Genomic DNA, 72,089 nt, shown 5'->3' with positions numbered 1-72,089 from the left:
TGGAAAATATCTTTTGTTTGTTTTTCCTTTCATCTACACCCACCAGTCTAATCAATTTATGTCTGTTAAAGGTTTCCATATAAACTCTTGATATATGTTAGGAATAAAAATATGTGCTAGGTGCTACATAATTATATATTACTATGTGCTCGGTGTTGCATGAGCATATATTACATTAATATATAATGATGACCTAAAGGGGCATTCAATCAGAAGGGAAGATGTACTAGAAAATACGCAATTATGGTATGGTCCATTAAAATTAGTGATAGGGGCATGCACATAGTGAAATGGAAGCCATAACAACAGCATTGAACCTAGCCTTGAGAAGTTGTACAACATTTCTAGGAGTCAGTAAACTCTGCTCTGGGTTCCAAAGAAACTGATCAGTTCAAATTAGTAAAGAAAACTTGGTGAAGAGGAGTAAGATGATGACAAAGTGTGCACTAAGGCCCCATAAGTGAAAAGAATGTGATGTGAGATTTCTCATAGCTCAGCATTAAAGCAAGAGTACCGGAAGGCAATGGGTGAAGTGGTGAAGGGTGGGGTTAAAAAGTTGGAGCAGTCTCATAATCACATGTCCCTATTTGCCTGTGACAGTCCTCGTTCAGGCTTGTTGTCTAGATCAGTTTTAACAGCCTCTTCTTTCACTCTCAAAATATGATACATTTTACAACTGGACGATGCATTGTGTGATTGGCCACTTATAGCCAGTCCCAAGGAGTCTAGCTTTTTGGCTAGAGGAAACTGTCTTGGCTTTCAAGGGTTTCGGCAGGATTGTGAATTAATCTGTTTTCTGGTGTGACTATCTCACTTTGGTTGCAGTATAGAAAATAGATTGTAGAGGGACAGGATTGGGCTCAGTGATGGGATTGATATATCTTGGATCTGTGTCCCTACCCAAATCTCATGTCAAATTTTAATCCCCAGTGTTGGAGGTGGATTCTGGTTGAAGGTGATTGGATCATGGGACTGGTTTCTAATGGTTTAGCACTATCCCTTTGGTGCTTTTCTCGTGATAGAGTTCTCATGAGATCTGGTCACTTAAAAGTGTGTGGCAACTCCCCTCCCTCTCTCTTTCTCCTGCTACAGCCATGATTCCCCTGTATCTTTTTCCATGAGTGTGAGTGTGAGTTTTCTGAGGCTTACAACTAGAAGAAGAAGTAAAAGCTGCTATGCTTCCTGTACAGCCTGCAGAACTATAGGTCAATTCAACCTCTTTTCTTTACAAATTACCCAGTCTCAGGTATTTTTTATAGCAATGTGAGAATGGAGAATACAGAAAATTGGTATTGATGAGTGGGGCATTGCCCTAAAGATACCTGAAAATATGGAAGCAGCTTTCAAACTGTCTAAGGGACAGAGGTTGTAAGAGGAGTGTGGTGGGCTCACAAGAAGACAGGAAAATGAGGGAAAGTTTGGAACTTCCTAGACACTTGTCAAATTGCTGTGACCAAAATACTGATATTGATATGGACAATGAAGTCCAAGTTGAGGAGGTCTCAGATAGAAATGAGGAACTTACTGGAAACTGGGGCAAAGGTCACTTTTGTTATACTTTAGCAAATAATTTGGAGGCATTGTGCTCCTGCCCTAGGGATCTTTGGAACTTTGAACTTGAGAGTGATGATTTAGGGTATCTGGCAGAATAACTTTCTAAGCAGCAAAATGTTTAAGACGTGGCCTGGCTGCTTCTAAAAACCTATGCTCATATGTGTGAGCAAAGAAATGACCTGAAACTGGAACTTCCATTTAAAAGGGAAGCAGAGCATAAAAGTTTGGAAAACTTGCAGGCTGACCATGTGTTAGAAAAGAAAATCCCATTTTCAGGGAATCAATTCAAGCTAGCTATAGAAATTTGCATAAGTAAAAAGGAGCCAAGTGCTAATAATCAAGACAATGGGGAAATGTCCTTGAAAGCATTTCAGAGAACTTTGTGGCAGCACCTCCCATTACAGGCCCAGAGACTTAGGAGGAAAGAATGGTTTGGTGGGCCACGCCCAGGGCCCTTCCATCCTGCACAGCCTTGGGACACTGCTCCCGAAATTCCAGTTGCTCCAGCACCAGCCATGGCTCAAAAGTACAGCTAAGGCTGCTGCTTTCTAGGGTGCAAGTCATAAGCCTTGGTGGCTTCCACATGGTGTTAAGCCAGTGGGTATAAAGAGTGCAAGATATGAGGCTTAGAAGTCTTTGCCTAGGTTTCAGAGGATGTATGGGAAGGCCTTGATGTCTAGGCAGAAGCCTGCTGCAGTGGTGGAGCCTGCATGGAGAACCTCTCCTAAGGCAGTGTATAGGGGGAAGTGTGGGGTTGGAGACTTGTTGAACGGTTGCAAAACAAAATGCTGATAGTGATGTGGACAGTGAAGTCCTGGCTGAAGAGGTCTCAGATGGAGATGAGAAACTTATTGGGAACTGGACAAAGGCCACTCTTGCTATACTTTAGCAAAGAGACTGGTGTCATTGTGTTCCTGCTTTAGAGATATGTGGAAGTTTGAACTTGAGAGAGATTATTTAGGGTATCTGGCAGAAAAAATATCTAAACAGCAAAGCATTCTATATATGGCTTAGCTGTTTCTGAAAGCCTATGGTCATTTACATAAACAAATAAATGACCTAAAACTAGACCTTATATTTAAAAGTGAAGCGGAGCATAGAAGTTTGGAAAATTTGCAGCCCAACCATGGGGTAGAAAAGAAAACCCATTTTCTGGGGAGGAATTCAAAACTGCATAAATTTGCATAAGTAAAGAAGAGCCAAATGTTAATAGCCAAGTCAATGGGAAAAATTCAGGGCATTTCAGAGACCTTTGCGGTAGCCCCTCCCATCACAGGCCTGGAGGCCTAGGAGGAAAGAATGGATTCTAGGGCAGGCCCAGGGCTCCGTTGCTCTCTGCAGCCTTGGGACATGGCACCATGTGTCCCAGTCACTCCAGCTCTGGCCATAGCTAAAAGGGCCATTGCTTAGGCCATACATTCAGAGGGTGCAAGCCCCAGGCTTTGGCAGCTTCCACATGGTATTGGGCTTGCCAGGTGTGCAGAAGGCAAGAGTTGAGGTTTGGGAGCCTCCACTTAGATTTCAAAGGATGTATGAACACCTGCATGTCTAGGTAGAAGTCTGCTGCAGGGGGTGGAGGCCTCATGGAGAGCCTCCACTAGGGTACTGTGGAGGGAAAATGTGGGGTTGGAGCTCCCACACAGTGTCCCCACTGGAGCATTGCCTAGTGGAGCTGTGAGAAGTGGGCCACTATCCTCCAGATCACTGAATGGTAGATTCACTGTCAGCTTGCACTTTGTACCTGGAAAAGCCACAGGCATGCAAAGCCAGCCCTTGAGAGCAGCTGTGGGGGCTGACCCCTGTAAAGCCATCCTGCCAAGGTCATGGGAGCCTACCCTTTGACCCAGTATGTCTTGGATGAGAGACGTGGGGTCAAAGGAGATTATTTTGGACCTTTAAAATTTAATGACTGTCCTGCTGAGTTTTGAACTTGCTTGGGGCCTGTAGCCCCTTTCTTTTGGAAGATTTCTCTCTTTTGGAATAGGAGTATTTACCCAATGCCTATACCTCCATTGTGTCTTGGAAGTAACTAACTTGTTTTTGATTTTACAGGCTTGTAGGTGGAAGGGACTAGCCTTGTCTCAGATTAGACTTCTTTGGACTTTTGAGTAAATGCTGGAACGAGTTAAGACTTTGGGGGATTGTCAGGAAGGCATGATTATATTTTTGTGATGTGAGAATGACATGAGATTTGGGAGGGACTGGGGGAATTCTATGGTTTGGAGGTGGGGCCTGGTGGGAAGTGATTGGATCATGAGGGTGGTTTCTAATGGTTTAGTATCATTCCTTTGGCACTGTTCTCATGAGAGAATTCTTACAAGATCTGGTTGTTTAAAAGTGTGCAGCACCTCTCCCCTCACTCTCTTCCTCCTGCTATGGCCATGTGAGATGTGCCTGCTTCCCTTTCACCTTCTGCCATGATTGTAAGTTTCCTGAGGCTTCCCAACAACAGAAGCTGCTATGTTTCCTACACAGCCTGCAGAAGCATGAGAAAATTTAACCTCTTTTTCTTATAAATTACCCAGTCTCATGTATTTCTTTAAAGCAGTGCAAGAATGAACTAATATATGGATATTGTTTTGTGGGCAGTTGTAGAAATACTGGCAAGAGGTAATAGTGGGTCTAACAAGATAATGACACTTGGTAAACAGAAAAGAATGGATTTTGAAAATACTAAGAATAAGACAGATTTACCACTTAATGTGTAATCTTGGACAAGTTACTTACTGTTTCTTCCTTTGCTTATAAACATTTATGCCTCATGCCTATAATTTCAGAACTTTTTGGGGCTCAGGCTTTAGGATCATCTGAACCCAGAAGTTTGAGAATAGACTGTGCAACATACAGAGATCTCCATCTCTACCAAAAATTTTAAAAAAAATAGCAGGGCATAGTGGTATGTGTCTGTTGTCCCAGCTAGTTGGAAGGCTGAGGTGGGAGGATCACTTGAGCCCAGAAAGTTGAAGCTACAGTGAGCTGTTTCTGCCACTGCACTATAGCCTGGATGACAGAGCAAGGGCCTGTCTCAAAAACTTTTTTCATCAATTTCTTCTTAGAACTAACAGAGACAATTTGTTAGAATGTGCATAATTCATCCTGTGATGCCCTCAGTGATTGTCTCTTTTCCTTCCAAGCAAGCCCTTCAATACCTACATGGTGATCTCCATAGCACAATTCCCAGGTCTACCTCCCGTGGTCAATTCTCCATTCTCCAACATTATGTGTCCCTTATCTTTCTCCCAACTTCCTAGTCCTTATACCTCCGCTTAATTCCCAGATTGCAGGTGAATGTCACCAAGGATAGCCTTATTTACTGGAATATGTGCTTGATAGTTCTAATTACTTGAAGGATGCATTTAGCTCTTAAAATAAGGACAGTCACAAAAGACCCAACAGACTTTAACCTTAAAGCATGTACCTCGAAACTATACGTGTAAGCAGTGTGGCCTACGGACATGGTAGCCATGCATCCAGGATCTCCTGCAACAGTTTGGTCATGGGCCCTGCGTTTTATTGGTTCAGAAAATATGGTATCTTTGGGCAAAAATCGCTGTGTGTTTATTTGACCCAGAGTCTTGCTCTGTCACTGGACTGGAGTGCAGTGGCGCGATCTTGGCTCACTGCAACCTCTGCCTCCCTGGTTCAAGCAATTCTCCTGCTTCAGCCTCCCGAGTAGCTGGGGTTACAGACATGTGCCACCACGCCCAACTAACTTTTGTATTTTTAGTGGAGACGAGTTTCTCCATGTTGGCCACGATGGTCTCAATCTCCTGACCTTGTGATCTGCCCGCCTTGGCCTCTCAAAGTGCTGGAATTACAGGTGTGAGCCACTGTGCCCGGCCCTGATCACTGTGTATTTGAATCAGCTTTACTGTCCACCATAACTACCCCTTTCTTTTTTCACTCTCCCTTTTCTTTCATTTCTTTTTTTTTTCCTTTTTCTCACTTTTACCCTTCTGCTGTATATATGATTGCCTCTAATGACACCCCCAAGCACCTTGACTTTTTTAGTTTGGTTTTAGGGTGCTTTGAAACCAGTTCTTCTCCACCAAGGGAGGCTTTTTAAGTCAATCCCTTTCCTGAAGTATGACATCCTTCCTTTCTTGTCTCTGTGCTTATTTATGCTAAGGTTTTACCCGTAAAAGCTCTGTGTCTGAGTTGATTCTGCTAAGCTGAATTTCCATATTCTCCAAGGAGTGCTTTCATTTTGTACTCTAGCTTGAACTTGGCACTCTCCTTCCTTCTCTTCTCCCAATTTAAAATTGTCCTCATGATGGACAATATCCAGCCTGATATCTTTCTTGCTTTTCATTATTATTTGAGTTACTTCTCTCGCTAATTGGTATTTGTCCTTAAATCTGAAGGTCATCTATATTCCTGGTTTATCTCAAGTAAAAGTACAGGAAGAAAAATTGTAGAATTCACTCTAGTATCCTAGAATTCTGAATATTTAATTTTTCTTAATTTGTAAAGATAGTTAAACAATGTACAGTTATTGGTGAAACAATTCAGTATGATGTATTTTCTGTGGTTTGAATGTATTCCTTCCAAAATTCTAGTATTGTCAATGTGATAGTATTAAAGAATGGGTCCTTTCAGAGGTGATTAGGCTATGAAGGCTCCTCACTGCTTACCAGAATTAAGGACCTTGTGAAAGAGGTGTCATGCAACATTCCACTAGCTTGCTCTCCTGTCCATATGCCATGAGAAAACATGAAGTTCCTCCTCTCTGGAGGATGCAGCCCTCACCAGACAACAAAACCTGCTGGTGCCTTGAATCTTGGACTTTCTGGAGCCTTGAATCTGGAACTTCCCAGCTTCCAAAACTGTGAGGAAATAAATTTCCATTCATTAGAAATTACTCAGTCTCAGCTATTCTATCATAGCAACACAAAAGGTCTGCATTCATTCAGGCTATGGGTCATAAAACATAGTACAGGATACTTTTTTTCTTTCTTTTAAAAATACTTTGGTTTCAGAGAAGTTTTAGGTTCCAGTAAAATTGAACAGAAGGTAGAGAGCTTTCTTATCTGCCCTCTGTCCTCACATTCCCCATCAGAATGGTGCATTTGTTATAATTGATGATCCCACTTTAATATATCATAATCACCCATTGTCGACACTATGGTTCATGCTTGGTGTTTTACATTCTTTAGGTCTTGGTGAATATTTAATGAAATGTATTCATCATTATGGTATCATACAGAGTATTTTCACTGCTCTAAAATATCCTTTGTGGTCCATTGATTTATCCCTCCCCATCCCCCGCTACATCTGGCAACCAGTGGTTTTTTTAATTTTTATTTTTTTATTTTTTATTTTTTATTTTTGCTTTCTCCATAGGTTTGCCACTTCCAGAATGTCATATAGTTTGAATTATATAGTATGTAGAATTTTCAGATTAGCATTTTTTTAACTTAGTAATATAAATTTGAAATTACTCCTTGTGTTTTTGTGACTTGGTAGCTCATTTCATTTTAGCATTGAATAATATTTCATTGTTTGGGTGTACCAGAGTTTAGCTATCCACTCACCTACTATAGAATATCTCTGTTGCTTCCACACTTTGGCAATTATGAATACAGTTGCTATAAACATTTGTTTGCATGTTTTTGTGTGGACATAAATTTTCAACTCTTTTGGGTAAATATCAAGAAACACAATTGCTAGATTGTATAAGAATATGTTTAGCTCTGTAAGAAACTGCCAAACTGTCTTCCAAAGTGGATGTCCATTTTGCATTCCCACACGTAAGAAGTGAGTGTTCTTGTGGTTTTGGATTTTCATCATTCTAATAGGTGTGCAGTGGTAGCTCATTGTTTTAATTTGCATTTCCCTAATGACATATGATGTGGAGAATGCTTTCATATACTTATTTGCAATGTGTATATCTTCTTTGGTGAGGTGTCTGTTTAGGTTTCTGATTCATTTTTTAGTAGGATTGTTTATTTTCTAATTGAGTTTTAGGAGTTTATTGTATATTTGAATAAGAGCTCTTCATGAGATGTGTTTTTTACAAATACTTCTCTCAGTCTGTGATTTATCCTTGCATTCTTTTCTCATCTTTCACAGAGCAGAAATATTTAATTTTAATGAAGTCCAGGTCATTTATTTCTTTCATAAATCATGCCTTTAGTGTTGTATCTAAAAAGTAATTGCCAAACCCAAAGTCATCTAGATTTTCTCCTATGTTATAATCTAGATGTTTTGTAGTCTTACATTTCACATTCAGGTCTGCAATCCATTTGGAGTTTTTGAAAGGTGTGATATCTGTGTCTAGATTGAATTTTTTTGTGTGTGTGGATGTCCAGTTGTCCCACTATCATTTGTTGAAAATATTGTCTTTTGTCCTTTGTATTGCCTTTGCTTCTTTGTCAAAGATCAGTTGACCATATTTATATGAGTCTATTTCTAAACTCTCAATTCTGTTTCATTGATTTATTTGTCTACTCTTTCACCAGTACTACACTGTCTTAATTACTATGGTTTCATAATAAGCCTTAAGGTCATGTAGTATTAGTCTTTCAACTTTGTTCTTCTCCTTCAATGTTGCATTGGTGATTCTGGGTCTTCTGTCTCTCCATATCGATGTTAAATTAATCAATGTCCATAAAACTAAATTGCTGAGGTTTTGCTTGGATTTCCATTGCTGGGGTTTTGATTGGGAATCCATTAATAAGATTGGAAAGAACCAATATCTTGACAATATTGAGTGTTCTTATCTATGAACATGAAATATTTCTCCAATTTATTTGGTTCTTCATTGATTTCTTTCATCTGAGTTATATAATTTCCCTCTTTTAGATGTTGTATATATATTGTGTGATTTATACAGAAATATTTAATTTGGGGGTGCCACTTCAAATGGTATTGTGTTTTTAAAATCCATTTTTTCATTGTTGGCATATAGGAACATATGACTTTTGTATATTGACCTTTGTATCCTGCAACTTCACTGTAATCACTTATTAGTCCCAGGAGTTTTTGTTGATTCTTTCGGATTTCTTACATAGATGATCATGTCATCTGTAAACAAAGACAACCTTATTTCTTTCTTCCAATCTGTACTCCTCTCCTCTCCCCTCCCCTCCCCTCCCCTCCCCTCCCCTCCCCTCCCTTCTCTTCTCTTCTCTTCTCTTCTCTTCTCTTCTCTTCTCTTCTCTTCTCTTCTCTTCTCTTCTCTTCTCTTGCTTTCATCATTATCTAGCACTTCTAGGATGATATTAAAAAGGAGCGGTGAGAAGGGATATTCTTGCCCTGTTCCTGAAGGTAGTGGAAAAACTTCTCATTTCTCACCAATATGCTGCTTTTTGTAGTGAAACTTAATGACAGCTAAACAAATAAAGCAAAGCCTTCTTTCCCCAAACCTAGCTAAGATTGCTATTGTTTAGTCACACTAACCTTCCCTCTGTATAAGTAATCCTTAAGGTAAAGGGAAATCTTTGTGGAAAAAGATAGAACAGGAGCATAGTTATACAATTGCCTTCCTTAAGCCCCTTATTCATTTTCACAAATATTTATTGTTTGTACACTATGTACTAGGCACTGCTCAAGGCTCTAGAAACTGAAAAACAAGTTATCTCTGCACTTTAGGGACTTATACTCTAAAAGGAAGTGATAGGCAATAAATAAGCTATGAATGGTCATCATAAGAGTGGTAGAAGAAGCTACTAAGGTGTTATGAGAGAAAATAATGGGGTGTGGACTATGTGAGATTGGATAAGCAGAGGTGTCTCTGAGAATATCATATGGACCAATTTGCAAAGAGCCACAGAAAGAGCTTTCTAGGTAGAGAGAATGGCTTGTGCAAAAGCCCTGAGATATGAAAGAACTTGACAAGCTCAAGATACAGAAAAAGGTATGACATAGCCAAATGGAAGTAGGAAAGGGGAGAGTGACATGGAGCAAAATTGGAGAAGCAACAAGCCAAAAACTGAAATGAAAATAGAAATGTCTAGGCAGATAATTTGGAAACTGAATAAAAGAGTGAAGTTTCCTTTCGTGAGAAGACGGACATAATCAATCACTGTTGCTGTCTTTATACAACCCTTGCCCTTTTCCTCCTAAACCTGAAACTGTCTTGTCACCATTGGTTTGCCCCATCTGAAGAGTGGTATATGAGTTGCCTTGTCTAACTTAGACCTACTTCCATTGATTTTACTCAGGCAAATTCTCTGTTTTGGAGGCCATGGGAAGACACTTTTCATATGCAAATAGGGCAATTATTCAACAAAAGTGGCCTAATTTAGTGTAGATAAACATGTTAAATGTTATCCATTTTCCCTTGGGGTATTTTGCGATCAAAAACTTTCCCTTTGGTTTATGTATTCACACAGATTTGAAAGCAAACCATCTGGATGATTCTGATTCATTTACATTCCACTCATTACCATGTCATTCTTTTATAGTGGTTTGAAGTTTAAAAACCTTTTGTGACTTATTTACCTAAAAAAAATTTTAAAAGGTCTTTTTAACTCTTTTTGTTCATAAGAACAGGAAATATTATAAACAGAAAAACAGAAAAGACCAATTCCAGATTTCAGTTTACAGCATAAAATTTTATGATGCTGGTTTAAGTTTCAAATGATAGAGTGAGGAAAATCAGACTTTGTTGACTTTGTTAACATGAACAATGGATGTCTTTTACATAGAGTAGAAGACTACAGCATATCATTGAGAGGTAAGAGTTTTACTCTGCTTATTTCTTTAATTCAGTAAGCTGTTGAATTTCAGAGGTACCAGACCTTTAGGGAAAAAAAATCATCAAATTACATACTGACAGTGTTTGAAGAGACATTATAAAAGGTCATTTTATTGGGTAAGGCCCTGCTGTTTGCATGTGACAGAGAATTCACTAGACTGGGCTTAAACAAAATAAGAAACTAATTGGTTTAGGTGGCTGAAAAACTCAGAGGTAGAGTGGGTTTCAGGTATGGGAGAATTTAGAGATTCAAACAGTGTCATCAGAACATGTCAAATACACAATGTCAAAGACAGTTCTGTGTCTTTCCACCTCTGATCTATGGTTTCCTCTCTTCATGTGATGGGAAAATGTTTTTAAGTAACTTGAGACTATGTACTCCTAGTTTCCTGAGGCCCGATGGGGGATTAAAATGATATGCATAGCTCCTCTCTCAGTAATTACATCAAAACTCCCTAGGTGTCTGATTGGGTCAAGAGTTCATTTATGAGCCAATCACTGTGCTTGAAAGCTGTGGTTTTCTGATTTCTCAGGGCCGAGTTATGAGCTACCTGGTGGAACTAAGGGTTTGAGTGAGTTCTACTTGAAGCGCTGGGAAAGAAACAGGGGAGGAGATATTGCAAAGGAAACTTGAGGTATCATCCCCAGAGGAAAAGATGACGAATATTGGATAGTAAAACAAGCAACCCAACTAGCAAACAAAGTGAAACAAAAATGTCCATTGCACACCTACTGCCCCTATTCCTCTGATGTTCGAATCTCTTGATTGGTAAAGTGAAATCGCCGCCTGGATGGACATTCTAGCTTTGTCATAAATTACCTAGGTGATGTGGCCAAATCCCTTCACTTCTCTCTGCCTCTGTATCCTCATTTCTAAAAGGCAGGGATTGAACTCAATGCTGTCTCCAAGTTTTCTTCCAGCTCTGAAATGGTAATGATCCCAAGCTTGCCAAATGAGAATGGGAAGATTCCCCTGGCCTAAGATTTCATGGGAAAGAAAACGGAAGCAGGCCCAGGTGCAGGGCAGAAAAGGGAGCCAGCAGACCCTGGGCCATAGAGCGAAGGAAGCAAAAAGAATTCTCAGGAGAGCAAGGTCAATTCCAGGACAGGACATCTCTCTGCAAGCTGAGAAGCACCCTCCAGTCACCGCCGATTGCTCTGTGAACGAGTGCACTGGAGCGGTGGTGATAGTTGCCATAGAGAGGGATAAATAGACTGTTGTTTGGTGCAATAACTTGGTTTCCACCAGAAAGTTTCACACTCAAAATAAATATTACATATGGCTCCCATCAGCAGTGCCTAATCCAGAAAGAAAAACATATATTTTCTGAGGTGTTATAAGTGTTATAATTCTACATGTCCATAATCTCTCATCTAGAGGCTTTGAAGTCATATGTGTTTTGGAATTCAATTTTTTTAAATTCTAAAAAGCAAATAGAAAACACCTATCATTTATGATATCAAAAGTGGGATACAGTGTAGCACCCTTTAATCATATATATTGATATTACTATAGTAAAATGTATGAATGTTTACATTGAGAGAGAGAAAGATTACAAATAGTTTCCCATTAGTTCAGGTCATGTTGAATTTTTTCAAAAATTCAGTTTTCAGAGCTTTCTGGATTCTAGAGTAGTGGACAAAGGATCTGTAGGCACCAGAGGTGATTGAGATCATCTTGGATAAAATAAAGAAGAGAGATGGAATCTGGAATGTCAATGAATAAGTTGAATTGTTTTTATTAATGTTAAGGTAGATGGAATTTACCTCCTTGTCTTCTTCCTCTGTGCGAGTCTATAGTAGGTGTTTAATAACTATTTGTGAAATGAATACTTCCTATCCATTTTTGGCTCACAGGTTGTGTTTTCATCTCACTGTTCCACTCTCTCTACTGAATGGTCACATGACATTCATGAATGGCCTCTATAGCATTTGATGGTTAGAGCGTTCTCCCTGGGTCTCTCTTTTACTGATTTTCATAAAGCCACATTGTATCTCAATCTCTGGAGGGTCCTGCTTGATTTCTCTCTTGGGCTACTTTCCCTCCACCTGCTCCTTGTTTATTGGTGTTCGCTACTCTTGTTTCTCTGCATATTTTTCATTGGTAAACTGCATAGATTAGATTACTCACTTAGGATTTTTGTGATAGATAACCCTAAGTGGATAATCTGTCTCCCAGGCTGGAGTGCAGTGGCGCAATCTCGGCTCACTGCAACCTCTGCTTCCTGGTTCAAGCGATTGTCCTGCCTCAGCCTCTTGAGTAGCTGGGATTAGAGGCACACGCCACCACACCCAGCTAATTTTGGATTTTTAGTAGACGGGGTTTCACCATGTTGGTCAGGCTGGTCTCAAACTCCTGACCTCGTGATTCGCCTGCCCCAGACTCCCAAAGTGCTGGGATTACAGGTGTAAGCCACCGTGCCCAGTCACTTATTTGGATTTTCTAAGATCAGGAGTTATGGTTGACAAGATGTTTCCCAAATCAAATATGCTAATGAGTTACAGATCAAATTTATTATGTTCCCCTCCTTCTCTTTTTCTGCTTCCCCCCATTACCACACACACACACACACACACACACACACACACTCACAGCATGCCTCAGTGAAAACTCACCCTCTATTCGGGTCCCCAAGACAGATTCCTGAGTTATGAAGTTTGATCTATTGCACAGTACCTAGCTTATATCTTTTTTATATATTTCTTTTTCTCCATCATTTACTCTGGGACTATCTTAATTCTGAACTTCGTCATCCTTTGTATGAATTACTCAGTGGCCTCCTAACTCACTTTCCTGTTTCTAGTTAACAATCTCTATAATTCATTATCTCCTTTACTATTACAGACACTTTTCTCAAAAATCTAATCAAGTCATCACTGTGCTTCAAGTCTGTGACTTTCCTCACCCTCAAGATCAAGTCCAAACTCCATTATTTGATACTACGCTCCATATCACCTGGCCTCTAATTTCTAGACTCGCTTTTGGTTTTCCTTCTGTGTCCCAGTCATAGGAAATTATTTATAGCTCTCCAAACACGCTCAAACCATTTTGTCTTGTTTCTTTGCACATGGTATCCTCATTTTCTAAAACTGCTCATCCTCTCAAATAACTAATTTATATTTATGATTCAGACTCAGCTTAGATACCTGCTTCTCCAGGAAGTTTCCAGCTGATCATGCTCAGCTGGAATCAGTATCCTCTGCACACCTATAGCACACTGTTTATAATCCTATTATAAATACTTTATAATGTTGATTTTCTTTCATAAGATTGCTGGCTTTATGTCGGCAGAGCCCAAGAAGTTTATATCCTCATTGTCTAGAATAATCTCGGACCCATTTTTGTCAATAAACTTTTGTTGAATGGAGGAATAGAACACACACACACACTCTCTCTCTCTCTCTTTCTCTCTCTCTCTCTCTCTCTCTCCTCTTTCTCACATATTAAGGCTCTCATAAAGCATTCAGTATGTTTTTATTTCCCTGAAGTTTACATATTGACTCATTACTGCTAAGAAATGCTGTTCTGGATTTTGTGATTCAAACTAGTAGCGTGTCATTCAGATTAAGTAAGGTTATAAGCAGTAATAAACAATCTCTAATCTTAGAGGTCATATGGCCTCAGTTACGTGGGCCCCAGGCAGGACAAGCCTACCATGTGCCTAGAATCCTGGAAGATTTATAATATTTGATGGCCAGCAGAACTTTAGATATAAAGACCTTTAATTTGTTTTATCACATTGAAAACTTTACATTTATGAAAAAATACAGTTTAACATCACAGGTTGATTTTGAAAAAGCATCTTCTAGATTGATATGAATTTGTTTGATTTTTCTTCTCCTTCCATATCAACATGTGAAGCACTGACTTTCTGAGCATCTAAATTGTAAACACTCACCCTGACGGCCATGTGTCCCATCACCAAGGGAATCCTTCCCTCCTCTCCCTGTCGTCCTTGCCCTGGCCTTCATCTCTTCATGTCTGGAATATAGCATTAGCTTGCTGACTGTTCCGTCTCCCCTCTTTCATTCTGCTCCTACACAATGCAGCTTGAATAATCCCATTAAAATATCCTTAGGATTTCAGTGTTTCATCAGAGGTTGTAGAATAAAATATTAAGCCTACAGCTTATCACCCAAGGCCTGTTATAATTTGTTCCCCACCTCCACTGTGACCTCATTTTCTCATTATCTCCTTGTGAAAGTCTTTGGCTCATGCAAAGGACGCACCCCCCCCCCCCCCCTTGAGCCTTCACTTTCTTATCTGTACTGGTTTAATAATGACAGTCCCTGTCTCATAGTCTTGTCATGAAGACTGAATAAAATGATAAAAAGCCCTGATCACGCAGTCCTGACATACAGTCAGCCCTTGATATTATTGTGACACGCTGTTAAAAACACATTTTACCCCTTTCTGGCACTCCCATTAGAAATTTCTTGTTAATTAGCAGTGCCTTTGCAGTATTCCAAAATCATTCTTTATTGTTTAGGATTCTCTGAGAATAAAGAGTTTACTAACAACACACAAATGCCAATCATTCATACCAAAAAAACTAAATAAATGGCTATAACCAAGTTCTTTGCAATAAGTTATTCCAGTTCTTATCCAAATGATGGCATGTTTTTCTACTCCTTAGTCTTGCTAGGTTTCACTTTGACTACCAACAGTTAAGCACCCCTTCAATGGTGTTATTACCTTGAAGATCAAATAATCTGCCTTTTTAGCTGCTAGAGTCCCCTCATGGGCTAGCTCCATTACACCTTTGACATGAGAAATTGCAAAAATCTTTGGTTACCTCTGGGGTGGGATATGGTGTATTATAAAACTATGCTTTGTAGGATTAAGGGTGTTCAGAGGTTGTCACACCCAGCCACTGGTGTATCTGCTGAGAACATGGATTGGGGGCTGGTACACTTGTTGATTCCTTATAAATGCACCCCGATTTGAATTTCTGGAAAATGGGCTGTAAAAGTGATTCAGTGGTGTACAAAGAGTACTGGACTAGGAGTCTGAAAACCTGGCTTCTGAGATCTGTGTAGAACTAATGGTATGCCCCTTAAGCATCAGTATATTTCTTGGTAGAATATGAATAAAGTAATGTCTTTCCTTAGAAGACTGTTATAAAATAACAAATCATGTTTGTGAAAGTGTTTGGTTAAAACTGATCATTTTATTTCTGCATTAAATTTACACATACAAAATGCAAGACAATATGCAAATAACCTAAGAATAGCTTTTAGTACATTTATGGTATTTGCTGAAAATATTTTTTTTTAAGAACCAAATTTGGTTCCTAAGAGGTAATTGCTACACATACTTAGAATCAACTGCAACTAGTAATGAGAACATTATTTTTTTTGCTATTGTTTTTCATTGTTTATGGTATTCACATTCCTAAAGGGAAGGAAAGTATGTATAAGAAGATTTTATATAAAGAAAGAAATTTGAGAAATAGGACTATCTGGGGAGGGGGGCTCAAAAACCCCAAAGTTGAAGTTTTACCTTTTAATATTGAAAACTGGCATGTTAGGTAAAAGTCAGAATTATTGGACTTATATTTGTATTACCAGAGCAAAGTAAAGGCTTAACTACTCTTTGGAAGGAAGTCACTGGTTAGCATCTGGCTAGTTTGTTCAAAATAACGACAAAAACAGCAGCAGCAGCTCCTGCTTCAATTCTTTCTTCTCAGTAAGATCAGAGCAATGATGATTTTGCTGGGGGGAAAACTGATCCAGAAATTATGAGACTTGCCCCAAATCTTTTCACTGAGCCAAGCTATAAGACAAGTTCTACCTGGCTCTAAACCCTGTGTTCTTTTTAAGGAACCACCTGATAAAGCTGGTTGTGAGAAAAACTGTGACTTCAATGTAGAAGGCAAAGACAAAAATAGAAAGTTTACTATAAGATGTAGCCTTGTTTCTTTTACTTTTGCTCCTTGCACGGAATGTCTGATGGCCTTAAGCCCGTGTTGTTATGAATAACTCAATCACTGCTAAGGTTTTTTAGTGAAAAGTGAAAGAGCTATGCCCAACCTCAGTAGAAGAAGCCAAGCTTTGCAAATGGAGCCCAGTTTACATGTTCCGAGATTGTATTTTGATTAACAGAAATATATTGCAAGGTGTTGAAAAATAACTTTAATTATAACACAGTGAGTGTCTCAAGGACACGAAAGACACTGATGTTTTCCATCTGATTCACCCTCAACCCCCTGCTTCATGGAAATTTACATTCTGATTATATTGATCTGTGCTTTTAATTTAATTCTGATTACGTTTATTGCCATCTGTGCTTTTAATGAGTAAGCTTTGGCTAGTGCCTTAAAAGGAGCCATAGCTCTCTGCTGTTATTTAGAACAGCATGTTATATATGGCTTTAAAATTTGGGTTTTCATGTTACCCTGAGGAGAAGGGACTCAAGGGTACCTCATATTAAAATGGAAAATCTTTTTGAAGTTTCCCACCGTCAGCAGCTGCCTATAGTCTCTAAAATGTACTCTGACTGCCCTCTCCTGGTTGGATGTAAGAATAGCAAGAAGAGCAGTTACGAACACTGGTTTTAGCATTCATTGCATGCTCTTTGACTAATCTAATTTAATAGAAATGGAAATTACCTAGTGATCAAAAGAGAAAAACAATGGGGCAGAAAAAGAATTCTCAGATGTGACTCTGCAGTGCAAACATAAATCCTGACTCAACAGATTCCATGAAAAAGCACCCCAATCTTGGACTGAAGTCTGGCTTTAGGACCATTTGGTTGATAAGGTTGTCCCACAGTTATCCATTATAAGTGGTCAGATCTCATCCGAGTTCTGGATAGGTTTGGTTTCAGCCTCATAAACTGTAGGTCAGAACCCAGTGGAAGCTGGGAGCACCAATGTTGCATTTGTTTTAATTCATTTATGTATTTTGTAGCCTGGTGCCCTGTGGGGTGTCTCAGTGGCAGATAAAGAGACTGGTATCAGGTTGAAGTGCAAAAACAGAGATAGCTGGAGAACCATGGAAAATGTTGTGTTTTTCATTGTAAAACACTCCAGCATGTCTCCAGCATTCATCTACCAAATTCATGACTGTGATAAAACCTAAAATGAATATATCTACTCAACTCTTTGCTTCTGGTTCAGAATTCTGATGTTTAAAAATGCTTTGGATACCAGTATTTCCTGGTCTTCTGGACCAGACTTCTTGGGTTTAAAATGCATCTGTGCTCCGAGCTGTGTTACCTTCCATAAGTCCCTTAATCTCTGTGTCTTCAATTTCCACATCTGTAAAATGGTGATCATGAAAGCATGTGTTGGATTATTGTTAAGATTAAATGTGATACATTTAAAATTCTTAGATAAGCAACTAACACAGAATAAATGCTCAATAAATGAGAGCTGCTTATGTTATTCTATAGTCAAAAGAGGGGTAGGATCAGAGGATCAGTAACTTGTTAAAACCTCCATTAGGCAGAGGAACCATAAAACCGTTCCTTGCCACCAACGTATCTAATGTCTAATAGAGATTCGATGTGTCTAGTAGAATTACGTTGACCTAAAAACACTCTATAGATCTTTGTTCCTCTCCTGAGATCTGCTGTATATACCTTCTTTCCTAATTGTGACCCACACAACACACAAATGGAGATTTTTTTTTTTTCTGCTGCTGTTTTGAAGTAGAAGAAATTCTTCATTTAAAATATCTTCAGGCCAAGTATCCAATGAATAGCTTAAAGTGTCAGAAGTAACTTGAATTTTTATAGGTTTATGGGAAATTTTCTGAAAGGGATTATATAGCTGTTCCTTTTATCTAATGATGGACAGGAAGAAAAACTTCACTATTCAGATGGTAGGGAAAACACAAATTCACAATGACCAGGCAATGGTAAGTACCCCTTGAGTGCTCCACTTGCTGCAGAACTCCAACAGGTTCTTGCCTTCCACTTAGCATCATTCCAGCAGTTCTGACTAAAGAAGACTGGACACATAATTATACTATATCAGATATGCACCTTTGCTCTTAAATCTGTTAGCAAAAATGGAAAAGGAATAGGAATTTCTGACCATTCTTTATTTCAGAAATAAAGAGATAGTTGTGAACTAGAATGTTGCCAGGTTAGAATACCAGGTCACAAAATACCTGGCAGCAGATTAGGGGATTATGAGAGTAAGTTACTGGAGAGAAAGGAAGGTAAACTTAAAAATAGGACCTGCTACCTCTAAGTGCCTGTGAATAAACTGCTGTATGCTTCTGAAACAAAGCATTAGAATTCCTAGACTAGAGTGATCTAGCCAAGACAGTTTGAACAAACTCTTCCAGGGCAGTTGGGAAAACTTCAGCATTCACAGTGCTTAGGTAAAAAAAATAATAATAATAATAATTAATGTATAGGTAAAGAAAGAAAGAAAGAGAAATAGCTGGTCAGGTGCAATTTGGTTTAAAGTAGCTTCAAGTCTCATAGGACAAAGCTCATACTCCTCAGCGTGACACAGAAGGGTCTTCATAATGGGCTCTTGCTAACAACTGTAGAGTCATCCCTGCATCCATCACCATCTTACCCTCCATGCTACAGCTGCATCGAACCACCTTCCTTCCTGAACACGTCATCTTTTTCTTTTGAGCCTTTCTGAGTCATTCTGCCTGGAATGCCCTTTCCTTATTTTCTTGATTGACTCTAATGTATCCATCAGATCTCATACATGTCATTCCTTACTCCAAGACCCAGTGCTTCCAATAGCATCTTATATTTATATCTAAAATTAACTTGCTCTATGTTAATTGTACATTTATTTGTAGATCTCTCTACTTAGGGACAGTTGTTGGGTCTTATTCACCATTATAGCCCCATCTCTTGTACGATGTCTAGCCTACAATATATTCTCAATGTGTATTTTGAACAATTGAAAGGATTCCCTTACTTTCTCTAAGAATCATGGAGAGCAGCTTCCACTTGAGAAGTTCTCTGAGTGGTGATTTCACTTTAGTGGTGTGGTAAGCTTTGGATATTGCTTTAATGAAATGTTAAAGAGTCTAAAAGCTCTCAGGTCAATGACCAACTTAGAACTCTTTTCTCTTTTTTTTAAAACATTCTCACCAGTGTGTAACTTTTCATTATTTGTATACATCAGCTGCCCCAAAGCAAGCTGACATTGAGCTTTAAATACGAACTGGTGGTATACTAAAGCATATTATATTCCAAAAACATTCATGCCAAATACATGATTGCTAAACTTAGAACAGTGGACAATATGAGGAGCTTCAACTCACATAGTTCCTGAAACTTCATGGGGGTCTTTTACATTCATTGTCCCATTAAACTCTCACAATGGTCCCTTCCAAGTGGGGATTGTATTTTCCCATCTTATGGAGAAGGATATTATGATTGCTTTGTAGTTTTTCCAGGCTTATCCAGTAAATAAGTGGGTGCCAGAGTTGACAGCCCTAAATGTTTTAAACTTGGATCTTTCATCGGGATTCCAGACTTGTATATCCAACTACCTTCTCAACATGGATGTGTAAGGAATCTCAAACTTACAAACAAATTTGACATGTTTGTTACAGTTTGAACTGTGTCCCCCAGAAAGGTATATGGAAGTCCAAACTCACGGGACCCAGGAATCACCTTATTTTTAAATAGAATCTTTGCAGATGCAATTAAGTTAAAATGCAGTCATTCGGATGAGCCCTAATCCAATTTGACTGGTGTCTACATAAGAAGAAGAGAGACATGCAGAGAGAATACCACATGACAATTTAGGCAGAGATTGGAGCGATGCAGCTGCAGGCCAAGAAATGCCAAGGATTGCAAGTCACCCCCAGAAGCTAAGAGGTGAGAGAAGGTTCTATAAGAGTCTCAGAGGGAGCAAGATCCTGTTGACACCTTGATTTTAGACTTCTGCCCTCCAGAACTGTGAGAAAATGTTTCTGTTGTCATAAGGTACCAGTTGTGGTGTTCTGTTAAGGCAACCCTAAAAAAAAATGCAATATTCAAAACTTAACTCCTGATTCCCCTCCAAGACATGTTCTCTATGTGCAAAGTGACCCCCAAATGCAGAATGAGCTGAGAAATCAAAGAACAAGACAGACAAATCCTGTTTGTCAGTAGAGGATGATTTACTGGGGATGTTATGAGCAGAGGCATACTCTTGGACAGCAGTAAGACAGGTAGACCTCCACATCATGACTCCCCAGGCCTAGGGCTGTGTACTATAGAGAAAGGGTATGTATACATGTATACATGTATACATGCTCAGTAGAGACACTTCAAGACAACCTTCCAGAAGAGGCAAGAATGCTATGTGAATCGTAGCCTATAGTTTATGTGATAACATCAAGTTTGTTTTGATCTAGGATAGAATTTATGGAGAATACTAAGGACAGTAAATAAAGTAGGAATCAGGCATTTCCAGAACTGGGACAATTCACATGTCAACATGGTAGATTAGTATCCAAGATGAGGTCACCTTTGCCTGCACACACTTCCTGCCATAGTCTCTTATAAAGCAGTAAATGGCAACTTCATCCTTGGTCTTAATCTTGTTTTCTCTCTTTTGCTCACACTCCACACTCAATCGATTATCTGTGCATTCAATTAGCTTTAGCTTCACAACATATCTATACTCTAAGCACTTATCACCACCTCCACTGCTGACCCTGAGGTCTAGCCCATCATCATCTCTCTCCTGGTCTATTTCAGTAGCCTCTTCGTGAGTGTCCCTGTTCCTCCTTTTGTTTTCCTACCATCTATTCTCAAGCCAGCAGCCAGCACTGTCCTGTTAAAACATGTCAGATTATACCACACCTCTGTTCAAAACTCTGAAATATCTTCCCACATATCTCAGAAAAATGTAGGGTCCTATCATCTGATGTCAAGGTTTTATGTGAGCTGCATCCAATAGCATAGCTTCCTGCCTCATCTCACGCCATTCCTCCTACTCACTTCTTTCTAGATACACTACCTTCTTTGCTGAACTTGATCACATTACCATGGACTCAAGTCAGTCCTTCTAAAGGGTTCTTCCTTCTCCTAGACACCTACATGACTCCCTCCCTCCCTCAACTTCAGAATTCTGCTCATTGCTTCCAAGTTAGGCTTTCCTTTTCTACCTTATTTAATATTGCAATTCCCCCTTCCCTGGCATGTCCACACTCTTTACCTTACTTTGCTTTTTTCCTTAACACTCGTGAGTATCTAATACTTCATGTATGTACTTTGCAATTATGTCTTACCTCTCTCCTTACACCAAAATGGAAGCCCTATGAAGACAGGGACATAATTTCCTTCACTCTGTCTCTGGAGCATATAGAACACATAGTACACATAGGAGTTCAATAACTATTTGCTGAATTACATGGATGAATGAAAGATCTCTTAAATAAGTCTCCTACTTTTTCCATTATACACAAATGAGAAAAAACATGTAGTGCAAAACAAATGACTGATATGGTTTGGATGTATGTCCCCTCCAAATCTCATATTGAAATGTGATCCCCACTGTTAGAGGTGGGGCCTAGTGGGAGGTGTTTAAGTCGGGGGGGTGGATCCCTCATGATGGCTTGGTGCCATCCCCTTGGTGGTGAGTTCTTACTCTATGAGTCACTATTACAGCTGGTTGTTTAAAAAGATTGGCACCTTCTCTCTCTGTTGCTCCCTCTTTTGTCATATGATACATCTGCTTTGCATTTGCCTTCCACCACAATTGCAAGCTTCCTGAGGCCCTCACCAGAAGTAGATGCTGGCACCATGCTTCCTGTACAGTCTGCAGAACCATGAGCCAAATAAACCTCTTTTCTTTATAAATTCACCAGATACTTCTTTAGAGTAATGCAAAATGGATTAACAATGATGAAAGTACTCAGCTTTTTAAAAATGAGCAAGTACACTCAATATTATTTATTTGCACGCCCCCAAATTACCACACATGACATAGTTTAACAATTTAAATATCCATGTTTGATTTACCTGAAATGACCAATAGATTCAAAAGTGGAAGAGGTTAAAAAAAAGAAAAGGAGGAGCACTTTTATATTTTATCCAGACAAGAGTGTTATTAAAATATGAACAAATACCACAAGTAAATTTAGGACTAAATGATTCCAGATAGTGTGCACTTGTCTGAAAGAGACTCATACTAGTTTGTGGGAATCTCTGACATTATTCCTTGATTTTGTTTTAAAAAGTCATTTGGATTCCTTTTTCTATGTTCGGAAATCAAATCTGAAATCCCTTTGGGCTAAAAAAATATTATGAGTAGTTATTGGAAGCTTAGTAAATTTTGCAATGATACTCTACGTCGAGTAAAATAGTATTCTTGCAGGTTAATGGCAAGAACATTTATACATTTATATTAAGTTTTATAGTAACAGTCAGTGGAACTGATAAAAAGCACAAACACCTTAATGGTAAATATAATGATCCTAATTTGGCTCTACAGGGGAATGTCAACATGGAAGGGAACACTCTGGCCAGTGTGATGATTCAGGCCTTTGAAAGTATGGAGGGAACAATACATTAAATTACAAACAAACAACAAAATCTAGTGATTGGCTATACTGATGCCCTACAGAAGGATAATGAGCAATGGAGGTCCTTAACAAATAGTGCAAGCTAAATATAACAGCCAGGGGGCGAATTTTGTAGTTTATAAAGAGGACCTATCTTTTGCAGTCAAAGAGCAACACAGCTAAAGAGCACACTCAAGATCTGGCAGGTTTATTGAACTTCAAAGATAGTAGAATGCTCTGCGAAGGCAAATATGTAATGCTAAATTCAGCACCCTAGTAGGGAAAGCCTAGGAAAACATGAGATGGGACATTGGAATGAATACCCTCAAATATTGATGCTCTCCAGCATCCCCTGAACATTTAGAGCTGCAGAGGTGCCACTGCTCCCTCCCACAATACCTCCCTATTAATTGCTAGCACTTTCCCCACACACAGGCCTCTCCCCCAGGAGGCAGCAGAAGGCTCTCCTTAAGATATGTCCCCGATGTTCTCCTGGCTAGGCTGATAACTACAGTTAATCCTCAGATATCCCAGCTGAATTCATGCAGGGTATGTTAAAGTATAAGGAGATTATACCCAAAGCAATTGCAAAAGTTAACTAGCGTGTATTAGTAGGAGCCAGGGAAGTACCAGTGAGATTGGATTTTAAGGATGCTTGATCAAGCAAAGCAGAACATAGGACTAGATAAGAAAGAATTCTTTAATCCCAGAGGTTGAGGTAACTGGATTACAAAAGAATACAGTGCAAGAAGGCATTGGAAAACTCAGCAAAGTTGGCATATTGGGATAATATATTATGTGAAGGAACAATACTTTCTAAAAGATTTTATTTTATGGGAAGTGATAGAGGACACATAACCTACCAATACTCTCAGGAAGGCTCTGGTGAGAGGAATCAAGAAGATCATCCTAATATCAGTGACGGATCCCTTCCAAAGACCAGGACTGATGGTATAAAAGATATTAACAGAGCCTGACTCATCAATAATGAAGATGATAAGACCCCAAAATAAGAGTCTAGATGGTGAGGCTTAACCACCCACTTCCAGGGGGTTGCACATTCTGGGAGAGGTAGTCAGAGCCTTGACCCACGGGGATTCATGCAGACGTTTACTAGAACATGGCATTCTTAGGGGCAAGAACAAATGGACAGTGAATGAGGGTACTGCTTATTATACACAATAAAAGAGGCAAGAATAGATGAGCAGGAAACTTTTGGCAAGGGCTCACATTTTCTTGGTCAGTTCACAAATCTGAACCAGTTTTAAGCTATTGACTGACGAGGTGGATGGTTTTCCACAAAAAGGAACCCTGCAACACCAGGGCAATTGCATACTATGATGATTCCCTTGATCTTTTCCCAAAGAGATGTATGACAACTTGCTCAAGTGATTGATATTGGGTCAAGGGGAATTATAAGACATTTCGAAGGTTTTGGACACAGGGACTGAATTGACATTCATATTTGAAGGCCCAAAACATCAATATCATTTCACTGTTAGATTGGGTAGAAAGTCAATAAATAGAACCCTGGTCAAAGTTCATCTTATGATAAACTTACTGAGTTTGTAAACTAAGCTTTGGTCATTTCCCTGGTCCCTAAATGTATAATTGGGTTTACCATAATTGGCAATTGGTATAAACCTTGTATTGAATTGCTAGTCTGTCTTAAGAACTATCATATTGGGGAAGCCCAAGTAAAAGTTTCTGAAACTGTGCAGCCCCTCAGCCAATGTACTAAATAAAATAAACAGTATTACATTTCATGGGAAGGGGGGGTTGACAGAGAATGGTGCCATCACTAAGGATATTAATGATGCAGGGAAGTTTGTCTTTAATATATCTCTGTTTAATTCAACAGTATGGCCTTTGCAGGAATCAGAAGCATCCTGGAGATTGATCATAGATAGAATACCACAAGCTCAAGTAACTGGTGATCCTGACTACAGCTGCAATGCCAGATGAGGTATGTTATAATTCCCTAATTCACATCGAAAGTATAACTATTCAATTTAAAATAAAAAACAAAGAAGACTAAGTCTGGGCAACTTAGTTATCCCACATTGGAAAAGTATATAATATCATATTATGGTATGGTGAGGAATTTTTTCTATCTTAGTGAGAAATGAGCATCAGAAACAGTTTTACTACATGGATCAGACAGCACTAAACATATTGTTCCCTCTGTACTTACAAAGACCTGAATCATCGCATTGGCTAGAGTGTTCCCCTGCACGTTGACAGATTTGTACTGGGACTGGCATAATTCTCCTGTTGTGTGTCATAATCTGAAGACCACCTGGATATAACTGTAAAACATGATATTGGTTCATTACATCAATAACATTGGGATAAGCAAGGGCAGAATGAAGAGCTTGGTAAAACGTACCCTCCAGAGGGCGTAAGATGAACCCTCCGAAGATTCAAGCACCTGCTCTTTCTGTAAACATTTTAGACATCTACTTGTCAGGGGCATGTTGGGACCTCCCCTCCAAAGAAAAAGGTAAATGGTTGCATTTTGCTTTCTTAATTCCAAAATGGAAGTACCATGGTTTGCAGGTCTCACTGGGTTTTCTAAGGCAATATGTTTCATAGGAATATCCCTTTGGCTCATACATGATTTGACATAAAAGGGAATCATCTTTGTGTGGTGTCTGGAACAGGAAAGAGCTGTGCAGCAGATCCAGGCTGTGACATAGCAGCTTGTCTTGGTAACTTCAGTTTACCATAACAAAATGCCACAGAACTGGGTGGCTTAAATAACAGAAATTTATTTCCTCAAAGTTCTGGAGGCTAGAAGTCCCATATCCATTTCTGGCAGAGTCAGTTCCTATTAAGGCCTCTTCCTGGCTTGCAAATGGCCATCCTCTTGCTCTGCCCTCACATGACAAGAGTCAGAGAGTTGCCTTTCTAATGGGTCCACCAGTCCTATGGATTAAGGCCCAACCTTTATAAAATCATTTAACTTTATCTTCTAAAGACCTGTCTCCAAATACAGTTACGTTGGAAATAGGGCTTCAACATATAAATTCAGGTGGAGGTGTGTGTAAAAATAGAATCATAATTTAGGCCCTAAATTGTGGGTTCTGCAGCAAGGTCATGCCATTTGAAGTGGAGAATTAAATGCCTCTTAGGAATAGTTTCTACACGCCATTGGGTCCTGGTAGAGATAGAACACTGAACCATGTGATACCAAGTGACCAGCCACCCAGAGCTGCCCAATTGAGCTAGGTTTTGTTGGGCTACAATCAAGTCATAAATTTGGGTGAGCACAGTAGTTTATTATAAGTAGAGACATTACTTTAGGGTGGAAGGCATGAGTAAGCTGCATGAGCAGTTAGCTCAGACTTGCTTGTTAGCCATCACCTCTCCCTGTAACTCACACCTTTGCCTCTTATGGGGGCTTCCTTATGTGGGTACAAGCTGAAACTGCATGATAGCTCCATTCGAGTCATATCCAGGAGTGGTTTTGAAGAAAGTGGTGAGCAAAATATCTTAAAAATAAGTGGAGCTTAATCATCACCTCCCCTTGTTTTTTTGGAGCTTTTAAAAAATTGAAGTGAAATTCACATATAAAATTAACCATTTTAAAGTGTACAATTCAGTAGCATTTAGTACATTTACAATGTTGTGCAACCATCACTTCTACCTACATCTTAAATAGTTTCATCACTCCGAAAGGAAATTCAATATCCATTAAGCAGTCACTCTTCAATCCCTCCTCCTTCCAGCCCCTGGCAATTACTGATCTGCTTGCTGTCTATATAGATTTATTGATTCTGTGTATTTCACATAAATAAAATCACACAATGTTTGACCTCTTTGGTGCGTCTTGTTTCACTGAGCAATAATGTTTTCTAGGTTCACCCATGTTGTCGTATGTATCAGGGCTTCATTTTTTTATGGCTGAATAATATTCCATGTTATGGATATACCACATTTGTTCATCCATTCATCCATTGATGGGATTTGGATTGTTTCCTCCTTTCAGCTGTTGTGAATAGCCATTTTCGTATAGTATTTGCTTTATTTGCTTGAGTATCTGTTTTAAATTCTTTGGAATACATACCTAGGAGTGGAATTACGGGGTCATATAATTCTATTGTTTGCCCCCCAAAATATTTGGAGGAACTGTCAAATTTATTTTCCACAGCAGCTGCACCATCTTACATTCTTATGAGCAATGTACAAGGCTTCCGACTTCTTTTCTTTAAAAAGTTATAGTTAACCATCTTAGTGGGTGGTGAAGTGGTAATTGTTGTTTTAATTTGCGTATTCCTGATAGCGAATGTTGCTGAGCATCTATTCATGTGCTTTTTAGCTGTTTGTATATCTTCTTTGGAGAAATGTCCATTCAAGTGTTTTGCAAATTTTTAAATTGAGTTGTTTGTTTTTTGTTGTAAGAATTCTTTATGTATTCTGGATACTGGACCCTTATCAGACGTATTTGCAAATTTTTCCCATTGTGTAAGTTTTTACTTTCTTTGCAGTATCCTTCGATGTAAAAAGAGTTTAAAATTTTGATGAAGATCAATTTATCTGTTTTTTGATTGCTTATGCTTTTAGTGTCATACCTGAGAATCCCTGGTCAAATCCAAGGTCACTGGGATTTACCCCTATGTTTTCTGAGTTTATCTGATGAAACTTTTGTGGAATAAAAGTGCTCCGAGGTGAGAATATATACAGTCATGTGCAGTGGGCTTATGGAGTGCTTGCTCCAGAAGCATGAAATCACACTCAACTTAGCATCTAACCAGGGAGATAGCCCCATGACTGCGGTCATTGACCATAATGCATGATCCAGGATCAACCAGCCTGATAGTGTTGGAATAGCCTGCTGAAAGCACATTTGAAGCACCAGCACAGAGGCAATACCCATGACAGTGGGGTGCCATTTTCTGAATGCCACATGCACATTGAATTTGAGACTTCTATAGAGTATTGTGTTCCCAAAACTAATCGGCCCAGGAAAAGAGATGAAAACAGGAGTGGCCTCATTTACCATCACTCCAATGACTCATTATGGACTTTGTGCTTCCCATCCTTACAATTTGGGGTTCTGCTTGGTTACCATTCTGATCTGCTTGTTCTTTTCTAGGACAGAGCAAGGGTTTTATTGAACTACAAGCTGTGGCTGCTGTTGAGTCATTTTGGAGTCTTTAAGCACCAAGCAAGCAGGAAGGAGTTGCCCTCTTTGCAGGGGTGATTGATCCTGATAAAAAGGTATGTAGGGCTGTTATTACACAATAGAAATAGGGAGGAATATGTACGAAACTCAGGTGATCCACATGGGTACCTTTGTGGTAATTCCTTACCCAATTATGACTGTGGATGGACAAGTGCAGTGACCCCCACCTGAAAAAGTTATTGTTGTCTTGGATTCAGACCCTTCAAGAATGAGGGTGTGGGTCGCACCACCAGATAACTCACCCAGACCTGCAAAGGTAGGTGATAGCTGCTAAGAGAATTCAGAATGGATGGTTGGAGAGAGAGATAAATACCAGTTGTGGCCCCAAGACCAACCGCAGTGATGTGGCTGAGTTTGACCCACTAACCTTCCTTTTCTAAAAGTCTTCCCCTCAGGATGAGAGGCCCACTGAGGAGTGGCTCCCAGGATATGCATGGAGAAGTGGATTGATTTGGTAGAAGGGGTGAAGAGTGGCAGTTATATGAAGTGTGCTATTTAGATCTCCAAAAGATAACCATCCACAAGGAGTGCAGTTATCTGTCAGCACCAGTTGCAGATGCCCTCAGGATCTTCCTTCAGTGTCCAAGCCAATGAGTTGAGGCCATTCATTCTGGGCAGTCCACAGGCAATGACTGCACATGGTGTTGGTATAAGGGCTCATTGTTTCTAGCTAGTGTGAGACTCCTCTATGGGCAGTCTTTGTGCTGGAGCTCACTGCTAAATTGGTTGAGACTTTCTCAGAATGAGCACAGTCTGAGGCTCTTCCTACCTAAGGCTTTTAGGCTCTTACTTCTCCTTTCATAAGAGTCAAACCTGCATTAGGGGCAGAAAGATTATTTTTCCTACTTGTGCTCTCTCTCCTATCTTTTATAGGCATTTTCTCCAACAAACATCTTGTACTTTGAACTGCATCTTGGCTTCTTCTTTCCAAAGGACCTCCTCTCCCAGACTCGCATCATCATCGCTGGTAGATAACTTAGGCTTGAATAAATTAAGTGGCTCACCTCAGGTCCCACAAATGTTAAATGGACTATTTTTTCACAATATTTATTCTCATACTGAATAATATCCATGAAATCATGCAATAGATGTGCAAGTTATAATTCCCTAATTCACATTGAAAGTGTAACTATTAAATTTAAAATAAAAACCAAGACGAAGTCTGGCTAACTTAGTTATCCCACATTGGAAAAGTACATAATATCATATTTTTTTTGTTGAGAATTTATTTGTTCTATGAAAGCATATTTGGCCAAGAGTTAATCTTTGAGATTTAGTCGACGTAGTCATTCTGAAGACATGGAATACCTATCATCTTACTGAGAAACCAATTTCAATGCTTATGGCTGCCAGCCTCTGTTAGACACTTCATCTTAGCGTTTAACATAGACACTTCCATCAAAACAGCAAAGGAGATAGTCCAGTTTTATGCCCTCCAATCCAATATTCTATTCCTATGGTCTCTAAAGTGGAATATGTGCACTTAAATATGCAAGATAATTACAGAGTGACAAAGGAAATATTTTAACTCTATTTTATGAGCACAAAATTAAACTTTTACTAATAGGTTGGTGCAAAAGGAATTGCAGCTTTTGCCATTACATTCAATAGCAAAAACCACAATTACTTTTGAACCAACCAAATACTTAAAATAGGTGGACACCAGTTCAGATATTCCACATGTATAAAGTATGTATGCTTAAAAATGGAGACAACTGTTAAAACCTGCTGTCTAAAATTAACAAAACGCAAACCTTACATTCTAGTGAAGAGGACAAATATAAATTAATGCTATATGCATATACACTATACAAAATATATCTTTCTGCCCCTGATGCAGGTTTGACTCTTATGAAAGGAGAAGTAAGAGCCTAAAAGCCTTAGGTAGGAAGAGCCTCAGACTGTGCTCATTCTGAGAAAGTCTCAACCAATTTAGCAGTGAGCTCCAGCACAAAGATTGCCCATAGAGGAGTCTCATACTAGCTAGAAACGATGAGTCCTTATACCAACACCATGTGCAGTCATTGCCTGTGGACTGCCCAGAACGAATGGCCTCAGCTCATTGGCTTGGACACTAAAGGAAGATATTTTGTATAGTGTATCTACACTATCCAAAAATGTAGAAAAGACAAATATAAATTAATGCTATATGCATATACACTATACAAAATATAAATGTAGAAAAGGAGAACAGGGAGTGCTCTTGTGAGATTCAAGATTAAATGTGGTTCTGAGGTAGGACCTCACTGTAAAGGTGATGACTAAGCAAAGATCCAAAGAGGGTGAGAAAGCCAGCTCAGTAGTAACTTGGGAAAAGAGTGCTCCAGAGAGAGGAACTAGGATTGTCCTTTTGCTAGGGGCACAGCCCAATAAAGGTGTAACTAACATCCTTTTTTATCACAAAGTTGGACATTCAAAACACTAAACATAACTAATTTATGCCGGAGGTTGCACATGTTTTTTGTGAAAAATCAGACCTTGGCAATGACCTTGAGCAGTAGGATATAAGTAACTTCCACAAGCTTAGTGTTCCAATAATAGAACACTAGGCATAAATGGGTTAAGCATCATTGCTATCCCCAAACTCTGGACCCCTGCCTGATGAATAAGCTGCCACCTAAGACACTGATTCACCAATTAAACTTGAGGCATGTTGTTAATGATAGAACCTTCATGATAATGATCCAGAATTCCAGATTCTGGAGTATTCAGAGGTGGAAATTCATAGTCCATGCTCAAGATCAAATGGCATCTCTCAGACTGGAAAATCCTTCTGAAGTCAGTTCCAGGCTTCCCTGGAAGCCTGGATAATTTGGGAAAAGGCTGAGTCAATGTAAGGTAATACAGCAGACCGAAGCCCCCATAGTTCATGCCAGAATTGACAAAGCGGAAAAACACTCAGGTAGTCAAGCACTCAGGGACCGTTCTAGATGCAAGTGGCCTAACCTCTTCTCCCTCATGCAAGTTTGGCTTAAATTCTTACAGCTAAAATCATGAGTCCTTTGTTATGACAAAAATGATATAAGATATGACATTTACCATAAATAGTTATGTTGCTGAACATTCTGCTAAAACTTCTTTGGGTGAAGAAAAGATCACATTTTTGGATATGGATGTAAAACCTGTGTTTTAGTCTCCAAGCCTTTAAAATGGGATGAGTATACACCCCATAGGGTTGTTATGATGAGGAGTAAATGAAGTAATATTTGACGAAATGCTTGAAACATATAAAACGTGGTATAAATGCTTTTTAAGTAAAACAGAATTCTCTCTTTTTAGCATGGATAGTTTATTTTATTTATTTATTTATTGGTGAGACAGGGTCTCACTCTGTTACCCAGGCTGGAGCCTCAATCTCCTGGGCTAAAGCCATCCTCCCACCTCAGTTTCCCAAGTAGCTGGGACGAGAGGCATGTGCCACCATGCACCCAGCTAATTTTTAAATTTTTTTGTAGAGATGAAGTCTCAGTATATTGCCCAGGTTGGTCCTGAATTCCTAGTTTCAAGGGATCCTCCGGCCTTGGCTTCCCAAAGTTTTGGGAATATAGACATAAGTCATCACACTCAGCAAAACAGAATTCTCATTTAAACTTCCTATGCAACGTTACTTCCAAAGACTTACCTCTTTCACCTTCATCAAAGAAAAAAGACAATTCCTGAGAGACTTTTACACAGAAATGTTTAAAACAACTTTTTATACATTATAAGTCTAGAAGCTGTCAAGTTTATATCAAACCTTTAACTGAATGTCAAAGTGAATGGTATAATAGATGACCACAAAGATTATCAAATGAATACTTTATTAGAGACATAACACGTATAAAATAAATTTCTTTTCATCAAGGAGTTACCAGATTTTAAAACCAACCAACACTTTCTCATTTTTACAGCTAAGATATGTTAAATTCTTAAACGCCATAATTTTTGTTCAACTCCTTTGTCACTCAAACTCACAAATCTAGAATGCAATTAATCTACAAATCTAAGTATTCACAGATGTGTCTTAGGCTTGGTTTGTAACAATCTAGAAGCAATCCATTTACAAAAATGCCACCAAAGCATTTTAAAGAAATCAATTTAATGCCACCAAACAGAAGACTGCTATACTGGGAAACAAAAAAAATCTCACAACTAAATTCTAGCAGACTAAACGATTCCAACTAGAATAGACTATATATCCATATGGCACATTTATGACTTTGTAATATGTAATTCATAACACAGGTTTAGGTGTGTGGTATGGAGCTGGGAAAACCAAGGAAGTAGGATATTACAGAAAATATGTGATGTAAGTACAAAGTCATATGCCTGATTTCCTCATGTCTTCTGTCTTGATATTTTTATCACAAACCAAGATCTAACAGGGTTCTTTCTAGATGATTATTAGATAGGTAATACTTGATCATTAAGCACTGATCATGCCACTCATTCACGGTTGTTCTATGTTCCATGAACTCTAATAGCCCAACTTATACATGGCACTCCAAGGGGATGCTTCAGCCAGAAAGTAAAGGGCTGAAAGAGTAGAGCAATACAAAAGCCCTAGTGTGGTGGGAACTGTGGCCTCACTCTAACTTGTTCTTCCATTCAAAACATTTTGGCACCTTTCCATGACCAGGATCTCTACAGGTAGGTTAAAATACTTTTCTGTGCTATTTAGCCAGAAATAGTTTTTGTGCTGGCTATGATTTTAAAACTGATTTTGTCTGTCACCAGTGCAAAAACAATATAGATGTCTGGGCTAATGCAAAAACAAGAATCTAAAACTTTATAGTCTATTCAAATTTAACTCAAAGTAATGCAAAATAATTAGAAGTAAAAACTTAATTCTTCTGAGAGCTCTATTTGGAAAAGCTTCACATATCCACACACAAATATGGGTATGTTCATGCACAGGGCAAAACAACTGTATACTGAAGCATAAACTCAAAGTAAGACATAAGTAGCTAGATACCAGTTCCAGTAGTGGTTAATGGTCTCTGGGGATCCCATTTTAAGCACTCTCAGATGAGGATCTTGCTCAGTTGTTAGACTATCATTAGTTTGATTAAGCGACTAAAGTTTACTTCATAAATTACTTTTGCCTACATCCAGGACTCTGCCTGAGATAGTCTGAGAAACCATACATTCCTCCAAAGGTAAGTATGTGACTATTAACACAAAGGCAATGTGATTATTGCATAATGAGGCTAAATATTATGTGGCTTGTCTATTAGGTTTATAGGTTTTCATGATCAGTTCAAGAAAATGCAGAACATATATAACTAAGGTTTTCACCAGTGGTCGACAAACTATGGCCCACAGGTTAAACCCAGCCTCCCCTTGTTTTTATAAATAAAGTTTTATTAGAACAATTCATTTCTGTATTGTGTACAGCTGCTTTCATGCTATAGTTGTGACAGACTGTATGGCCCATGAAGCATAAATATTTACCTTCTGGCCCATTTTTTAAAAAGTGTGCCAATTCCTGGTTTACACTAAATTATAGAGTTCAGTGCGAAGCCTATTTGAAATGTGTTTTTTTAGGGAGTTGTAGTTACCAATTAAAATTAAGATTCAGGTGACTCAGCAACCAAACAAAAGGGATACTAATTTTTTATGAATAATATATTTGTATTTTATGGACATAAAAGGAAACTTTCAGGAAGGGAAGGAGGGGAGAGATGTAAAATAAAAGGCCATTTCTTTAATATCATAATAAAATTAACATTCCATCCATGAAATAAACCAAAATTTGAGCTTTGATAGTCTCTTTCTCTACTAAACAAATTACTTTTGGAATGTTTTTGCATCTGGACAAAATGGTATCCAAATTGATCAGACATATAAAGTAGACAAACACACGACTGCCAGTTTCTAAGGAGTGTTACGGTCGCCATCTTCGTAAAGCCAGACCCAAACTGCAACCATAACAAGCTGTCGTCATAAAGGCAAAAATCTAAGAAAAAAGAAACAAAAATTCACATCAGATTTACAACACCGACTTAAAAGCAGTGTCCTCAAGAACAAACATATGAAGATTGACCAATCTACCTAAAAACACTTCAACACTTACAAAAATATTTTACATTGATTTATTTGATGATTTGTACAACTTGTTTATTCCCTCATACAATTACCCCCCACTTCCTTTAAACATTTTAGCCCCTAATAATTTTCTCATTTGTGGACGACTTTACATTGAACATTTGTTCACATTCTGGGCTCACTTATTAAGTGTTTGTTTGTGAATCCCCAGGCACTGTATTTAAAAATTCAGCATGAAGTTCTATTCACGTAGTGGCTTCACAGCCAAGGAAGCCAGCAACTATCAGAACCTGAGGATTCATCAAATAATTTCTGTGATGATGGAAGGTAACTTTAAAACTCAACTAAGACAAGTGGAAATGAATTGTCAGGTTGCCTTGCTCTTGTATGGGAGACAGTCCTCTGCACAAATCTACACTCTACTGTGAATTACTGTCCTGAGAATCTCTTTAGCACCAACTATGTGTATATCACTGCACTTCGTACATACAAACAGTAGATAGCATCCTCACCCTTTTGGGGCTTATGACCCGTAGAAAACTAAAAGACAAAGAAAAAGCAGTTTAGCACAGGGATTCTTAACTAGGAAACTAGCTCTGGGAAGGAATACTAGATTCACCTATAGACCATTTTCACAGTTTAATTACTATTCTGCTCTTCTTTCCACCCTTCTGCTAATTGTTTCTCTGATACATTTCTAATCTAGACATTGTTTTCTGAGTGAGAGCAATAGCGCTTGATATCTATTATTATGGAAAAGGAATTTTCCTATCTAATGTCCCAAATGGATGGCTGATACATTTTAGTTAGAATAAAACTCAAACTAGAGATTTACTTTGGAGTGAGCACATGGATAAAATGGGATGTAATGCTGAACTCGAAGCATGTAGAGGTTTACTGAGACAGCTTCACTTAGAAAGGGAAGGACAACAGGGACAAAGTCACAAAAGAGAAGCAGCCAGAAAAGAATTACATGATGGAGAACACAGAAAACTAGGCCCTTAGGACAAAGGTGAGAAATTAAGGACCTCAGACAACCATTAAGTATTTCAGCAGCTACTATTCTTGTGAAAGGTTCTAGGGTGACTATCAATAGATGTGGGGCTACTTTAATGATCCAAGATATGAGAATCTAGCCTGCACCATTAAAAAGAAGGGACTAGAAGTAAGAAACATATAAACGCAAATACAATGGGAATTGATGACTAATAGCAAGGAAAAAAGTCAAGTTTCTGAACTTTGCTTTGTAAAACTGTTAAAACCAAGGGTTTTCCAATGTGATTTTTGGATCACAAGGATCCTATGATCCTCAGGGATGATACGGTGGGTAGAGGCAGCTTTATGAAAAGAGAATGAAGATCATTCAAGGCCCTCTTCCTCCACTTCAACTACAGCACCTAAACTTTTATTCTAGATTTATTGGGGTTTTAGGTAAGAATTCATTAAATGAAACTTTTATTTCTTTTATAAGCAAGTGTTAAAGTCACTAATCTACACTATAAACCTTTCAAAGCTAAAACCATGACTCCTTTTTGTTGTAATCCCACCTTCAGCCTAATTCTTTGCAGGCATTCAATAAATTTTGACAAATCCTACCAGAGACTTGGGAAACTTATAATAGGTCTTGAAACCATTTGTCTTTTACCCCTCAAAACTCAAACTCTAGATATGTATTGTCTAACATGATAGCCACTAGGCACATGTGATTAAATTTATTAAAATTAAATAACACTAAAAATTCAGTTCCTTAGTCATACTAGTTATCTTTCTCACTCTTTCTCTCCCCCCACCAGACAGAGTCTCGGTCTGTCACTCAGACTGAAGTACAGTGGTGTGTGTGTGTGGTCTCTGCTCACTGCAACCTCCACCTCCTGGGCTCCGAGCTCCTGGGTAGGTAGCACTACAGGCACAAGCCACCAGGCCTGGCCAATTCTTTATTCTGGTTTGTTTTTTGTTTTTCCTTTTTCAGAGACAGGGTTTTGCTATGTTGACCAGGCTGGTCTCAAACTCCTGGCCTCAAGCAGTCCTCCCACCTCAGCCTACCGATGTGCTGGGATTATAGGCATGAGCTATGGCTCCTCAGCCTAGTTAATTTTCAATTGCTCAACAGCCACATGAGGCTAGTGGTCACCATTTATTCCTGTCACTGTAGAAAGTTCTACTAGACAGTGCTGCTCCAGACAGATTTCAATGACTATATGAGTACTAGGTTATTTATAGGCTACCTGGGGAACATAATAAAACATTAGGGTCACTAATTTGCCATATACTTATATTAAATATCACAATATTTCAGAAAATAATTTGGACTTCTGACATCTTAAAAATGATCTCTAACAACAAAAAATATATTATTTCTTCAAATTATCTATATAAAATGACAAATTAACTCCAGTATATGAATTAGATGATTTAAAAAATTTAATAAATACCCCAAGGAATGTATTTCATCTGCCTATCATCTACTACAATGACTGGCTATTTGCCTTACTCACCTGCACTTTCCTTAATGGCAGGAACTGTAACTTATTCACCCTGTCCTCAACACCCAGCAAAATTACTTGATAAATGGTAGGCCCACAGTAACTATTCATTGCATAAAAATAAACTGCAAGCAGCTATCGAATACTAAAGAACAAAACTGGGAGATCTCCTTTACCATCTCTGAAAGTTATCAGAAGCAAAAAACACAATTCTTTTTGCAAAGTAGACATTGCTGTACAAAGTCAAGCAGTTCTACTGGTTCGCTATGATCTTACATGAACATCAACCTCTTTGTGCTACAGTTTAATCACCCACAACACTGGGGGTGATCATGGCACTTTGCTTACAGGGTTATTGTACAGATAAATAGCTATTATATATTTAATGCTAATGGCTAGCATTAAAGAAAACGAATGTTGCCTGAGGAGTTTCTTGGAGGCCTTGACAGTAGAGCGGAAGTGCTGGTGAATGGTACTCATTGAATACTTACTGTGGCTGCTACGTTTATGTTATACTGGTTATCACTCAGGAGCGGCTGCAGGGTCATGGTTGTATTGCAGTGCAAATCATGCAGGGATGTGGCTGCTGCTTCCAATAAAAAGGCTCCAAAATAGAAGACAAATACTGTAAAATGGTAGGCAAAATCCTAAAAGAGGAGAGAGAAGACATCTGCAATTAAAAAAAAAATAAGATATTTTTCTGTTCCTTATTTTAAATGATGACGTTTAGGTTTAGCAAGATCAAAACATTTAATTAAACAATCTTAACTATATTCACTGTTTATCTTAGCTGCTTTAGAAATGTCAGGCTATTAGAATCCAAGTGGAAATCAACCAACCCATCTTAATTGGCACATTGGTAAACCTTTCCACATACTGAATTTTATAATATATAATTTTAATTTGGATTAAGATGCCATAGAGATCAATGTTAATTAGGATAATATAAAAAAGCCATAACATATGCTGTCTTTAAAATTCAAGTAAAATAGTATTTAAATAACATCTTTTTATTATGGTTATTATATGTATTCATACACATTACATAATTTTATTTTTGAGCAGTTATTTTTATCATTAGAGATTTTCCACTGAAAGATACAGAAGACTAATAATAGAATTCAATAACACATATTCATATATTTCATTAAAAACTACTAACACGTACTTTGACCAAAAGTATAAGAACTCGTTTATTAGGTTTCTTTGTATGTTGCTGACATTCATATGAAGCATAATACTATTACAGTTCATATTGTCTTACCTGAATTAATATACTATCAACACATCACTGTTTGTTTTTAATAGCTCCCACATATCAGGTACCTTACATGCATTGTTACTCATCCTTATAACCACCATTTATTGTCTCCATTTTACAAAGAATTTCTTTCTTTTCAGTTAAATGACTGTTTAAAGCCACACAAATATTAACTTTGGGAGGAAGAAAAACATGTAGTGTGTCTAGTCCCAAAGTCCCGTTTCTTTAGTTTTCAGAAAAAATTTTAATTGACCAAAATACATATTTATCATGTACACGATGTTCTGAAATATTTATACATTGTGGGATGGCTAAATTGAGTGTGTGTGTATGTATATATATATAAATAACCTCCTATAATTATCTTTTTTGTGGGGAGAACATTTGAAATCTTTTTTAAGCATTTTTCAAGAATATAATAATACACTGTTATTAACTATAGTCACCACGCTATGTAACAGATCTCTTGAACTCATTTCTCCTAACTGAAATTTTGTATTCTTTGACCAACATTTCCCCAGTCTCCCATTACCCCATACCCTGGTAATCACCATTCTATTCTCTACTTCTGTGAATTCAACTTTTTAAGATTTCACATATAAGTGGATCATGTGGTATTGGTCTTTCTGTGCTTGACTTATTTCACATAACATAATGTTCATCTATATTGCAAATGACAGGATTTCAGCCTTTTTAAAGGCTGAATTAGTATTGTGAATATATACTGTATTTTCTTCATTGCTCTGTGACCCTTAGGTTGATTCCATATCTTGGCTGTAATGAATATGAGAATGCAGATATCTCACTGATTTCATTTCCTTTGGATATATACCCAGGTGTGGGATTGCTTGATCATATGGTAGTTCTATTTTTAACTTTTTGAGGAACTTCCACAATGTTCTCTATAATGACTGTACTAATTTACATTCCTACCAACAGTGTGTAAGGGTTCCGTTTGAAGTCTTTTCTATCAAACCTATATTGATTTCTATTACTGTTATAGCAATATTACAAAGGAGAGCATTGCACTGCCTTTGTAAATGGACATACAGCAAATGATACTGTTCATAGAAATTGTTCTCACATCTGGCCGGGCATGGTGGCTCACACCTGTAATCCCAGCACTCTGGGAGGCTGAGGCGGGCGGATCATGAGGTCAGGAGATAGAGACCATCCTGGCTAACACGGTGAAACCGTGTCTCTACTAAAATATACAAAAAATTAGATGGGCCTGGTGGCAGGCACCTGTAGTCCCAGCTACTCGGGAGGCTGAGGCAGGGCAATGGTGTAAACCTGGGAGGCGGAGCTTGCAGTGAGCCGAGATTGCACCACTGCACTCCAGCCTGGGCAACAGAGCAAGACTCTGTCTTAAAAAAAAAAAATAGGCCCAAGATGGCCGAATAGGAAGAGCTCCAGCCTCCAGCTGTGAGTGACACAGAAGACGGGTGATTTCTGCATTTTCAACTGAGGTACCGGGTTCCTCTCACTGGGGAGTGCCGGACAATCAGTGCTGGTCAGCTGGTGCAGCCTGACCAGCCAGAGGTGAAGCAGGGCAAGGCATCGCCTCACCTGGGAAGCACAAGGGGGAAGGGAATCCCTTTTCCTAGCCAAGGGAAACTGAGACACAACACCTGGAAAAGTGGGTAACTCCCACCCTAATACTGTGCTTTACCAAGGGTCTTAGCAAACAGCACACCAGGAGATTATATACCACACCTGGCCCGGAGGGTCCCCTGCCCACGGAGCCTCCCTCATTGCTAGCACAGCAGTATGAGATCTAACTGCAAGGCGGCAGCAGCGAGGCTGGGGGAGGGGTGCCAGCATTGCTGAGGCTTAAGTGGGTAAACAAAGCCACCAGGAAGCTGGGTGGAGCCCACCGCAGCTCAAGGAGGTCGGCCTGCCTCTGTAGACTCCTCCTCTGGGACAGGGCATAGCTAAACAAAAAGCAACAAAAACCTCTGCAGATGTAAATGCCCCTGTCTGATAGCTTTGAAGACAGCAGTAGATCTCCCAGCATGAAGGCTGAGATCTGAGAATGGACAGACTGCCTGCTGATCAAGTGAGTCCCTGACCTGTGAGTAGCCTAACTGGGAGACATCCCCCCACTAGGTGCAGACTGACACCTCACACGGCGGGGTACACCCCTGAGATGAAGCTTCCAGAGCAAGAATCAGACAGCAACACTCGCTGCTCAGCAATATTCTATCTTCTGCAGCCTCTGCTGCTGATACCAAGGCAAACAGGGTCTGGAGTGGACCTCGAGCAAACTCCAACCGACCTACAGCTGAGAGTCCTGACTGTTAGAAGGAAAACTAACAAACAGAAAGGACACCCACACCAAAACCCCATCAGTACGTCACCATCATCAAAGATCAAAGGCAGATAAAACCACAAAGATGGGGAGAAAGCAGTGCAGAAAAGCTGGAAATTCAAAAAAATCAGAGCGCATCTCCCCCTCCAAAGGAACGCAGCTCATCGCCAGCAATGGAACAAAGCTGGATGGAGAATGACTTTGACAAGTTGAGAGAAGAAGGCTTCAGTCCATCAAACTTCTCAGAGCTAAAGGAGGAACTATGTAACCAGCACAAAGAAACTAAAAACCTTGAAAAAAGAATGGATGAATGGATAATCAATGCAGAGAAGACCTTAAAAGAACTGACAGAGATGAAAACCATAACATGAGAACTACGTGACTGAAGCACAAGCTTCAGTAACCAACTCGATCAACTGGAAGAAAGATTATCAGTGACTGAAGATCAAATGAATGAAATGAAGCGAGAAGACAAGTGTGGAGAAAAGAGTAAAAAAAGTAAAAAGAAATGAACAAAGCCTCCAAGAAGTATAGGATTATGTGAAAAGACCAAATCTACGTCTGATTGGTGTGCATTAAAGTGAGGGGGAAAATGGAACCAAGTTGGAAAACACTCTGCAGGATATCATCCAGGAGAACTTCTCCAACCTAGTAAGGCAGGCCAACATTCAAATTCAGGAAATACAGAGAATGCCACAAAGATACTCCTCGAGAAGAGCAACTCCAAGACACATAATTGTCAGATTCACCAAAGTTGAAATGAAGGAAAAAATGTTAAGGGCAGCCAGAGAGAAAGGTCGGGTTACACACAAAGGGAAGCCCATCAGACTAACAGCAGATCTCTCGGCAGAAACTCTCCAAGCCAGAAGAGAGTGGGGGCCAATATTCAACATTCTTAAAGAAAAGAATTATCAACCCAGAATTTCATATCCAGCCAAACTAAGTTTCATAAGTGAAGGAGAAATAAAATCCTTTACGGACAAGCAAATGCTTAGAGATTTTGTCACCACCAGGCCTGCCTTACAAGAGACCCTGAAGGAAGCACTAAACATGGAAAGGAACAACAAGTACCAGCCATTGCAAAAACATGTCAAAATGTAAAGTCCATTGATGCTAGGAAGAAACTGCATCAACTAGCGAGCAAAATAACCAGCTAATATCATAATGATAGGATCAAGTTCACACATAACAATATTAACCTTAAATGTAAATGGACTAAATGCTTCAATTAAAAGACAAAGACTGGCAAATTGGATAAAGAGTCAAGACCCATCAGTTTGCTGTATTCAGGAGACCCATCTCACATGTAGAGACACACATAGGCTCAAATAAAGGGATGGAGGAAGATCTACCAAGCAAATGGAAAACAAAAAAAAGCAGGGGTTGCAATCCTAGTCTGATAAAACAGACTTTAAACCATCAAAGATCAAAAGAGACAAAGGCGGCCATTACATAATGGTAAACGGATCAATTCAACAGGAAGAGCTAACTATCCTAAATATATATGCACCCAACACAGGAGCACCCAGATTCATAAAGTAAGTCCTTAGAGACTTACAAAGAGACTTAGACTCCCATACAATAATAATGGGAGACTTTAACACCCTACTGTCAACATTAGACAGATCAACAAGACAAAGTTAACAAGGATATCCAGGAATTGAACTCAACTCTGTACCAAGCAGACCTAATAGACCTCTACAGAACTCTCCACCCCAAATCAACAGAGTACACATTCTTCTCAGCACATCACACTTACCCAAAGTTGACCACATAGTTGGAAGTAAAGCACTCCTCAGCAAATGTACAAGAACAGAAATTATAACAAACTGTCTCTCAGACCACAGTGCAATCAAACTAGAACTCAGGACTAAGAAACTCAATCAAAACCGCTCAACTACATGGAAACTGAACAACCTCCTCCTGAATGACTACTGGGTACATAACGAAATGAAGGCAGAGATAAAGATGTTCTTTGAAACCAATGAGAACAAAGATACAACATACTAGAATCTCTGGGACACACTTAAAGCAGTGTGTAGAGGGAAATTTATAGCACTAAATGCCCACAAGAGAAAGCAGGAAAGATCTAAAATTGACACTCTAACATCACAATTAAAAGAACTAGAGCAGCAAGAGCAAACACATTCAAAAGCTAGCAGAAGGCAAGAAATAACTAAGATCAGAGCAGAACTGAAGGAGATAGTGACACAAAAAACCCTCCAAAAAATCAATGAATCCAGGAGCTGGTTTTTTGAAAAGATCAACAAAATTGATAGACTGCTATCAAGACTAATAAAGAAGAAAACAGAGAAGATACAAATAGACGCAATAAAAAATGATAAGGCCGGGTGCGGTGGCTCAAGCCTGTAATCCCAGCACTTTGGGAGGCCGAGACGGGCGGATCACGAGGTCAGGAGATCGAGACCATCCTGGCTAACCTGGTGAAACCCCGTCTCTACTAAAAAAAATACAAAAATCTAGCCGGGCGAGGTGGCGGGCGCCTGTAGTCCCAGCTACTGGGGAGGCTGAGGCAGGAGAATGGCGTAAACCCGGGAGGCGGAGCTTGCAGTGAGCTGAGATCTGGCCACTGCACTCCAGCCTAGGCGACAGAGTGAGACTCCGTCTCAAAAAAAAAAAAAAAAAAAGATAAAGGGGATATCACCACCGACCCCACAGAAATACAAACTACCATCAGAGAATACTATAAACACCTCTACGCAAATAAAACTAGAAAACTTAGAAGAAATGGATAATTTCCTGGACACTTACACTCTCCCAAGACTAAACCAGGAAGAAGTTGAATCCCTGAATAGACCAATAGCAGGCTCTGAAATTGAGGCAATAATAGCCTACCAACCAAAAAAAGTCCAGGACCAGACGGATTCAGAGCCGAATTCTACCAGAGGTACAAAGAGGAGTTGGTACCATTCCTTCTGAAACTATTCCAATCAATAGAAAAAGAGGGAATCCTCCCTAACTCATTTTATGAGGCCAACATCATCCTGATACCAAAGCCTGAGAGAGATACAACAAAAAAAAAGAGAAATTTAGACCAATATCCCTGATGCACATAGATGCAAAAATCCTCAATAAAAAATACTGGCAAACTGAATCCAGCAGCACATCAAAAAGCTTATCCACCATGATCAAGTGGGCTTCATCCCTGGGATGCAAGGCTGGTTCAACATATGCAAATCAATAAACGTAATCCAGTATATAACAGAACCAAAGACAAAAACCACATGATTATCTCAATAGATGCAGAAAAGGCCTTTCACAAAATTCAACAGCCCTTCATGCTAAAAACTCTCAATAAATTTGGTATTGATGGAACATATCTCAAAATAATAAGAGCTATTTATGACAAATTCACAGCCAATATCATACTGAATGGGCAAAAACTGAAAGCATTCCCTTTGAAAACTGGCACAAGACAGGGATGCCCTCTCTCACCACTCCTATTCAACATAGTGCTGGAAGTTCTGGCTAGGGTAGTCAGGCAAGAGAAAGAAATAAAGGATATTCAATTAGGAAAAGAAGAAGTCAAATTGTCCCTGTTTGCAGATGACATCATTTTATATTTAGAAAACCCCATCTTCTCAGCCCAAAATCTCCTTAAGCTGATAAGCAACTTCAGCAAAGTCTCAGGATACAAAATGAATTTGCAAAAATCACAAGCATTCTTATACACCATTAGCAGACAGACAGAGCCAAATCATGAATGAACTCCCATTCACAATAGCTTCAAAGAGAATAAAATACCTAGGAATCCAACTTACAAGGAATGTAAAGGACCTCTTCAAGGAGAAATACAAATCACTGCTCAGTGAAATAAAAGAGGACACAAACAAATGGAAGAACATACCATGCTCATGGATGGGAAGAATCAATATTGTGAAAATGGCCATACTGCCCAAGGTAATTTATAGATTCAATGCCATCCCCATTAAGCTACCAATGACTTTCTTCACAGAATTGGAAAAAACTGCTTTAAAGTTCATATGGAACCAAAAAGAGCCCACATTGCCAAGACAATCCTAAGCCAAAAGAACAAAGCTGGAGGCATCACACTACCTGACTTCAAACTACACTACAAGGCTACAGTAACCAAAACAGAGATACAGACCAATGGAACAGAACAGAGCCCTCAGAATTAATACCACACATCTACAGCCATCTGATCTTTGACAAATCTGACTAAAACAAGAAATGGGGAAAGGATTCCCTATTTAATAAATGGTACTGGGAAAATTGGCTAGCCATAAGTAGAAAGCTGAAACTGGATCCTTTCCTTACCCCTTATATGAAAATTAATTCAAGATGGATTAGAGACTTAAATGTTAGACCTAAAACCATAAAAACCCTAGAAGAAAACCTAGGTAATACCATTCAGGACATAGGCATGGGCAAGGGCTTCATGTCTAAAACACCAAAAGCAATGGCAACAAAAGCCTAAATTGACAAATGGGATCTAATTAAACTAAAGAGCTTCTGCACAGCAAAAGAAACTACCATCAGAGTGAACAGGCAACCTACAGAATGGGAGAAATTTTTTGCAATCTACTCATCTGACAAAGGGCTAATATCCAGAACCTATAAAGAACTCAATCAAATTTACAAGGGAAAAACAACCCCATCAAAACGTGGGCAAAGGATATGAACAGACACTTCGCAAAAGAAGACATTCATACAGCCAACAGACACATGAAAAAATGCTCATCATCACTCGCCATCAGAGAAATGCAAATCAAAATCACAGTGAGATACAATCTCACACCAGTTAGAATGGCAATCATTAAAAAAATCAGGAAACAACAGGTGCTGGAGAGGATGTGGAGATATAGGAACACTTTTACACTGTTGGTGGGACTGTAAACAAGTTCAACCATTGTGGACAACAGTGTGGCGATTCCTCAAGGATCTAAAACTAGAAATACCATTTGACCCAGCTATCCCATTACTGGGCATATACCCAAAGGATTATAAATCATGCTGCTATAAAGACATGCACATGTATGTTTATTGCAGCACTATTCACAATAGCCAAGACTTGGAACCAACCCAAATGTTCATCAATGATAGACTGGATTAAGAAAAGGTGGCACATATACACCATGGAATACTATGCAGCCATAAAGAAGGATGAGTCCCTGTCTTTTGTAGGGACATGGATAAAGCTAGAAACCATCATTCTGAGCAAACTATCTCAAGAACAGAAAACCAAATATCGCATGTTCTCACTCATAGGTGGGAATTGAACAATGAGATCACTTGGACACAGGAAGGGGATCATCACACACCGGGTCCTACTGTGGGGATGCGGCAGGGGGTAGGGATAGCATTAGAAGACATAACTAATGTAAATGATGAGTTAATGGGTGCAGTACACCAACATGGCACATGTATACATATGTAACAAACCTGCACGTTGTGCACATGTACCCTAGAAGTTAAAGTATAATAAAAATAAATAAAAAATAAATTGTTCTCACATTTAAGTACGTAAGAACTACAAAGATGTGCTTTCTATTAAGTAACTCTCATTTGTAAACTGATTCACAAATGCCTTCAAAAGATTTAAGAAAAGTGTTACTGGCCACATGTCTAATCTATAGCAGAGATGCTCAAATACATGTGTTTATTCAACAAATATTAGTTGATGAAGGTCAAACCCCAAATTCAAATGTCATCATTTTTAATGGCTAAATGAAATGATGATAGGTTGTAGTAAGAAAAATTTAGGCACTCATTTAACTTACTGAGGTGAATCATCAGAAATAGTTGATCTTGTAATAAAGAGATTTGATGACAGGACCTGCAACTCTTGGTATGATGTGATCCCCTGATTTCTCCACCATTACATACCTTTTTCAATGTCACCCACATTCACCTCATTTTGGTCCCTAGGAAGCATTTTATAGCTCAAGGATGCTACTCTTTACACATAGTACTGTCTCTGCCAGAAAGGATTCTGCCCACAAGCAATTACTGCTTGCCCTTTCCCCCCTCTCTCTCTATTCCTGCCAATTTTGCTTCTTCCTCCCTCCTTTTCAGAAGTATCTGAATTGTGGTTTCAAGGCTTTCCTGTCCAATCCTATTATTTCGCCTTTCATCTTTTATAGGTGTTACTTCCCAATACACTTCTTGCGCTTCTCACTCTGTACGCTTCGGTCATCCTATCCAGCCAGGGTCATATATACTCTTGGTGTTGGGAGAAAGTACATAGTATGGAATTTATGGCAATTCCAGTGTGAAAATCACGATGGAGGTTCCTGGAGTTTTAGAGCCTCTAGTAACCTGCACTAGAGAGCGACAAGTCTTTGAAAAGCAGCTCCTAGTACTAGACCTGGTAGAAAAGAAACACTTGATCATGAGACACCAGTGGCCAGGCATCCAGAACTGCTTATTTTGAGTTGGGTTCCATGGAAGCCACTAACTCAAAAAGTCAGGTGGGCCAGCAGCTGTCTCCTTGTGATAGGAAGGACACATATATTGACCTGAGCAAGACCAGTTAACAAGAGTTAACTGCATGAGCAGGTAGCCTAGGCTCTCACATTATTCACCAGAGTGGAACTGCTCTCCTTCCTCAGTTCATACCTATGGCCACAGGGAAGAGGGGTTTCCTTATGCCCACCTGAAGGAGAAAAAAACCCTGAGCTTTGTTTTTGGAAGAGTTGGCTCCTATGTGCTTGCAAGGTGGAAAGGGACAGCAGCTGTATTGTATGTGCATTATAGCCACATTCAGAGTTGGCTTCAAAAGACTGGTTAGGGAATATTTTCCCAGTTGGTAGAGCTGAGTGATGATACATGTCACACACTTCGCTCAGAAAGAAAAGTGGCCCATGGCTGGGTGCAGTGGCGTGTGTCTTTAATCCCAGCACTTTGGGAGGCCGAGGTGGTAGATCACTTGAGGTCAGGAGTTCCAGACCATCCTAGCCAACATGGCAAAAGCCCATCTCTACTAAGAATACAAAAATTAGCTGGGCATGGTGGTGCATGCCAGTAATCCCAGTTACTCAGAAGGCTGAAGCAGAAGAATCGCTTGAATCCAGGAGGTGGAGGTTGTAATGAGCAGGGATCCTGCCACTGCACTCCATGCTGGGCGATAGAGGAAGATTCCGTCTCAAAAAAAAAAAAAAAAAAAAGAAGGAAAGAAAAGAGGCCCATAGTGAGAATATACATAGACTGATTATCAATAGCAAATAGCCTACTGTACTTGTCAGGGCCATTGGATAAAACAGATCAAAGCTTCAGGGACAAGGAAGGGATACGGGATTAGGCATACTATGTGAAGATCTTTCTGTCACTTGGTAATGCTTACCAGAAGCATCGCTTTGGCATGCTACGTAGCCAAAAGGACCCTTCCAGTTGATGTTAGCAATCCTTTGTCATCAACCACCCCATACCTGGCATTATGGGCACATAAACAGAGTACCCATGGTCAGAGAAAGTGGCCATGGAAAGGCCCAAGAACATGGTTTCCTTATTGCCAAAGATGATCTACCCACTGCTTCCTCTGAATGTTGAACTGTCAGCAACAGAGACTAACTCTGAGCTCCGGATAGGGGATTATCTTCAAGGGGAACACAACCAGTCACCTGTAGTAAGTGAAAACTGAGCTCCTACCTTCCTGGAGGGCAAAATATTTCACTCTCACAAAAATAAACACCCGTAATGGTTATTCTCACGAAAATAGAATTACCTAGGGCATCGATTTATGAATTTGCTTTTCTGACTCTTAGAGCTTGAGCCACCAGCTATATCCAATGATTTACAGACCACATTCACTCACAGGCTTTCACTCTGTCTCTGATCAAGGAAACTACTACTCAGCAAAGCCTGAGTGGAAATGGGTGCCTACCCCTGGGTTGGTTGCATCACGTACTGCACCACCTAGAAGCTGCTGGCCTGGCCTGATAGCACAAAGGAACGGCTGGCTGAAGGTATAGCTTGGAGGCACTAGTCTGTGAGGATGGGGGTCATCCTTTAGGATGCAGTAGATACACTGAAAAAGAGCTTCCTACATGTTATTGTGTCTCCACTGGAAGAAAGGAAACTTAGGGGTAAAAGCAAGAGTTTCTCCAGTTGTCATCACTTCTAATAACCTGCTGAAATCCTTTATGATTTCTGCCTCCACAACTCTAGGTTTTTCATGGTCAAGGGTCCTTGTCCCCAAAGGGGTACTCTTGACAGAGGATACAGCAATAGTCCCATCGAGCTACAAGGTATGGCTACCCCCCGGCCACTTTGGACTCTTTTGCCCAGGGACAAAAAGGCAAGAAGAGGAGTTACCATCTAGATAAAGGTAGTTGCCACTAAACACCAAGAGAAGGCAGAGCTGCTGGAAGTCAGGATGGCAGTAAAGAGCATGTATTGCCCTAGTGTATGTGCCACAGGAGGGCGAGAGGAATTACATGTAGACCTCAGGTATCTACCTGAGATCTTCTCGGAAGTCTCTCTGCCAATTGTGACTAAAAACAAACAAGTGTAGCAATGCTGGCCCAAAGCAGATGTGGTTGCTAGGTGCCCTCACTCTCTCCTGAATGAGAGTTTGGATTCACCACCAGGAAATCACTGAGAACACCAGACAGGAAAGCTGAGAAAAGGAATGTAAAATGGTCAGTGCAAGAGGAAGATGAGTACCAGTTGGCCTTGAGACCAACTCCAATGAACGGAGATGTCATGTATCCCTCTAGCCTCTCTCCTTTAAGTCTGTCTTCAGGAAGAAAAGCACACTGGAACCCTGGAGGAGCGACTCCCCAGATGCACATGGAGAAATGGATCTGCAGTATGAGATGAAAGACTGGAGCATCTAATTGTGCACTGCACACATTTTCCATCAGGAAGGAACTTGATGTTTAGCTGTGAGGTGTGCAGGTAGCTGACAGCCTCCGGCTTCAGTGGATTTGGGATCTGCTACAATGCGTGAGCCAAGGCCACATTCTTCCTGGATATCCCCCATCCCCACTAGTGACAGCACAGTGGAGGTACTAGTGCTTGGCCACTCGTGCCCAACACACAACTCTCGAAGGACAGGCTGTGCTCTGAAGTTTTGTATGGATTTGGTCAAGACTTTGTGGAATGTATCATTCTTGGTTTTCTTCCTGATCTTACTTCCTCACTTCCTCCTTTATTTTCTTTTACAAGTGTTATCTGCCCTTTTCCTTAAACAAACAATAACAACGAAAAGCACAAAAACCCCAAACCAAAACTCTTGTACTTCTAAATCCATCTTAGAGTCTGCTTCCCAGTGGAGCTGAGATGACACCTATGTTTTGGCACGCTAGGCTTTTCCTTTTTGGCAACTAATATAACATTAACTGATGCATCAATTATGTAACAGTTTCTTTACTTACATTGTCTACTACAACAAACTCTTTGAGAGCAACTGCTAGATCTCTTTTTTCACAACTGTATTCCCAGGGCCTAGTATAGGGCCAACTACTCAGTAAATCTTCCCAATCCCTGGAGAGCTGTACCTATATTTGTATTTGGCCATCCTGAGTATACTATTCCAATTTGTGCCAGGTGTGGGATGTGCACTGGATGTGCGCAGAAGGGCTCCCACAAGGCTCACTCATTGCATTTGACTGCCCAGATCATTTCTGCTAAGTCAGTGGTTCTCAAATGTCAGCCTGCATCAGAACCACCTGCAGAGCTTGTTTAAACACAGACAACTGAGTCCTCCTCCCAGAGTTTCTGACTTAGCAGGTCAGAGTGGAACCTGAGAATGTCCATTTTTGACATGTTTCCACATGCTGCTGCTCTTCTGGCCAGGACCACCATTTGTGAATCTCTGCCTTAGGCTCCTGGCCTCTACTTACTAGCAGATGAACCCAGCCTCTTTCTGAGTTGCCTTCATGTGCTCTTGCTCTTTCACCAATCTTATCAATGCTCACACGCCCCAGAGCACTGCCCACTTGTTTGCCTTTTCCTTAGGCAACCTCAGCCTCAAGCAGAGCTTTTTTTTCCCCGGCCCCCCCGCACCCCCTACGAGTGACTATATCTCACATTCTTGTCTTAAGCCCATGCTTTGCTCTTCGGTTCAGGGTCAAAATTCCATCTACTAGTTAAAAAAAAGAAAAAGAAAAAAGCTGCATTGTGTATAGGGGGATCCTGGTTTACAGTAACAGCAGCAAGAAAAACGGATGACAACCACTTTGAACCTCAGTTTTCTCATTTGTAAAAATGAGAACAAGAATACTTATCCATAAAGAATTGTCATTAAGGTCAAATAAGCAAATGAATATGGGGCCAGAAAATATAGCTGAGGACATGTAAGATATTAAGCAGTGGATAGAGCTGGAGGCCGTTATTCTAAGTGAAGTAACTCACCTATTATTTGAAAACCAAATATTGTATGTTCTCAGTTGTAAGTAGGAGCCAAGCTATGGGCACACAAAGGTATATAGAGTGGTAGAACAGACACTGGAGACTCGGGAGTGGGTGAGGAGAGGGGAAGGAGGGATATACTACTTGGGGGACTGTTACACTAACATCTCAGATCTCACCACTATGCAATTCATTCATGTAATAATAAACCACTTTCACCCTACAAGCTATTGAAATAGAAAATATTTTTAAAAATAAAAATATATTAAGTGATGTCCATAACAGGCAAATGATCAAATGTGTGCCAGTTATACTTGGGGGGGATGAAGGGAAACATGCTTAATTGCATAGGATTTTTAAATAGCTCTATTTTCTAAAATGTGTCTTTCCTTAGTACCCTTCCCCTACAAAAGGGACTATAAATTTAGAATCTTCTGTTTAAAGTTCCGCAAAAAATGGTATTTTTTCCTCTCCAGAAAAAAAACAGAAAATCAAAATCTCCTTATTTTCCCGGAATAGAATGAGGCAAGTATTTAGTACTTTGTATCTGTTATTAGATACTATATTTTTATTTCACTATTTATATCAAAGCTAGAAAGTTCAGAAAAAACTGCTGAAGCTATCATGAATGTAAATTTAATTTCTTAATAAAACCCAGAAGACATACATAGCAAACTCAATATCCTACAACAAATACATCTAGAAAATAAGTTCTTTATCAAAATGCATTCTTGCTTCCTTCAAGCATGGTATAAAGTGGTAATAAGCTTATCACAGGGGAAAACAACTATTTTTGAGCCATTAACATCTAACAGTTCCAGAATGCAACAACTGTTACCAACTTGTGACAATTCCATTATATACATGGCTAAAAAGTTTTCCTGGGAGAGTGTACAAAATCTATTACCAAACCTATCAAAAGTGAGCCATATAATAAAAAATGACTGAATAAAAACACAGAAAGCAAAACCCAAAACGACACACACACAAAAGAAGAAAAAAAGAGAAATCCTTTCTAAATAGGGAAAACATTGAATAAATTCCTTGAAGACAAGAGTTGGCTCTTGGAAAGCATGCCTACCCTACAACCAGCGCTGGGCATTGCTATTACCATTTTCCGCCTCAGTAACAGTGGACTACTCCAGCTAAAAGACCACAGGTAACCTTTGCAGCTGACCTGTGAAACCAAGATTTCCAATTGCAGCTGTCACTTTCATAGAGTAGCACAATTAAAACAACAGAAACGCTTACATTTAATTTCCTTAACATCAGATACAATGCTACAAATGGGTGGGAAATGCAAACTTGGAAAAACAAGTAAGTTAACAAGGACGTGAATGACTGTACTCAATACCAAAGATGATATTACCATTTCACAGAGGAAGAAATTAAAATTGAGAGAGGTTAACAATTGTGCCCAAGGCCACACAGCTACTAAGCAAACCAGATCTATGCAAAGCAAAGCCCATGCAGGACTGTAACTGCTGTACCCCACTTCCTTCTTAGCTTTATACTAAGCTGTGCCATTTGCCCCAGGGCTGGCTTAAAGGCCAGCCACACTCCATACACTTCACCGCTAATAACATTTAGGATTACAGTTCCTCTTATGCCCTATAAATAAAACAAGAACAGATCTTTTTCTCTAACATCTGCACTAAAGCTGTGGAATAATATGCCGTTATACTTGAAAGGAATATACATAAAGCCTGACTGAAGGTCTGATGTAAGCTTCTAAACACCAAAGTGTGATTATAACCTAATGGGGGTCCTTCCTGAACTTCACTGAAGCACTGTGATCCACTGAGTCATTCTAAAACAGTCTTAGAGAATGAATGGCTGAAAGCATGACAGACAAGTTTTACATGCGAAAAAAGTTGATCTAATTTAATGGTTCATAATTTTAAAAGTTGTGTTGATTGCAAATTCAATTATTTTATTTATTTATTTTATTTTGAGAGACAAGGTTTTGCTCTGTCTCCTTGGCTGGAGTGCAGTGGTGCGATCATGGCTCACTGCAGCCTCGACCTTCTGGGCTCAAGTGATCTTCCTGCCTCAACTTCCTGAGTAGCTGGGACTACAGGAATGCAACACCACGTCCAGCTATTTTTTGCAGTTTTTATAGAGACGGGGTTTCACCATGTTTCCCCGGCTGGCCTTGAACTCCTGGTCTCAAGTGATCTTCCTGCCTCAGCTTCCCAAAGTCTTGGGACTATAGGCATGAGCCACCGTACTTGGCCACAAATTCTTTTTATTCATTTTTTTTTTGAGATGGAGTCTTGCTCTGTCACCCAGGCTGGAGTACAGTGGCACAATCTGGGCTCACTGCAACCTATGCCGGGTTCAAGCAATTCTTCTGCCTCTGCCTCCTGACTAGCTGGGACTACAGGCACACACCACCATGCCTGGCTAATTTTTGAACTTTTAGTAGAGATGGGGTGTCGCCATTTTGGCCAGGTTGGTCTCGAACTCCTGACCTTGTGATTCACCTGCCTCGGCCTCCCAAAGTGCTGGGATTACAGGCATGAGCCACCACACCCGGCCACAAATTCATTTTTAAAAACTCACCAATTCTTTTTAATTTGGGACAGACATTGATTATCAGTATGAAACATGCCCTTTTCTAAGTATTTATTTTCTGAAAAAAAAAATATATTTAAATATCTGAGGCAGAAATTAATGGAAAATTTCAAGATACATGTGACAACCTTTAGATCCCAAAGGCATTTGTTCACTTGTTTGATAATTGTAATGCAATTCATTTGTTGTATGAAATGAAACAGTTTTTGAGTAAGAGTCATCTAAGCTGTGGGAGTAACAGAATTATTTCTCAGCTCTATCAACACAGAGATTTCACAAACTGAAGCCCTGTTGTCCATCAAGGCAGCCACACAGCACCACAGTGGTTTCTGTGGTTGGACCTCTTCTCTCCCATTACAGGCAACTGGCAGAACTGGGAGTCTGGCATTTCAGAACAGAATAGGATATAGGTTTCTCCCATCTTCCTGCAATAGACTTAAAAAAATAAGCCCTTACCAGGAAGTTCCAGTTAGCTTCAATTTGAGTCACCATGCCGGAGAGGAACATGCCCAGAAAGAGAAGCGAAAAGAAAAACGCCGTCACGGACACAAACATGACCCATCCTTGTAGCAGAGGTAGAGGAACATTGGAGGAGGCAACCAAAATCCAGACGAGACCCCCGAACAGCTGAAAGAAAAATAGAAAGAGGGTAATTGGTTTGCTTAAAAGATACCTTTCATACAACAGAATTCAACATGCTTGTATTACCCTCAGTGTTGCCTTCATTTTCCTCCCAGACCCCTGCACATATTCCAGCAACCCCACCCCTTCGATTTTCTCCTTATCATGCAAGACGCCTTCTTTCCTCAGGTGCAAGACCAATCCTTTGGCTTGGAGAACTGATCCATCTCCACACCTGTATCTTCAAGTTGGACTCTCTTCTTCAACCCATGTACATGCCCAGCATTCCTTCATCATTGACAAATACCTTCCTTTGACTTTATCGATTCTCTGACTACCACCTTTTCAATGAAGGTATTTTTTCAGTCAACCACACAGTAAGGGGAACATCACACACCGGGGCCTGTTGTGGGGTGGGGGGAGTGGGGAGGGATAGCATTAGGAGATATACCTAATGTAAATGACGAGTTAATGGGTGCAGCACACCAACATGGCACATGTATACATATGTAACAAACCTGCACATTGTGCACATGTACAATAGAACATAAAGCATTAAAAAAACAACAAAAAAGAAAATCATTGTCTATCCCAAGGCCATGAAGATACTCTGTTAGGTGTTTCTTCTAAAACCTTCATTATTTTTACTTTTCACATTTAAATCTACAACCTGTCTTATACTGATTTTTGCATTTGGTATGAGGTAGGGGGTCAAGATTCAGTTTTTCCCCATATGTATATTCAATTGACCCAGTGTCATTTACTGAAATGACCATACTTTCAAGAGTCTACTGTTGTCAATCAGGAGACCATATGCTGTGGGTTTGGTTCTGTTCCATTCTGTTCCACTGGGCTATCATTATGACAAAATATTGCACTGTCTTTAGACTAATCCCCTAAGCACCTGACATTTTAAAAAATCAGTAAATAGCATCATTTAAAAACTTCATGTTCTATTTGTCATGAGAATATAAATAAAATATATATTTACTGATCTTAAAAAAAATAATAATCTTTGCCTGGTCTCCACTTCCTCTCCCTGAAGTTGCTCTTCATATCACTATAAACCAGCTCCTGATCTCATTGCTCCTTAGAGAGTTTGTTAGTAAAAAATGGCTAGAATAATAGTTGCAGCTGTTGTATATGGTGGTAAACAATAAAAACTACCATCATTTATTGAGTATCTATTATGTATTGGACAGAGGAATAAGTACTTCACATATCTGTGGATCTAAGTATCAATAAATACCTATTACATTTCAGGCTTTATGCCAGGTGCTGGGAATCAAATGGTAAACAGGTTACACTTGGTTTCTATCACCACAGAAATCACAGTCTATTAAAGAGACAAGTAAGTAAGTGATTAAAAAGCTGCTTCATAAATGTCACAATTGGGCAAATACTGGGCACTGCAGGTCCACACAGCAAGGGCTCTAAATCCAGATTTGAGAATGCTTCCTAGAAGCAACGATTCAAAGCACAGGGCTATGGGGTAACGCAGAGGGAGGAAAGGGAGGTTCCAGAACGGGAGCTGAAAGGAGCCCCGCACAGGTGAAGAACAAAGCTCAGCAAGACAGGAGGGTCATGCGCTGGTGGGGAATGGAGAGAACTGGACTGGAGACTGAGCGAGGAGGTGCTGAAGCTCGGGCCAAGGAACCGAACTTCACCTAAGGGCGACGGCAAAGCCAAGATCATCTTGAGCAGAAACTAGCATGATCAAGATTTGTCTTTGGAAATTTTTCTCTGGCTAGAATGTGAGAACAGACTGGAGAAGAAAGGGTGGATGGCGGGGGAGCACATCTCTGTGTTTCTCTAGCTCTATCAACACAGAGATTTCACTAACATGGTGTAACACAGGAGACTGTTACACCACCAGAGTGTAAGAATCAGAACACTGAGGACAGAGAGAGGAACAGATTAGAGTGAAATTTAGAAGTAGACATGATAATAGTTGGTAACGGATCAGATGTGAGACACGACAGAAAAAGGACAGATAAGGAAAATCCTCAGATTTCTGGCATGGGCCACTAGGCTTGAGAGAACACTGCAGGAGAAATGGTGTGAAGACAATGAGTTTTATGCATCTATCACCATTGGTCTCCTCCATACTACCATGCATTCTTTGCATGGCATTCCAAGCCATTTGTGACCTGACATGTCTTTTTCATCCTTGTCTCTTGCCACTATGCTCCTCACATTTTGTATTAGGGCGAGAAAAAAAATCCAGAGTTCCAAGACAAAGATCTTTCACATCAGAGTGGCCTGCTACTTGCATGCCGTAAATGTCAATTCCTCCCTATGTGTACTTGAGATTCTCCCACTCATATCTAATCTTGAGCACATCATTTACAACATTTTTCCTGAGATCCACCCCTGCTCAGTTATGCCTCCCTCCTCTGGGCAACCTCCCTATTGGGCTTTGTTACATCAGTGAGATACACTGTAATTAAATCCCTTTGGCTCTCCATCTGCACTACCAGGCCTTCTTGGCAGCATACTGTTTTATATGTCTCTGCAACCCGTCATTTATTAATCTACACAATAATCCTTTCCTAACCGTCAGTCAGGTACTATGCTAGATTTGGCAGCACAAAACCTTAGGCGACATACCTGCCCTGAAGACACTTCAAGCGAGAATCAATCTCTCTCTCTCTCTCACACACACACACACCCAGAGAGAGTGAGAGATAGAGCACGTGCTCAATTATTTGCTTAGTAAACAAGTTAGTGCTCATATGAGAACCGTTTGAGCTCCAAATATTAAAAATCAATACTCATCTTTACATTGCATTTAAGTATCTAGATATCCAAATTACTCCACAAGTCACTGAAAGTTAAAAACACAAGTTTTTAATTATATAATTATATAATTTGTTACTACTTTGAAGAAACATTTTTGAAAGCATAAATGATCACTTGAGCAATGATAAATCACCAGTCTAAAAAAATGTACAGTTGTGGTGTATACCTCGATTCCTAATGTCAAATCAAAAATTAACAATTGATGCAGAAAGTGTTATGAAAGAAATCTAATGAATATCAATGCATCTTAAAAATTTAACCACCACCTTATCAGTGCCTATAAAAGAAACAAACTTGTTCCTGATAAAATATTATTTACCTTTACATACTATTAAATAAATAACTGAAGGTGATAAGAATGTCTTCAGTGGATCAATCTTTCCTTTTTTTCCACTTTCTTCTTTCTGGTGGCCTTTTCTTACTCTCCCACAAAGAATAATCTACATAACTTTAAATACAGTTTAAGAAATATACATCATTATTAAATATCTCTTCAGAGTTATTTCCTGAGAACCTATGTGCAAATACAAAGGATAATAAAAAGCAAGTGGCCACTGTTTGTTAGGGACAGGCAGAGCCAAATAGATAAACATAATAATATGAGTTAGGGATTATGATACATTCACACCTGTAAGGAGGAGGCTGTATGATCCTTTGGAATTAAACACAGCATTTACTCAACCCAGAGTGGACCTCAAACAGGCCAGCCCCGAACCTACTGCTAGGCACTGTAGAAGAACACTCAGGAAAAAACAAAAAAGGCAAGGTTCCATCTCCAGGAGCTCGAAATAAGAAAGAAACAGACACCATTAAACTGATTCAGGAGCAGATTGTAGTGGGTGCTATAAAAAGAGCTCAACACAGTGTGCTCTGAGAGGCTGGGAGAGGAGAGAAGAAATATAATGGGAAGAATCTGGAAAGGTAGGCAGGAGAGGCAGGCTTCAGAGTAAGCTTCAAGACAGACCAAGACTTTGACAGCAGAGGTTATACTGTAAAGCAGTATAGATTAACTGTTCTTATCGTACTCAGAATTATAGCCCTTCAAACATCTCAAAGGCTTGGAAAGGAAACTAAGTGCTGCATGAACAGGAGTCAGATTTGCCTCCTCACTTGTGGGTATGTGCTGCATGGAAAGGGGAGAGGGAAGGAGTGTATGAATGCTCCCTCTCTCTCACTCACGTAAATACATATGATACAGCCCTAGAGCTGAGATTCTGTGAAATCTAGGCTTGCTTTAGAAGACAGAGGATAGACCAAAGAACATAACTGAGCCCCCTTTGGAGGGCCACCATCCTCATTTTGCGATTGTCATATTGCTGTATGGGTCACTCTGGCCTTGACATAGTTATTATTCCCTACTTTGTGATTTCCTTTTGACAAAAGCTACTTTTCTTCTCGAGCTTCCCAATTTAGTTCCAACCTAAAAAACTGAACTTAAAAACTTGACATGACCAACGCTCAGTATATTCACTTCATCTAATTCTGGGCATTAGTGAGCTTAGAGTGTTTGCAAACTAATGTAATTATGAGCATTCTTGTTTAGCAGAGATGACTCCGGAGGTGGTCTTATTTTTAGAGGTAAAAAGCAGAACACAAAAATGGTTAAATCTGACAGAGAACAGATGATAAATACCGTAGCAACTGCAGAGTACACACTGTGAAGAAAGGTATTTGGAACTATTATATGTTTCGCCCACATTCTCATCATCTTGGATCTGAATCCACATTCTGACCCCTTCTCTACCACTGCCTTCCACTGCTTTCTAGTGTTCTAAAAAAATCCAATAATTCTGTATAAAATAGCCAAATGCACCTCAATTTGAAATTTCTTTAAGAAACCAAGTCAGTGCTTATGACTTCAAACCTCAAGCTCGAACAAAAAGACTACCTTCGCTTCCAGGCAATACAAAGGTAAAAACCTCCTAGGAGTAGGTATCAGCCTTTCCCGGCGACTCGGTTGCCTTTTATCTTCTTAACCCAACTTTAGGTGTACTGGGTACCAACCAGAAGCACTTAAAATATATTCTGAGTTGCAGTTATTAAATTGCTACACATTCCTAAAACAACTGATCTTCTTTCTGGTTTAACATACATTTGTTACGTGTGCTTGGCCTCTGCAGACCAGAAAGGTATGACTTGGCTGAATCCCTCCCATAAGAAAACCACAGAAGTACTTATCCGCCAATCACACTAAACTGAACCCTCAGAGTTTGATGTTAAAACATGTTTTCACTAGAAACTGTGGAATGGGAAAAACACATAGTCCCACGGGAAAACATGCTCTTGAGCAAGCAGCAACTCTTGCAATTCTGGGTGCATGAATTACAGACTTCACTCATCTCCTATTTGGACGGTCTTACGTTCCCAAGGGATTCCTTTTGCAAATGCCCTTTTTCTTTTCAAATATCACTTATTTCCTAATTATCTGCTTTTAAACATACCCTCTGACAGCTAAAAATTTTTTCAAACCAATGTGACACCTCCATCTTAGTATACCCACAAAGTAAACAGGCTAATTTCTACGGTAACCTATTTTCAATTAATGTTTGGAATGAGAAGAGGAAAAGGTAAGTGAATTTGAAAGGATAAAGACTGGCTCAACTATCCTATAAAGGAAAACATTATTTAGAATTTTCCTTGTTAAGCTCCCTCCTTCTAATTATATTATCTATATGTTGGATATTTCACTATTCTACTGCAGTGAGAATGAACAACCAGCAAACGTAGAGTAAAAGCGAGAAAATATTTGTCTTTCAGTCTGACTTGTAGAGTTAGAGTAAGAGGTTGAAGCTAATGATGATAGCAGAAATATTACTTAACATTTACTGAGCTCTTATGTTATAAGCACTGTTATAAGGGTTTTATTTGTGCCAATTTAATCCTCACAAACCTTGAGAGAATATTATTATTCCTACTTCATAGATAAGTTAATTGAGGTACAAATCCATTAATAACTTGTCCCTAGTTATATAGTTAATAAGTGTTAGACTTGAAACTTGAACTTGGCAATTGGCTTCCAGAACTTATGATTTTAACATCCTGCTATTCTGCCCCTCTCATGGTTTAGTGTTCATTCTAAAGCAGGGTTTCTACCCATATTCCACATGATTCCTACAATCATATAAAATAGGGTAGACAAGTACATATGCATTTTTCTGAGGATACAGTCCACACTTTTCATCAGAATCACAAAGGGGCATGTGGCTCCCCGACCCAAAAGTTCAGAACACTTTATCTACTTGTAACCCCTTCTATTTTAATGGATGTTTACTTATGGGGTGCTGCATAGGAAACATCATGGTTATAGAAGTGTTCAGTATGTACAGAAATTTATCAGCTGGAAAAAAAATTACCTACAATTAGCTCCATTTTACATACAATTTGCATTTTGAAAGATTTCTTTAAACTAGCAACATACTTCAGCCAACAGATACAATATAACTGGTAGATGTATTTACAAGGCAGCCCACACAAGTGTGGATTCATTCACAATGCGACTGTAGATCACTGGTACCGCTACGAGGCATACTGCTGCCCCCTCCCCAAGCTCATCATCTCCCCTGTAATGCTTCTTTTCCTACTACCCTCTGTCTTTGCACTCCAGCCTCTGTCCCTCATCCCCTGAGCACAGAGAAATGATCACACTTGTCCATGCTTCTGCCTAGCATGCTGCCAGTAAAAATTTTGCTGGATAACTAAACTCCAGTTACCATGTTTTCCAGAAAGACTTCCCTGGCCAGGTGCCATCTCTCGGTGCGTCCACAGTTACTGATGCTTGTATTCTCCACAGCAATTACAACTGGATTGAAATCAGGGATCCACATGCCCGTTTCACCCACTAGACTGTGACGTCAGAGTCAGTGACATTGCCTTCAACATCTCTGTATGCTCAGAACCCAGGATGGTGCTTTCTACAGAAGGTCCTCAATCCATCCTCCTTGAAATGAATGGAAACCAACCAACGTGTGTAATGAATGGTTCCAGAAGAGAATGCTCTCGGAGTGCAGCTTTCTAGGGATGCTAGGAACACACTTGTGTCTGGAGCCCAGCTCATTCCCTGGTTCATGGTAGATGTCCAAAAATAGGCATGAAAACAAGTGAAGTGAGAACATGTACTTCTCAATTCTCAAATTATTACTGGTGACACCCACCACCTAGCACCAGATCTCAGGAGGCTGAGATCGAAAGTTATGGGAAACTTTGTACCTCTTGCCAGTTGAGTTCATGACACCCAATTTTTAATCTTTTTTCAGCCCCAAATTTGCCCACATAACCTATTTCTACTGTAACTGCCACTGGAACTTTTGACCAGGGTAAATCTTGTGCCTTTTCCCAGTGCCTCCTGCTCCCCTCATCAGTCCCCATCTGTCCTCTAACCGTGCTGACTTCTGTCCAAACCACTTCTGGACTGGCCCTGGCATAGGCCTGTATTAGTGATGCAAGGCAGCAAGGTGTTTACTTATTTATTTAATTAGGAAAACAGAACAAATTCTGAGATGTAATGAGAAATGACATATACATAAGAGGTTTATGACCAAAATATCTTAATACTCATTGCAAAAGAAGTTCTACTTTTTAGCTTTACATTGGAAGGCTTTAAAAATATGTCTGGGAGTGCTAAAGAGTTATACTTTCTTCCTATGTGACCTAAACCTCCAATTCAGCTGCTTAAATAGCTGACACCCTAAAACGGAGAGGTCATATTACAGGGAGAAATATGTTCTGGTTCTTTTTATTCTTCTTTATAATAATTCCTCTTGATCTTGAAAATTCTCTTTTCATGTTTGTAGGTAACTAGTTATCACTCTTAGGTTAAAATCGTTCCTGCATGCCAATGCCCTGATATTGGTCAGACCTGTATAAATCACTGTCTCTTTTCTTTCTTTTTACCTTCCTCCTTCTCATAGCTATTATACAGAAGTTGAGATTGTCATATATGTTATCTATAAAAGGACATGGTGTCTCCAGACTATTTTCACATACTGCTCAGTTTGTACTATAGAACAAACAAGTAGCATTTGTTAAGTACTGCACGTGCGTGATACTGGGTACACCAACCTGGTTCCTGTCCTTTGTCATTACAGGGTCATTTCTATTTGGCCATATCATTGCAAATACACCATGTCCATAGCTCCTACCCCCACATAAAACACTTCTATCAGGCTCTACAAAACAAATCTATTCTCCATGACTTTCTCATTTGGAGCTCAAGGTGAATCTTTTCAGCTACTTTGTTTAAAGTTTTCAGTATTTCAGTTCTTCATATATTTTTTTAAAGGACTGCCAGTCAGAGTAAATGATTTTTGATAATAATCTCTGGCAGGGGCATTGGGTTGTTTTCCCTTATGAACCTTTAAAGGTTATTTATTTATTCATTTATTATTTTGGGGATATAGTTTCGCTCTCGTTTTCCCAGGCTGGAGGGCAATGGTGCGATCTCGGCTCACTGCAACCTCTGCCTCCCAGGTTCAAGCAATTCTCCTGCCACAGCGTCCCAAGTAGCTGGGATTACAGGCATGCGCCACCACGCCCGGCTAATTTTGTATTTTTAGTAGAGATGGGGGTTTCACCATGTTGGTCAGGCTGGTCTCGAACTCCTGACCTCAGGTGATCCACCTGCCTCAGCCTCTCAAAGTGCTGGGATTACAGGAATGAGCCACAGCGCCCAGCCTAAAGGTTATTCTAATGTGGATGAAGATTTTTAATCCAGAGGCAAAGGAAAAAAAAAATACAGTTTTAAAACCCATTTAGGAGACAACTATGTCCATGGACAGCTCCCTCCTGCACACTGCAAATAAACAATGTCCCTTCACAGTCAAAATTTATTTTCCAGGCAATAAACTCTATGCATCAGAACATATACATGTTCCTAGTCCAAAGTCAAAGCTTTCAGTTGAAAATAACCTGAAGTTCCTTCCATAGATTTATCTGCATGACTGAACCTGCCTCCCCTAAAGCCCCTCCCTCACAATCATCCTTTCATTAACATTTGTTTTTCTGGCATAATTCCTCTGAGTTACATCTTATATTTAAGTTTAATCTAGGTATCATTTTGGGGCAAGTCAAACTTTATGTACTTAGTTGACTTCCCAAACCTCAAGCCTCTCTCTCTTTTTCTCCATCCTTCTTTCATTGGTTCTATTTCAGGTTCTTTTCATCCCTTATCTAAATTATTGCAATAAGCTCCCAACTGCTCTCCCTGCCTTCAGTCTCTTTGTTTTACAACCAAACTTCATCACTCAAAGTCTAAGACACAAGTTGGATCGAGTTTATCTCCATCCTTCAGCAGCTTTCCATCAGACAATAAATCCATTGCCTCGGCCTAGCATTTCTCAGCAAACCAGAACCTGAGTCCTACCTGCTGTTTTTCCTTCTTCTGCCACTGCCCACCAAAATCTCACAACTGACGGAACATTCTTGCCATTGTCCTTCTTGTCTCTGTGTTTGTGCTTGTCCTTGTTTCTACCTGGAATTCTCTTACCCATTTTCTAATGAACCATGCCTCATTACTGAAGGCTAACCTCAAATGTCCCCGCCTCATGAAAGCTGCCTGTTCTGGCCTCTCCAGAAGTCAGCTGGACTCTATCCTGCTTTTCCACAATACTTTTTATAAACCTATATTAGCAATTCATACACAGCACTGTAATTCTTTCTTGACTTTATATTCTACCAAACAGTAATTTCTTTTAAGGGCGGGAACTATGTTACTTACTCTATTTTCAGGGCATAAAAGAAGGCTTGATGCATAGTGTGTTCTTAATTATAAGCTGAGTAAATGAAAATTACTATGGCACCCAAAACACTACAGTTGGAAGTATGTGAATAAGAATCCTAAAGTATCTCCCACAGAGATAAATGTGAATGAATAACTTGGGGAATATAAGTAGTTTCTTAAACACTAAAACTGCAATATAAAACACAATGAATACAATGATTATCTGTATTCTTTTTCGTGATTAGTACCAGTAAAACTTCAATTTTTCTTGTGCATTTTACAAGATACGCTCATTGGGAGCAGGGACCCTAAATACCTTGTTCAGCCCAATAGTGCGGATGCTCCAATGTTATTTTTTAAAGTAGATAGACTCACCTGGAAAATGTTTTAGCTGCAGTTCACTTCCCATACTTAATTATTTCTTCCCTGAATGGTAGTTACTTTTGTGAATATACTCTCAACTAGGTTATAGGTCTTTCTGGTGAGGAAGGGTTTAAACATTTTTGTTCCCAAAGGAGTGTCTTGCACATAGTAGGTATTCAGTAAATGCCCGATACATGATTTTTATAAAATATTCACTCAGAAAACTGTGAGATTTTGAAAATGAGAATTTTGAAGGTGATGTCTTCCATTCTAAGCTAAAAGGCTTAGCTTTGCAATATTAACTTAGGATTAAACTCTGTGGCAAGCACCCATTGGTAAGTATTGCTAAGCCCAAAACCAAAAAGTTGACAACGAGGTACTCGGGAGTGGAACACACCTATCTCAAAAAAAAAAAAAAAAAATCACTATGCATGTGAGGTTATAATATTCTCCACTTAAGAAGTCAGTGCTATAATGCTTTTCCTGGTGCTGGTAGGCTGGCACTATTTATATATTTTGTAATATCTCCCCAACAAATGGCTTTTATCTGACAGGCTGTGACTAGAATACATTAAGGGGGATTGGGAATGAATTCTTTCAGCCAAGTTAAATGATTAGTGTGAGAACCGAACTCCAAGAGCATGGTGTCAATAGCGTAGTCAACTATTGACAGCCCAGTCCTCCTTTGTCAGGTACAATTTTCACATGATAAGTTTCAGAAGGCAATGGGACAGAAATGAAGAACTCTTTAAAGACAAACGGATTTGAACAGAAGATCAAAATTAAAATGGAGTTTGAGGATATCCAGAAACACTGGCAGAGGTTAAAATAATGGGTCCCCAGAATGGAGATCACTTAGCATTTAGGACAGTGCCTGGGAAATTCTCACATTTACTTTACAGGTTGAGGAATTTCTTAAGAAGGAGCCATGGGAGATGGCAAATTTTAGAAGAATCAGAAAATTAGATGGAAATGGAGACATCTAGGGGCTAAGTTGCTTCAAAAATGTTCACTTCGCTTCTATCTGTACATCCACTCAAGATGGGTATTCTAAATGTAGGGGTAACAAGGAAGCTTTGATCTCTGCTCTCTCAAAGCATGTAAACCGATATCTCTAAACAGTCCTAAAGGATGAGAGCCCAGGAGCTATAGTTTGACTCTAGTGTGGTCGCTTGTTTCTCTAAGGTCACCAGTTTCATTGGAACATTTTGGTCATTTTTCAATGGGGTGGGGGAGATTGATATTCAAGTAAAGGAGATAAAGGGTGCCTAAAAATGTAAACTTACTGAGTTGGCCATAAAAACAGAGAAGCAAACTAATAAGCTTTTGGAAGTGATGCTGTTCTACCTAGCCAAGAGTGAGACATGTTTCAGGATGTAAGAAGCCAGAGGAAATGAGATAAAAGGATTAGATTGGACACTTCTGTGAGTCTGGGATCTCACCTAGGTTGGGGAGTGGTGGTAGTTTTAGCAGATAGGGAATTCACATCTGTGAGAGCAGAGCTGTCTTCTCTACTGTGTGTCCCTGCTGTATATCAGAATCGGAATATTAGAATCACCAGGGAAGCTTTAAAAAACAACTAGTGAACTCTGGCACTCCCCCAGAGATTCTGATTTAATTAGTCTGCGCTGGCAACAGTATTTTAAAAAGCTGTTCAAGTTATTAAGTACAGCAAGAATTGAGAACTAACCACTGATCTAGATTTAAAAAAGATATAATGGGGAGGGGGAGGGGGAAATTGACTAAGTCACTTTCTACTCTTTTCCCTCAGAATTAGGCCTTGTTTTCTAAAAGTCTGACATGACTACAGTTCTTGAGATGGTATTTAATTAGAGGGCATATGGATAAGCCTTCTTTGCATATACACAGGAATATATATTTACATATACACATACATGTATCTTTACATACATACATATATTTGAATAAACATTAGAAAAATATAACCAGAATAGCGAATTTGAAATTTCATGTATATTATAGCTTAAGAAGAGGCAAAAGTACTGAAGTTTAGAAAGTATGTCAATGAACTGTCTGTAAATTCTAGTACAGGTGGAATGCAGATATGACAAAAACTTCTCAAAGAGGTAGGCAAAAAACTGGAGCTTGCGGAACACGGAATAAAGTAGCCGAGAACCTAAGAAATCGTTCTGTGCAGATCTTCCAGTTCTAAACGTGTCTCCCTCCCACAGCAAGGCAGCCAGCCCAATGCCATCCTCTCTCCGCTCTTCCCACATGGATGCCTGCACCTCATCCCAAGCACTCAGATGCTTCTGGACCAGGCTCCAACTCAAACCAGACTCGCAGTCAGGATGCCATGACTGATGTCATAGCCTGCAACTCATTCACGTCTCCTCTTTCAGATTCAAGTCTGGGCTAAACTTAACTTAGGGTGGTGTGGCTACCCTGGCATAATAGAACAGTGCTCACAAGGTGTTCCAGCTCCACAAGTACAAACGTGAAACCAAAGCGACCCAAATCCAGGTTATGCAAGCTCAAAGGCGAGGGTGAGGGGAGAGATGAAAATCCTAAACCGAGCACTTTTTATTTGCCATTCTCAGAGCATGATGCAACCTCAGGTTGCCCAATTTATATTTGCACATGTTCTCCTTGTCCACAAGGAGCTTCGAAAGTTTCCAACTCCATAAAATTCCATTGAAAAAGTTCAAGAGCTACCTAAAAATGTTGCACGACAGGCAGGTGACCCCACCTTTACTTGGACCCAACAAAGTGTGCTAAAAAGGTTTGGAGTTGCGTAGGGAGGCCAGAAGTGAGAAGTTGCAAAGGCAGGCAGAGAAGAACTCGACAGCCACGTTTCCACCTTTCCCCCACCATTCTCACGCCCACTGGATTAGAAACTGCCAAGGGCATGGCACATAACTCACCTTTCTCCTTGCCCTGCCTCCTGCCCAGCTCCTCTTTCCAATCCAAAGGGCACTAATGATGGCAAGGGTGAGTGGGGAAAAAGCATACTGAAGTCCGCAGCCCTCTTCCTCTTCCTGTTGCCTCCCCCTCCCCCCCCCCCCCCCCGACTTTCCACAGCGTGGCAGCCTCCAGGTCACACAGTAATCGGCTACACCTTTGCACCACCCAACAAAATGGCAGGTTAGCAACAGGCGAGGCCGAGAGCCAGACGCTCGCCCCGGCCAAGCGCAGCCCCTGGCCATGCTCTGGGTTTCTAAAGGCGCCTCCGAGCCCCAACACCTTTCTTTCCTCCACATCCCCAATGCTCGGCTCTGCCGGGCCGCCTGCTCGCCCTCCCCAGGCCATTTCCGTCGCCCGCGGGGGAGCAGGTGCCCGCGTAACAGGTGCTGGGCGGGAGGGCCCGGGCGGCGGCGCGGGGCACGGAGAGCGCAGGAAAAGGCCACGTCGAAGGGAAGGAGGCCGGGGGCGGACGCAAAGGAAGACAGACCGGGGGACAAGGATGCCGCCGCCTGTCCTCGCTCCCCGCGCGACCCTCGCTCCGGGGGCCCCACTTACAATCTCCAGGCAGACGAAGGCGCCCGAGTAGGTCCGCAGGATGTCGGGGCCGGCGGGCAGGGTGACCCGGGGCGCCGGGAAGGACACGGCGGGGTTCGGGGGCGGCGGGACTGACGCTCCGCCGGCCGACATGCTGCCGCTGCCGCTGCTGCGTCTCCGCGCGCCGCCGCCTCCCGCCTCCCGCCTCCCGCCTCCCGCCTCCCGCCTCCCGCCTCCCGCCTCCGCCTCCCGGGCTCCTGCCGCAGCTGCAGCCGCAGCCGCCGCTAGGCTCCGCGGGGTCCGGGCGCGCCGCGCGGGAGGAGGCGTGGCCGTGGGGGTCCTGGAGCCCCTCCCCGTCACGTGGGCCCAGGTGAGCGCAGCTCCGCCCGGTCGCCCGAGCCGCTCGCGATCACGTGCACAGGTGCGGCCGCCGCCGGGCGCGGTCCTCCCAGCTCTGCCGTCCTCGCCTCCTGCCCCGCTGGCCCACACACCTGATCTCTATTTTTACCTTCTAGCCCTCCCCTTAGTTTGTAACTGTGCTCTCTACCTGTCTTTTCCCCAAGTCTCAGAGCGCGCCCTCGCCCACTGTGCTCAATTTGACAGATACACAGGTCTTGGGGCTGTGACTCAGAAGGTAAAATCGAGGTCACCAGTCACACTTAAAAAGTGGGGTGCATATGTTCTAAATGGGACTCGAGTGGGATTTTTAAAACGCCACTCGGGCAGCGTCACGCGTAGGAGTTGGATGAGTCAGCTGCAGCAGCCGCTGGCGCGGGGTCCCTGCAGGTCACCAGAGGTGTACTCGTCCGTGAAACGGGGATGTGAAACCCACTGGCATAGATGCTCACATTAGATCACATAACATGAAAAGAGTTTAGCGCACAGTAAGCTCCTTAAATGCTAGCTGATATGATGACAGCTCTTTTCCTTACACACGCGCGTATCACTACTCAGTGGACATATGATGTTGCATGGGTTATATTTTTTTACATAGAACTTTTAATTATTGATTTCACTGGTATAAAACTACTTGCTTATTGCCTTTAAGGGCTTAAGGGGATTTTTTTTTTTTTAATTCTATGTCTGGTTCGAATTCTCTGCTCTAGTTTATCCCCATTTATCTCCATTTTATTCTTGGTTTTAACGTCAACATTTTGTAAGTTCAGTAGAGGAAATGAGCTTAATTTGCTCATCTATTAAAGATGAGCAAATCTACAAGCATCAGCACACACAGGTAGACCACGTTGGAAAAAAGAAAACATTAGCTAATCTCATCAGACGTTCTCCAAGTTGAATCCTGACCTTGCCTGTCAGGTTCACTCTCTGAGGAACTGTATTTAGCACTATGCTCTGGTCAGCATATCTAGTTACTCTACTTCTCTATTATTTTATAAGTGAAACTCATAGGTGTGGTTGTGGCATCCGGGTAAAAACCACAAAACAGGGTGTGGGTGAAACCTATTGTATATCCCTCCTCTCTCCACCTCTTAGTCACCGCTTTCTGGTATTTAATGTGTGGTGTTTATTTAACAGGAAATTTTAAGTTTTCTGCATTGATTTGTTTGATCGATGAGCTCTTTCTGTGTTCAGACTCCGATTGGCAGGGGATGATCTTTCTGTTTTATTTTCTGCCTAAGAATTCTCAGTAAGCACTTAAAAAAATGTTCAAAGGAAAGACTTCAAAGAAGTAATCATGGAGATAATCAGCAGCTACAATATGCCCAAAATATTTTAGTGAATGAACTTAATATGTCCTTGGAGTTTCTAGAAGGGCTAATGATTCAGAAGAGCCTCAAGTGAGCTTATTTTAACATTGCCACCTAGGAGAACACTTTCACTGGGTCTCTTACTGCACCCTCCTTGCTGTACTGCATATCCTCAACCATCTTTGCTTTACCTCTCCTTCCTGCTTCCACAGTGACCAGTGGCATGAAAAAGGTTGTCAGTGAGCCCTCTGTTGTTGTAACATATTACCTGCTTGATAAAGAACACTTTTTTTCCTTTCTTTTTTCTTTTTCTTTCTTTCTTTTTTTTTTTTTTTTGAGAGAGTCTCACTCTGTCTCCCAGGCTGAAGTGCAAGAGTGTGGTCTCGGCTCACTGCAACCTCTGCCTCCCAGGATCAAGCGATTCTCCCGCCTCAGCCTCCCGAGTCACTGGGAACACAGGCGCATGCCACCACACCCAGCTAATTTTTGAATTTTTAGTAGAGACAGGGTTTCACTATGTTGGCCAGGCTGGTCTCAAACTCCTGACCTGGTGATCCGCCCACCTCAGCCTCCCAAAGTGCTGGGATTACAAGCGTGAGCCACCGTGCCTAGCTGAAAGAGAACCCTTTTCTAGAATGCTTTTTTCTCTTACGATCACTACCAACACCTATTTGTTCTTGATAATACCAGTTTCCCTCTAGTGAAAGCAACACCTTTAAAATCAAAGGAAGAAAACGCACTTAGCTCCACTCCACCCCACCCCTCTGCCTCTTCCTCCAGGACACTAACCATGAGCTCTTAACAGTTTCACCTTTCTGCTCTTTTCCCATCCTGTTCCAGTGGTTCCTGACTTCCAGCATAACTTTAACCCTGCTCATAGATTTCCTTTGAACTCCATTTTTATGGAATGTCAACATTCACATTACAATATTTTCAACGATCTTGACTCAAAATGACTTGCTACTGTCAATAAATTCTCACCTTATTATTGGGAATTTTTCTGCTGCCATTCTCTTGAATGCTGACATTCTGATGACTGTCTCCTATTGGTTTATCTCTTTCATCCCCAATTCTTTGGCCCCCAGCATTACCATCCCTCATATTCTCTCATTGGTCCCATTCTAGCTTTTCTAGCTTCCCCACCCATGTGCTTATGGGAAGGCATTTTCGTGATGCTCGTATTGGTCTCACATTGCTTCCCATCTTGTACTTGACTCTAAACTTACTCTCACCATTCCTTATTCTTCAACTTGAGTTCAACCCACAGTCTACATCTGCCCTCTCTGAATCATTCAACACACTGCCCATGGTTGCTGAAAGAAGGTCATCATGAAGACTCTTGGTTCCACTACAAATTCTTGTGATCTAACCTTGGCTGGGCCTTAGGTATTCCCAGTTGTCGTTTTCCTTTTACCTCCCCCCGCCCCCGCCCCCGCCACTCCCATGCCCGGCAATATTTCTCTCAGTTCTTATCCCATAGCTTCTTTTGTTTTACCGGTCTTTGTGCCTGTCACAAGTAGACATTATGTTCAGCGAATAAAAACAAATCTAGACTGTTCCACCCTTCCATAGTTTCTTTTAGTTTACAAAAAGTTTTAGGACACCTAGCCAGTAATACTTGTCTCATTGAAAACACTGCCATCAATCCAGTTATCCAAGACAAACACCTGGGTGTTTCCCTTGGTACCTCCTTCTCATGACACATATTTAATCAGTCACCAGGTTCTGGCAGTTCTACCATTTTATTTTCTAGAATAGATCCACTTTCCATTCCCTCTGTTCTGACTCTGACTGTCCCTCTCACAGTGAATGCTCTTCTCACAAGGAATATGCTTCTGACAGTGAATTTCCCTCTCTTATATTCTCTGTACTGCTATGTGAATGATCTCTAAACAGAAAATTTATTAGTCACCCCTCTACTTAAAACCCCTCCAATTCCTTACTCTTCTCAGGGTCAATTACAGATGCCCTGGGGTGCATTCAAGGTATTTCTGGCACAGGACTTCTGATGATCCCTCCCACCTCACCAGCCTTGTTGATCCACCTACAGCTTCAATACCTCCTGCCTCCAACCTTTACACATTCTCCTCTCTTTTGCAGAATATCCTTTCTTCTTACCACTCCCATATCCTAAACCTATTTCCTGTATCTTTTGGGTCACAGGGCAAGATCTTTCTGGCAGCCTTTCTTTGCCCATTCAAGATTATGTGGGCCACCTCTCACCCAGTGTGTTTCTATAACCTGCTGTGCTTAATCCACATAGAGAACATATCTCACTGAATTGAAATTGTGTTTTTACTTGTCTCCTATTCCTTGCTAGTGTTGTGTAACAGGATATTAAATTGAAAAGTTCAGTGGAGGCACCAGAAGATGGTAGATATCAGATACCAACATGAGCTGTTGAATCAGACCACTAGAAGTTTTAAAGTGAGCTGACTGCGATCTCCTTAGACAATCTATAAACCCCTCACTTCTATCAAGAATATGAAAAGCTCAGGAGTTAGAGGATTTGGAAAGATTTCTTTTTTGGCAGTGGAGTGGGGAGGCAGCGTGCTAGGAATCACACTTCACTCTTCCCCCCTCCATCCCCCTCTTCCTCACTGGAGGAAACAGCTGAGTTTTATTCACATTATATAATAGAAACTCAAGTAAAATCAGCTGACCAAATGAACGCTGCATCTGATTTTCTATGCTTCATCGTTGTTCCTATGCTACTTCATGTTTCATAAGAAGTGTTTACTTCCCCAGGCAAAGTTGAGCCCCATCTCAGCTTTTTATCATTTCCCCTTTGTATTTTTCTTAGGAAATTAATTCTTAATTTTCTTTACTCTCTCCTCAATGTTCAATTTTTGCTTTATATGCAGCCTTTTGCATTGAATATGTATGTTTCCCTTATCATCAAAAATAGCAACAAGTAACTCCAGTCTAAAATACAATAACCAAGACTAGATTAACCTTCCTTGCATGAAACAGCTAAAATCCCAGAGGAAATATATGAAACAATAGTTTCGGACGTTGCATTTCAGGTAACACAGAACAGTGATCCACTGGAGATGGGAAGAAATGATGGGAGCCCTGCAATTTCCCCCATTTGGAGAGAGTTTTCAGAGCACAGGGAGGGTAGACACTGGTGGAAGCTAGCAGTCTCATGAGATGAGGTGGTGAAGCTGGGAATTTGAGGAGGCCAACCAAGCTAGAGTTCACAGGGTACTGGGGAGAAAAGAGCTGTGTACAGATAAACACTAGGAAGCCAGCAAAAGGCCCCCTTTATTAAATCTTCAACTGAGTGCTGATTAGCACATGAAGGTGACTAACTTACCCAAGGCCAGGGCAGAAACATTCCAAAGGAGCAGAGGAACAATCCCAGGAATTCATGCAGGAGCAGGAATAGTTCATATTTCCACCATTCAGAGTGGAAAATCTCCTAATTAATGGAGCACTGGATAGAATATTCAGAAGGATATTGCCTCAGTACTAGGGTAAAGTCAACCTTAGACAAAAAG

The 72,089-nt window shown here is 40.2% G+C and overlaps 1 protein-coding gene and 1 long non-coding RNA gene across 2 annotated transcripts; one reads left to right on the top strand and one right to left on the bottom strand.

Moving 5' to 3' along the window:
* The first annotated feature begins 30,636 nt into the window (after positions 1 to 30,636).
* On the top strand, positions 30,637 to 61,063 carry LOC140712241 (uncharacterized). Its single transcript, XR_012093748.1, has 3 exons — positions 30,637 to 30,764; positions 53,731 to 53,895; positions 60,066 to 61,063. It is a non-coding gene; the product is annotated as an uncharacterized lncRNA (long non-coding RNA).
* Positions 33,725 to 67,092, bottom strand: MAL2 (mal, T cell differentiation protein 2). Its single transcript, XM_008001429.3, has 4 exons — positions 66,902 to 67,092; positions 53,377 to 53,547; positions 36,928 to 37,083; positions 33,725 to 33,864 (listed from the first exon to the last, which is right to left on the bottom strand). The coding sequence occupies exons 1-4, from the start codon at positions 67,031 to 67,033 to the stop codon at positions 33,793 to 33,795; spliced, it is 531 nt and encodes a 176-aa protein (XP_007999620.1). The 5' UTR covers positions 67,034 to 67,092; the 3' UTR covers positions 33,725 to 33,792.
* Between the last annotated feature and the right edge of the window lie 4,997 nt (positions 67,093 to 72,089).

Source organism: Chlorocebus sabaeus, chromosome 8, assembly GCF_047675955.1.
Source record: "Chlorocebus sabaeus isolate Y175 chromosome 8, mChlSab1.0.hap1, whole genome shotgun sequence".
NCBI lineage: Eukaryota > Metazoa > Chordata > Mammalia > Primates > Cercopithecidae > Chlorocebus > Chlorocebus sabaeus.
This window is presented reverse-complemented; position numbering and strand designations above follow the sequence as displayed.

Coding starts and splice junctions, on each gene's coding strand:
- MAL2 (XM_008001429.3), bottom strand. CDS start 67,033: ATGTCGGCCGGCGGAGCGTCAGTCCCGCCGCCCCCGAACCCCGCCGTG. Junction 53,548..66,901: donor CCTTCGTCTGCCTGGAGATT/GTAAGTGGGGCC, acceptor TTTTTCTTTCAG/CTGTTCGGGGGTCTCGTCTG. Junction 37,084..53,376: donor AAGCTAACTGGAACTTCCTG/GTAAGGGCTTAT, acceptor CTCCTCTTTTAG/GATTTTGCCTACCATTTTAC.